Here is a 70988-nt window from a genome sequence, read left to right as displayed (position 1 = left end):
CCCCAGAGCCCCTGCTCCTGCTTCACCTGCGACCCCCGGCTCCCTACAGGCAGAGGACTGAGTCTGCAGTCCCCTCTGAGTCCAGGCCGAGCCCAGGGCCGCCCGGCAGCGATGTGCTGCAGCAGCCAGCCCAGGTGTGCGCAGCCCGGACGGGAGGACCCTGGAGCGCAGGGCTGTGTGGCCGTGGCTCTAGGCTCCTCCGTTCTCCTAACCCCCAGTTCTAGCTGTGCGTGCGGGGCACTGAGTACACACCAGGAGAAGGAATGAGTGAATGAAGGCACGAACTGCTGCCCCCACCTCTCTGAGCCAAGCATGTGCAGGGCCGGCCCATAGTCACAAGGTCACAGATGCCCTCCCCCAACCCGGGGTACCATGCGGGGTGTCCTGGGAGAGGGCTGGGCCCTCTCACCCCTCCAGTCTCTACCCCACGGGCCCCTCCTTTCTGGCAGACCAGCCCCTACCCTCTAGGCTGAGTCTGGAAGGCTGCTGCCTCTCTGGGCCTCCAATTGTTCTGGAAATGCTGACTCACTGGGTCATCAGCCAGGGCCAGAGACAATTGGGGAGTGAAATTAGCTTCAACAAAACCTCAGATATTTGGCCAAGAGGAAGGGAAGTGCTTCTTGGTTGCCCCGGGCTCTGCCTTTGGACCTGTGGCACTGGGACCCTGACAGGTGTCAGAGAAGGTCTCTGTGTGCTGAGGAAAGGCCACACACAGGCTCCCCTTCCTTCTGAGTCAGAGAGCGTGGTTTGAGTACCACAGACCTGGGCTCTGATCCTGCCAACCTGCTCTATGACCTCTCCTTCCACTCTCTGGGTCTCAGTTTCTCTATCTGTAAAGGAAGGACTGAGATGTTGGGTTACCTCTAGGATTCCTTCCAGCTCTGACTTTATTGGAAATTATTTCTTAGCTGCTCTGGGTATCAGATTCCTAATCTAACAATTTAGAGCAATCCTTCTTGCCCTATTAGCATGAGAGACCTCGGAAATATTAAAAATGCCATGCAGACGTACAGCAAACCTCCCCCGACTGGGGGAAACTGAGGTATGGAAAACTTGTGCTTCCTGAGGTCAGGTTTGGCTTGGGGGTAATGGGAGCCCTAGGTCCCCTGAAACAGCCTTGGTCCACGATGCCCCCACCCAGCACTGCCTTCATCGCTTCCAGTCCACACCAGCCTTGACCGGTGGTCCCACTGCTTACGGGCAGCCTGCTTCTCTTCGTCAAGTCAGCGGGGGTGTAAATATTCAGGTAAAGACAGTCTTCGGAAAACTGGAGTTTAATCTTCTCCTTTCTGTTGGTAAAGAGTTCTGAGAGCATCTGCCCGGCCACTGGGTCTTGGGAGCACCTGGAGGAGCAAGGAGAGAGAAGAATTCTTGAGGTTCAGTCAGAGCCGAGCAAGGACATGTCTCCTGTGTCAGGCTGGGCCTTGGACTGGCAGGAATAGGCCAGGAAATATAGTTGTTCTGATCAGACTCCAGACACTGGATTGGGTAGGAAGGTACCTGGGGCATCAGATGGGGGCTTCTCAGGTTCACCAAGGTCCCCCAGGATCATGTGTGGGGAGAGCTGTCCCTCTCTCCTTCCCAGATCATTTGGGATGCCTTAGCCTCTGTGTCGATGAGCCTGGGACAGGACCACTTCCTGTATGCCCTGGGTGCAGGCCGGCTCTCTGCCGGGAGCTGTAGGGCGACCATATTCTACCAACTGGTAAGCATGTCATAGTCCACGGGAGACTTTCAGCAGGAGAAATCACTCAGACGGCAGACATTTAGAGCGTGCAGCAGTTCAGGGGTGAAATGCACATGGGGCAACATCAGGAGAATTCTGTTCTCGTCCTGCCTCAGCTGCTAATTTGCTGTGTTTCCTTGGGTGAATTCCTTGCCTGCTCTGGGCCCCAATCTCCCAGGTGTAACTGACGGGGGTGATTTCTATAAAGGTCTTGCAGAACTCACATGCTATCATTATCCAGCAGGGACAGGCACTGTTGGTTGCCCTATCAATAGATCTTAAAGATGCAACGGAGGTTATAATGTGTAACATTTATTCAGTCCTCCTACCATGCCGAACGTTACTTTAACTACTCCTTATATATTCACTCATTTAATCCTCAGATCAGCCCCATAATATGGGTTCTATTATTATGTACATTTTACAGTTGAGAAAATGAGGCCACAGAGGCTACAGAATCTGCCCAACGTCACACAGCTGGGAAGAGCCACACTATGCATTGCTTCTATTTCCAGGAATATTATAAGCCACATTTCCAGACTCCAATGTCCCCAGAAAGCAGGCATCACTGCATCCAGTATATAGATGAGGCAACTCAGGCACTAAGGTGCTGGGATGACTCAGCTGTCAAGTGGCAGAGTCAGAGCCCCAACAATAGCCTCTCAATTTCCATCCGGGGGGAACTGACCCCAGATCACCAAGGCAACGGGCATAATATTCATAAAAGAAGAAATTCCAAAGTTAAAAAAGGGAAAAAGAGTTCAACGTCGTTAGTATTCAGATAAATGCACAATAAAAAGAATAGTTATATGTAGAATGATGATAGTAAGTAGTATTATCATTATTTTTCTTATTCAACAGCAAAAATCCATTTTTAATGACCTCAAGCATTGCCAAAAATTCAGTTAATGGAGGCTTTCATTTATCAATTGAATGGTTGTAACATTTCTGGAGGAAAATTTAAAAAATACTCTTACTCCGAAATGTCATTTCTTGGAACATATTCAAAATTAGTTCATGAATACTTACGAATATTTAGTTCCAAGATGTTCATCACAGTGCTAATTTATTATCAAAAACAATTAAGGATCTCAAATAAGAGATTGGATACATACTACATGATTCAATACCCAATGTAATGCAGCTATTAAATGTCAGGTTGTGACAGTTAGTGACATAAGAGAATGGTCACGATGTACTTTAAGGAGAAAAACAGGCATCCAAAAATATCTGTATAATGTGATATGATACTGTGATATAATCAGAAATATATATTTGATCTTTGACCAGTTTCTGCCAATGCGCTCTTAAAACCCTTGTTATTTCCTGAGTGATGAGAGCAATAAAGGTATATACAGTAGTGTTAAGGAGGTGAGTTTTGACCTCATCTCTAAGTGCCATCGTGCTGGACTCCAAAGTCCAGGAGGATGAAAGCTCTTTTATCGGGGACCTCACCTTACTGATATCTGCATCTGACTAGTGGTTTGTATCCTTTAATATCGTTCACAATAAACTGGTAATCTAGTGAGTAAACTGTTCCCTGTGTTCTCTGAGCTGCTCCAGCAAATTACTAGATTCAAGGAGGTGGGTCATGGCAGCCTCTGATTTACAGCCAGTTGGTCAGAAGCCTAAGTAACTTGGACTTGGAATTGGCATCTGAAGCCGAGGGCAGTATCATGGGACTGAGCCCTGAACCTATGGAATCCGATCCTATCTTTGGAAAACAGTGTCGGAATTAGTAGAATTGTTGGACACCCATACGGTGTGGAAGAATTGCTTTTTAGTGTGGAAAAACACACATACACATGTTAGAACTGGGTACAGAAAAGTATGCGATTCCATTTTAAGGGCGAAAATGTGCAACAGATAAAAGATCGGAAAAACAGAATCCAAGATGTGAACAGCAGTTCTCTCTGGTTGATGGAACTGTGTGTGGCTTTCATTTGTGTAGCTTTATTTATCTGTGCTGTCTCACTTTCCTGTAATCAGTATGTACTACTTATTACCTGTAGTCAGAAAATAATATTATTTTAAGAGAAAGAGAAGAAGTAAGGGAGGAAAGAAGGGAGTAAGGAGAGTAGAGAAGGAAAAAAACAGAAAAGAAAGTGTAGCTAGAGGTAGGACTGTGGGAACGTTCAGAAATGTCTTGCTGAGGTAGATGAGATCTGGATAGATGCTGGCATAGATCCACAGTGTCCAGAAGGCCATCTATGAGCCTTCTTGCCCAACTTGGTCAGGTGACTAGAACACACCAACCACTGTTCTGCTTGTGATCAGGCAGTGAGACACACCTGGGAGTTGAGAGCTTGCCCAGTAAACACCCCAAAGTATTACCAACATACACCTCCTGGCCCACCCCACTCTCCAGCTATGTTCAAGACAGGAGAATAAACAGCACTGTGAAAATTTAACGAAGGGAAGCCTCACTAAAATAGAATCCAGAGGTCATGAGGGAGAGCTCTCTGGAACGCACCACTCCACCTTCACGCAGAGCACGCCGGGAAGAGATGCACTTTCCACTTCTGGCCAAACGTGACACTACTTAACCGCAAGGAAGATTTCCTCCTTGCCTGACAACAGCTCAGCCAATGAGTGACTGACATTCAGCCAATTAACAGCCACTACTTATTAAAATCCCAGTTTCCACCAGCGGACTTTTTCTTTATAACAGTCCCTCCCAATTTCCCCTTCTCCGCTATTAAAGAGTTTCTTCTCCTTTGTTTTACCAGGCTTGCATGTGGTTCACCACAGTTGCATGTCCCCAGTTCCAATTCTTTGCGGCTTCCATTTTGCTGGTGACATATCTGGTTGATTTATGCTTTTAGGTTAACAGAATCATTATTTTGAAACCCCTCACCAGCTCAACTTTCTATTTTTTCCAAAGCACTTATCAGATTCAAACATATTATATAATCTGTTTGTTAATCTGCATATTGTCTAGTGTCTGGCTCTCCCTGCTACAATGCAAACTGCAGGAAGTGGGATCTCTATTCTGTTCACTAACACATCCCGGGAAACTAGATTGTCTGGCAAAGTTGCTCAATGAATATGAGTGGAATGCAGGGCTCTAGAATGCTGTGAGAGTTCTGGAACGTTTTGCAGGATCTACAGTACCTTGAGGATTCCAGAACAAAGTATGAGCCACCCAGAGGGTTGCCTTGGCTCCAACCTGCATCCTTTGGAGGCTAACATCCCCCTCGAGAGACGCCAAACCACACCCCAGCTTACATAGGAGGGTCGGAGGTGGTGTTCTTCACGAAGCTCCATGGTTCTGCAGGCTGCGGCGCGGCAAACCTCAAGGATCCGAGTGGGGGCTTGGCAAAAGGGACTCCCAGGAAAACGGCCACAGGCTGTGCAAGTCCTTCTAAGCGGACGTGCTTCCCTAGGACTCTGCCCTGCGCCGTGTCCACGACGGGCGGCGAGGGTGGCTGCCCTGCTGGACATTGAGAGCAAACGAGGACACGTCACTGGTGAAGGTTTGAACTCGATTCCAGGGGGTCTTGCCACTTTCTGCATGTGACCTTGAATGAGTCCCCTCCACTCTCCAGGCCCCCGTTGCTTCTTATGTGAAAGAGAGACGAGGTGAACTGTCCTTCCAGCTCACGGGGCTGCCTGAGGGAGGGAACTGGAATTGGAGGTATATCAGCATCCAGGGAAAAATAAAACAAGAAGGAGAGGGGCTGGGAACGACAAAGGCAGTCAGTTTCCATTCTTAGGAGCCTCTGGAAACATTACCTTTGGCTGCCGGTGCTTAGCTGAATGCTGGAAACTGAATGAAAAATAAGCTGCCCCTCTTCTCAGAGTGTGAACCTTGTAGGGAGAAAGAGCCACACACATGCACACCTGGCCCTACTGCTGGGGTGGAAATGGGTGTTGTCCTGGGACAGGTACCAGTAAGGTCCCACAGGAGACAGAAGGTGGAGGGAGGCCCTCTGATTGGTGGCATCATGGAGGCAATGACCTTGGAGCTGGGAGTTGCAGTGGTGGAAGGAGTGAAAAGGGGAGAGGGGAGAGCAGGTATAAAGGTATAAGCTGGAGCTGAGACTGAGCAGTGGTGAGGCCCTGGGAAGCATAGTACAAGGCCTGCCTGGGGAGCGATGGGCCCTCTTGGAGCATTGAGGGAACGGGCAGTGGAACATAATCCAGAAACAGTTCACATGGGAGGGTCTCAGATGCCAGGCCACTGATTCAGACATTTTTCAGTTTGTACATGAGCAGCAGTGATCTGTTCTGAAGTACAGCAGAGGGACACAAGAGGGGGCTCTGAGCAGGGCCCTCCCCAGGCACAGGCTGTGGTCAGATTCTGTCTGTGCAGCAGATGGCTCTTTCTCACTGGGTGAAACTCATCTCCCTGCAAATTCCACACCAGGCCTGCCTCCACCTGCTCTGGTACCATCCTGCACTTTCCCGTGCAGGTGGCCTTAGGGGCCCGTGTTCGTGCCTGTCCCTCAGGTCTTCTCCTGTCTGTCCTCAATTGCTTCACTTTTTTAAGCATCACAACAAGAAATGACTTCTAGCCTCTCGTTCTCCCAATTGCTCCCCTTTAGATACAGACAAAAGGTCAACATCAAAGTATGTGGCCAGAACAGAAAAGGTCTTATAGAAGAATATCAATGATAACCTTGAAGAGACATGAGGTGGACAGAAGCCCAGTTGGCAAGGGTGCAAAGGGGGTGGTGGGGTGAGAGGCGTAAGCAATGATGGTACCGCAGACGTGACCCCTCGTGTGATATTTAATGTTTAGGAACTGAGCACTTACTCTGTGCCACATTGACATTCCAGTTCCTTTCAACAAGTCTGCACAAAAGCCCTGCTGGGGAGGCATTAATATACCCATTTTACAGGTGTGGAAACTGAGACAATGGATGTAGCCAGCATGGACTTTCTCAGGGTGGAAATGGCACGGCCCTGCCAGGGGGTAACCAGATGTAAGGGGTAGCCCACTCCTAATTTGGTTCTTACTCTGCTCGTACACTCAGTGTCACACATGCCTCTGGGGAAAAGGTAGAACCCAGATGGTGCCTGGACTCTCATAGGACTGATGGCCAGAGCACTGGCTCCGGATTCAGGAGACAGAGAGACATTCCTGAGCACAACTTTCCACTTGACCTTGGTCAAGTCCACTTCCCTCTCTGAGTCTCAGTTTCTCCATCTATAAAATGGCACAGGTGCATTCTAGGTCCCTTGCTGCCCCCTTGCATTCCCCATGCCTTTATTTTCTGTATCCTGATGCTTTGACATCTGGGGTCTTGCCGACTCTGGAGGGACTACCCCTCCCAGAGTGAGCCACTCCCTAGAGATAGGAATCAGCTTCCCTTCCAGCACGCCAGAGCCTGTACCTCATCCACCTTCTTTATTGGGCTCTCACACGCCAGGCCACCATCATCCTACCCTGATCACTCCAGGGCCAAGTACCTGACAAGTGTGGGTGGGCCCTGTGCCCCACAGCCCATTGCAACTGGCTATTTGCCAATATTAAACATGCTCACCAGGCCTCACCTCTTCTTTCCCTGCCAGCAACCAAGTCTCTTGCCCCAGATTCCTCCCTCTTTCCCTCTGCCTCCTGACCCTCCTTGTAACCCAGGGTGGTCAGCCTGTCCGTCCTCTGGGGAGCTGTGAGCATCAATCTATCATTTCAGTGGCGATTGGCCCCTGACCTCCAAATTGTCTATTAATACACTGTCTTTTGAAACAACTCCTTTATCCCTTTTGCACTCTCTCTGTTCCAAGAACTCTTTAGAAACAACAATCCATTTCAATCTCAGGACAGCCCAATGAGGTAGATACAGTTGTCACCCCTATATTATAAAAGGGGAAACCAAGACACAGAGAAAGGAAGTCCTTTGCCTAAGGACACAGTACTAACAAGTGCTGAGCTGGGATGCGAACCCACAAACTGTTTCCAGAGACGGTATTAACGTTCTTGAGCTATGCTCCATGATTTGGCCATATCCATACTAATAATCAGGAGGAAAAAATATGGAGGTCTCTCAAGTACTCAACTGGGACCCCGGAGTTTAGCAGGTTGTCCTCCTATGGTTTGGGGCGTGCAGCTGAGTCCAGGGTGTTTACCATCCCTTGTGACTCCCGCGGCCGGGACTGGCTGGGGACTAGACTGTTTAAGTCCGTAGAGCATGCGCTGCTGCAGAACCAAATCTGTCACACCCCTGTCCTGTACTGATCTCTGCCATCTCGTCCCCAGACAGCAATTTCTTTCCAAAGGATCTCTGCTATCTGCATTTCAAGAAGACTCACCCCAAGCTGCGTAAGTGGCGAGGGAGGTCACTACCAGAGCGAGGAGCCACATAGCTGGAAGATAGCAGTCCCGTGCCTGCAGGTGTCTAAGCTGCTCCGGGGGGTTGTTGGGGTCCCGCCCCCTAACTCCCGCCCCCTACCAGCTCAGCCCCCCGCTCCCTCTAAAGCTCCGCCCCAGCAGCGCAACAACCTAGTCAGAAGACACCCTCCCAAAGACGCGGTGGGCCTGTAAGCCACGCCCACCCAGAGTTAATCTTCTTTCAAAAGGAAAGCCTGGACTAAACTCTCTGATTACAGTCAGCGACAGAGTAGTTAGACAACTTGTTTCGTATCCGTTTCTCCTTTCCCAGACTCTAACCGTGGTGCGCTGTGAGCTTCCCAAAGGCAGGTACAAGCAGACAGGTGCCTTTAGACAAGGGGAGGCTTTGGACTGGGGTCCTCAGAACAACTTGAAAACTTTCAGAACGACTCCTAACCCCACAGCTGCCAAGCTAGGGTATTTGGTTTCCCTGGGCTTCTATTTTCTAGAGTTTCATGCTCTTATTTTGGAAGCATCTTAAATTTCATCCAGTCTCCTTCTGATTCCTGCATTAACTTTACAATATTCCTGCCAAGAGACTCAACTTACTGTCCCACACCTCCAGGATCAGGGAACCCATCACCTCGCCAGGCAGGGATATTTGGACCGAATGTTCTTACAGGAAGGAACTCCACCTCTCCATAGTTCTTTGCTCTAATTATTCATTCATTCATCCATCCGTCCATCCTTCCTTACTTTTATTCATTATTCCATTTATTCATTCACACTTCATTTACCAAATGTCTGGCACTATGCTAAGTGTTATACAAAGATAAATTCAAGACATTTTCCATCTCCTGGAGGAGTTCACCATGTAGTAGGTAAGACAGAGGGAGGTGGTGGGCTCAGGCTGCAGTGAAATGTGAAAGCCCCCCAAATAGATGGATACAAAGTGCTCTGGGAAAGTGTTAGGGACACAAGGAAAATGCTCAAAGCCTATTTCACAGAATCATTATGTTGCAGCAAAGTATGTTACAGATCAGTGTTACAGCTCAGTTGTGACAGCAACCTGGATCCTGACAAGAGACCAAGCAGCACTTAGAGGGTTAAAGAATTCAGGTTTATTATGCCAGTGGGCCCAGAGGAGTTAACACTCCAAGCTCTGGACCCTGTCTGTAGGTTTACACAGGTTTTTATAGGCTACCAGTCTAGACTTTGCAACATCATATGTAAATAAGGTGTAACAAAGTTGACTAATTTGGAATGAGCTCTGTAGAAATGGACCAATCAGGAGTGATAGAAATGGACCAATCAGGAGTGAGCTCCATGCAAATGAGGCACTACAAATGGACCAATCAGGAGTTAGCTCAGGGAACCAAAAGAATCTTAGGGGTAAGTTCTGCTTTCCAAGAAGCAAGCTGTTTCAGAGGCAAAAAGCCAGATAATGCTGCTGGGCCAGGGAATCAGATGGTGCTGGCAGGAGAGTAGTGGCCCCGCCTGGGGGTCCTGCCAGTCTTTTTCATGGGGCTTCCCACCTCAATTAAATGTCCCACAATAGGACATGAAATACAATCAGATACAGCTGGCTAAGGAAACACTATGCTTTCACTCAAGCTAGTGACGCACATTGCTATTGACAAGGAAAGACAGTCGTGATCTATTGTGAAGGGAGAAAAATCAGCTTGTACAATAGTTATGGCTGCTTTGGGATACAGGCTGACAGTTTCTCAAAAATTTAGCACAAAGTTAAATAAATTTCCCAATAATTCCACTCTTAGGTATACTTGAAAACATGTCCACACAAAAACTTGGACTCCGTTAGCAGCATTATTCATAATAGCCAAAAGTGTAAAGAACTCAAATGTCCACCAACCGATGAAAGGACGAATCAAATATGACCTATCCATACAATGGGATATTATTCAGCCATTAAAGCAAATGAAGTACCGATATACGTGCTAAACACGGATGAACCTTGAAAACATCACTCTAATGAAAGAAGCCAGACACAGAAGGACACATACTGTATGATTCTGTTTATATGAAATGCCCAGAATCAGCAAATCCACAGAGACAGAAAGTAGTTTAGCAGTTGCTATGGGCTGAGGTGGTGGGGATAAGGAGTGATTGCTAATAGGTACGAGGTTTCTTTTTGAGATGATGGAAATGTTCTGGGATTAGATAGTGATGATGGTTATAGAACTTTGTGAATATGCTAAAAAAAAAACCCCATTGAATTGTACATGTTAAAAAAAGTGAGTTTTGTGGTATGGGCATGATCTCTCAGTAAAATAAATATTTAAAAAAATCTAGCCATATATAATACCCCATTGTAGGAAAAAATATATATCTCTTGATTTGAATAGGGAAAATTCTGGTAGGTTATACATCTAAGTTGCATTGCAACAGCCATTTCTTGGCTGTAGTATTGTATTCTTACTTATAAGTATTTTCCACTTATATTCACTGAGGCATTCATTTGACAAATATTTACTGAGTGCTCACCGTGTGGGAACCACCATGCTGAGGGTTTTGTATGCAGGATCTCACTTAGTTCTCAAAATAAATGTGTGAATTGATACTATTATCTCCTAGGGCTCAGTGAGGACAAGGAACTGGCTGACAGTCACACATCAAGTAGGAGGAAGAGCCTAGGACTGAACAGAAGCCACACAATGTTACCCCCTGACCCTTAAACATTGCATTAACTGGATCATGAGATTCACTCTTGCTGATGGGAAGGGAGCAGAGGTGAAGGGGTCGCTTCCAGGGCAGCAGAGGAAACAGGCAGCTGTGCCTTCTCCAAGCTTGCACTGTTTTCCAACTGTCATTTGTCAACAAACGCTGACCTTGATAGGACCAGACCAAAACTGACATTAGGGAGAATTGGGCAACCAGAAGCCACAAAGCACGTGACAGTCTTAGAAATGTTCATGGGTTCTTGGCCAGGGTTCATAGGTTATAAGTGTAACGAAGCTTCTAGAGACCCAAATTTTAAAAGAGATGCTTGTTGGCACTCTTTCCAGCCACTGTGGCAGGTCGGTGACGGGGAGCCCTGTGGTAGGGGTGCGAGTTTGTGACAGCAGTAGACTCAGCCCTCAGAGGTGACTGCTTGTATGAAAATTGACCCGGGCTGAGATTCCTCCCATTTACCAGGAAAGAAACATGGTTCAAAAAGGGCACCCTAAAGAAGAGCACCCCTGTCTCTATCCACATGGAACCATCTAGGCTACCTTCCTAAGCAGACAGCAAGGCTGTTTCTAATCACTTAGCATTTATACAGCATGCACACACGCACAGCTGTTAAGGCATAACCATCCTGCCTGTTGCCCTGACCAGCTGGCCTTTGCAATTTGGGACACAGACTTGGCTCTTGGACTGTGAGGGCTGTAGAATGCTGTCTTAGCAAAATAGGAAAGTTAAGGATGAATTATCTTCCCAGCCCCACTGTTCCACCACATGCCTTCTTGTGACACCCACAATTCCACAAACAGACCAGACCTTGATGTATCTGGCTGTGCAGCCTGCGTGCCCATGCCTGGCTCATCATGACTCTGCAGAAGTCGTGGATGAGGCATCAAGCCAGCCCTCCACTTGCTTAACCTTTGTACTCTCCCTGGGCCACACTAGCTGTAAGTGATACAGCTCTTATTTCAGTGGCAATTGATAAAGATGATGGCTTTTACCTGGGGAAACTCCAAAAGGTTTCCCACGTGGAACTAGACAGTCTGAAGAGTAAAATCCTAGACTAGCCTTAATGCCTAAGTAGTTGGGCAGGTCTTAGGAGAGAAGACACCCCTAAGCTCCAAATTCCCCCCCAACTCCCCACCATCTCCATCAATTTATTCAACAGGTATATGGAGACCACATACTAGAACGAACACTGGACAAGTATGAAGCCATGTCCTACTGTGCCCTTCACTGGGCTTTGCCCATTAATCAGGCATAGCCTTCATGGTGGAGAACACTGCACTGGGAGACCAGAGGTCTGGGAACCTACAGGGTGACATTTGGGGATCCTTTTTGGAAAGAGTGGTAATAGGCAAGGGGTGGCTATGGTGAGGTGATGTCTCATGCGCTGTTCACCCTGGATCAACATTCCGTGAACCTAGAATTTTGTGAAATTTTTCAGTGCAGCCTAGACGTATACAGTGTTGCTGGAACCTGACATTCTTATACTAACGTCACGGTCTTTACCGTATCAGCATACCATCTGTACTGTCAGGAATATTTATCTTAAATGGATCAATTCTTTTTATTTTAATGCAATCATTCAAAAAAGGAAATTTTACACATTTCCATAAATGGAAAACTGTATAAATTGCCTTGAATTTAAAGGTGTTAACAATAAAATTTCAACTAAGTAAATTTTTAAGATCTTACTGGTTTTAATCAATGATTTATGAATTGGGCAGCTCTTTTTTAGGACTGCACTGCTGGAACTTTTCATAAGGAATCTCAGCTTGAGCACTTAAAAGCCTTGAGGCTAGGAAGCCAAGCCAAGATTTTGTCTACAATAAGATGTGGGTGAATTTCTCTCTTCTTGTGGGCCCCCCTCCCAAATGCTGACGTCCCTGGGCCTGCCAGGAAGTGGTCTTCCTTACTCACCTGGTGAGGCTGCCAAGAACCCTGTAAGCAATTTTATTGGTTCCATAAAGTTACCTTTAGTTCTTTAGAGCTGTCTAGTCATATCCGAGTCCTTGCGCATCCAACTGAAATACAACATTTCAGTCAAACCTTTGGTAACATAACCTATGTTTCCAATTATGGCCTGTTCCAAGGATAACAGATTCTTACTGAACATATGCAACTAACTAATAATTCATTGATATGAAAAGAATACTCAAGAGTTTCTGAATTCCGAAGGGATCAGGTGTGCTTACCAAACTGCTGTAAGTCATAGATAGCTCAAGAGAAAAGGTTTCCTTATATCTGGGCAAACAAGACATTAAGGAAAGAAGCATTGTTTCAAACCAAATGTTCTAAAAATTATAATCCTCCTCCTCAGTTTATTCAGTCTCATGTAATTAACACTTGTTCTGCTTGAATCCAGTTCTGGAAATTCTTCCCCGGTTCAGTTTTATGATCTTAAAGTTAGTAGAAAATTGTACTTAAAGTCTTTCCCATGAATCTCCTTGAAGATGAAGCAGTTTGCAGGAACACTTTAGCAAAAGCATCAGAGTAAGACAGTGACTGTAAATGACAAAAGACTTTTAAATGGCCACAGTTAAAGATCTGATGAGAGTTTATTATAATGCAATGGACAAAGAAATGTGGTTCTCTCTTAACAAAATATTTCAAGATAATAGCTAGAATAACTAATAACATTATACCAGGGCATAGCAGAATTTTAGGAATTTTATACAATTTCTGGAACATTTATATTAACATATATCTATATAAAAGGAGGTTTAGTATTACTTCTCATTGGACAACGCCTCCCATGTAATTTAATATATCAAATGAGCCCAGTTAGTTTAATATCTGTCTTCTTATATGGAGAGAGAACAAATGTATTGAGATGTTCTAGGGGCCCTCTGAAAAATAACCAAAGTTAGTTCAAGGTTAAAAATAATTCATTTAGTATTTGATATTTTGAAAGTCTGTGAAAAATATCAAAAAGTTTAAAAACATTTGGTCATATAGGATCATAAGTCACTGTGAAACAATACTTAGTTATTTATCCGCTTTAAACCAAAGTGATAATTAAAGACTTCACAGGCAAATACACAGTTACATAATTGTTTTTAAAATTTTTTAGAAAAACTTATCTCTCTTAGCTCTTTTAATAAAGAAGACTCAGTTTTCTTAAGTAATCAGGGACTTCATAAACACAACAAATAAATCTATGCTAGCTTGGTTATAAAATTTATCAGTGAATCAGGGGAGGGTGTAGTTCAGTTTTCTTAAATAATCAAAGACTTCATAAATACAACAAATAAATCTATGTTTGCTTTGTTATAAAATTTATCAGTGAATCGGGGGAGGGTATAGCTCAATTTTCTTAAGTAATCAAAGACTTCATAAACAGAACAAATACATCTGTTAGCTTTGTTATAAAATTTATCAGTGAATTGGGGGAGGGTATAGCTCAAGTGGTAGAGTGCATACTTAGCATACACAAGGTGCTGGGTTCAATCCCCTGGTACTGGCTCCAAAAATAAATAAATAAATAAATAAACCTAATTACCTCCCCTCTCAAAAAAAGAAAGAAAGAAAGAAAAATTTATCAGTGACAAAGAATAGCTTGGATTATGGCTAGCTTTGCCCAGTGTTTCATGAAGTTTTTATGGGTCAGTGTAAACATAATTAAGAACAATTAAACAGGTGTACATAAGATGTAAGTTTATAAGTAAACTTTTCAGTAATTGTGCCTTATGGTATGTCTACTTAAATAGTTTCCTGAAATCTTTTTGGTAACTTGAAACTTCAGAGTTTCTCTAAGTGAAGTTAAATGATGGCCAGTCATTGAATATCTAGATCACTTCCAAATAAGAGAAAATACTAAGACATTGATTAGTGAAGATAGGTCTATCCATTTTGGGTTTCTTTTTAAAGAGGAACTAAAGATATTGGTTCTATTAGTAAACATGTCTTGTGCCACATTGAAAAATATACTCGGAGGAAGAATATACTTCTAGAAATTAAAAAGTATACTGTGTAAGTCTGCCAAGTCACAGAATGCTAGTGCAGGAGCCCATAATTCCTCACTTCTTAGTTTTCACTAGGAATTAAGGATTCTAAGAGCTAACAATTCTAGCCAATATATGTAATCCAAGCTACTTAGAAACAGTAAGGGGAACGGAGAGGGGATAGCTCAGTGGGAGTGCTTGCCTAGCATGCAGAAGGTCCTGGGTTCAATCCCCAGTACCTCCACTTAAAAAATAAGTAAATAAACAAACCTAATTACCTTCTCCCCTAAAAAAAGAGAAAAGAAAAGAAATAATAAGAGTGTAAGAAAACAACTGCATATAAAAAGTAGGTAAGGAAAGTAGAGTGGTTAATTGTCCAGAATGAGAAGTTAGACTACGTACGTGCATAACTGAATTGCTTTATTATACCCCTGAAACTAACATTGTAAATTGACTGTATTTCAAATAAAAATTTTCTTTAATTAAAAGAAAAACCAAATTGTAGAAGGCCTGTGGGGAAGGATTCTTGGTAATGAATTTCATGTGTGGTCAAGCTGGCTAAGATTGGAATGAGTTTATTTGAGTTAAAAAAAAAAAATCAGTTAGCACTAATACTAGCATACTGTGCAAAATCAGAATTGGTTTCAAAATCTATGCTAAAAAGACCAAGAGTTTTTGTTGGGTTTTTTTTCTTTGGACTATTGGTATGCCCTTGATAATAAGAGATTGTGAAAGATTTTTCTTTGCCTATTAGGTAATCTGCCTAGAAAAAAAGATTCTGTGTTTCATCAAAACAATTTCCTGTATTTCAGGTTTCCTTTACATAAAGTCCTTGATTACTTAAGAAACCTGAGTCTTCTCTATCAAAATAGCTGAGGTTATTTATTTATTTATTTTTACAATTATATAGCTTTGTGTATTTGCCTGTGAAATCTTGTGTCACTCTGGCTGTGTACAACAGAAGTATTGTTTCACAGTGACCTATTATCCTATTTGACCAAGTGTTTTTCACTTTTGACGTTTTTCACAAACTTCCCAAAAGTTATATTCTAAATAAAGCCTCTGTGATCTCAAACCAACTTTGAGATTTTCCCGAACATCTTTTAGGAATATCCTAAAAGATTTGTTTTCTCTCCTTATAAAAAGAGAGATGTTCAACCAACTTGGCTTATTTGATACGTTTCCCTACACGGGAAGCATTGTCCAATGAGAGGCCCTGGAACTTTAGGATATTTAGGGGGAACTTCAAAAAGAGAGAAATTCACCTTAACTATATTGCAAGCAAAATTTTGGCTTGGCTTCCTAGCCTCAGAGGCTATTAAGAACTCAATCTGAGATTTCTTCTGAAAAGTCCAGCAGACTCGTCTTTATCTTATATTTGTATGGGTACATGTTAATATAAATGTTCAAGAAATTGTGCGAAATTCTTAAATTTCTGATAGGTCCCAGTATAATGTTATCAGTCATAATTCTAGCTATTATCTTTTTTTTTTTGCTATTATCTTAAAATAGTGTATGTCACAGCAATGCCAACATTTCAGTGTCTATTGATGTAATATTGATCAGCATTTTCTCAGGCCTCAGCTTTTCCTCCTTCTTGATGTGTGACTGTGGGCCAGTCCCTTGATCTTGCTAAGTCCCAGGAGATGGCAGTATCAATTCATGGGTTTATTCTGAGGACTAACTGAGATCCTGTATACAACACCCTCAGCACTGTGTCTGCCACACAGTGAGCTCTCAGTAAATATTTGCCAAGTGACTGAATAAATGTGGAAATGAATGAAAAAAAGTGGAAAACACTAATATCTAAAAACACTCACAGTACTATAGCCAGAAAGTGGTTGTTGTAATACAAATTAGATGTATAATCTTCCAGAAGATATATATATATATATATATATATATATAATTTTTTTTACTACAATGGGACATACATGACCAGATTTTTTTTTAATTTCCTTACTGAGAGATCATCCCCACACCATAAAACTCACTTTTTTAAAGTGTAATATTCAGTGGTTTGTAGCATATTCACAAAGTTCTATAACCATCATCACTATCTAATCCCAGAACATTTCCATCATCTCAAAAAGAAACCTCGTACCTATTAGCAGTCACTCCTTATCCCCACCACCTCAGCCCGTAGCAACCGCTAAACTACTTTCTGTCTCTGTGGATTTGCTGATTCTGGGCATTTCATATAAACAGAATCATACAGTATGTGTCCTTCTGTGTCCGGCTTCTTTCATTAGAGTGATGTTTTCAAGGTTCATCCGTGTTTAGCACGTATATCGGTACTTCATTTGCTTTAATGGCTGAATAATATCCCATTGTATGGATAGGTCATATTTGATTCGTCCTTTCATCGGTTGGTGGACATTTGAGTTCTTTACACTTTTGGCTATTATGAATAATGCTGCTAACGGAGTCCAAGTTTTTGTGTGGACATGTTTTCAAGTATACCTAAGAGTGGAATTATTGGGAAATTTGTTTAACTTTGTGCTAAATTTTTGAGAAACTGTCAGCCTGTATCCCAAAGCAGCCATAACTATTGTACAAGCTGCTTTCTCCCCCCTTCACAATAGATCATGACTGTCTTTCTTTGTCAATAGCAGTGTGCATCACTAGTTTGAGTGAAAGCATAATGTTTCCTTAACCAGCTGTACCCGATTGTACTTAAAGAATGTCCTATGATTGGACATTTAATGATTCTATGAAACAAAACAGGTTTTGAGCATCTTCCCTGGGTCCCCAGCAGGTAAGGGACACTTTCCCAGGTGTACCCAGAGCACTCTGTGTCCCTGCTTTGGTGCTTTCCCATTGCACTGAAATCTACCTGTATCCCCTGTCCCCTCACCTGTCTCATCCATTGTAGTGAGCTCCCCTAGGAGAAAGACATGTCTTGAACTCATCTTTGAACCAGAACACACAGCACAGTGCCAGACACTTGGTAAATATTTGGAGACTGTTTAATAAATAAAAATGAAATGATGAATAAACGGAAGGAGACATGGATGGTTAGAGCCAAGGACTGTGGAGAGATGGAGTTCCTTTACTATAAGGATGTTCTGTCCAAAGATATCTGCCTGGAGCCGTAGTAAGTTCCCTGCCCCTGGAGGGGTGAGACAGGAGGCTGAATCACTTGGCAGCAATATTGAAAAGTTAATTTAAAAATCAGAAGGGAGACTGGATGAACTTCAAGATGTTTCCAAATTTAAGAGCATAGAACTCCATGAACTAGAAGCCCAGGGAAGCTAAGAGACTGGCCCTAAGTTTCCCAGCTGAGCAGCTGTGGGGCTGGGAGTCGCTCTGAAAGTTTTCAAGTTGTTCTGAGGAACCCAGTCCAAAGCCTCCTCTTGCTTGAAGTCATCTGTCTGCTTGTGCCTGGCTTTGGGAAGCTCACAGCGCACAAAGGTCAAAGTCCAGGAAGGGAGAAATGCTTATGAAACAAGTTGTTGAACAAGTGTGTGGCCGATTATAATCGGAGAGTTTGGCTCCGGTTATGAATACAAAAGAGGGTAAACTCCAGCGGGGGCGGGGGCGGGGGCGGGGACAGGCAATGTTACAAGGCCCCAAGTTGCCCAAGTTGGCACAGAGAGATCTTTGGAACCTGGAGAACTTTTCTGCTGTCTCCTGGTTAGGCTTCTGGGTGGTGGGGGCGGGAGCTTGTGACCTGAGCTGGAAAGGGCAGTAACTGGAGGAGGGTGGAGCTGGGGGGTGTTAGGACGAGCGCAGGCCCTCCAAACTCAGGGACCTGCAGGCACCAGAGCTCTTCTCTTTCCACCTCCCTCACCACTTCCACTGTTTGGAGGGTGAGTCTTCCTAAAATGCAGACAGCAGGGCGACATTTGGAAATTCTTGCCTGGGACAAGGGCAAAGTTTCCGCAGCAGTGCGTGCCGCCTGGACTTGGAGCTTCGAGCCCAACCAATCTGGAGGCAGGAGACACCAGGGCGGGTATACATGCGGAGACACAGCTGAGCTCCATCCATGTGCCAGAGAAAAATCAGCCAAGCTCTAGCCTTGTAGTTGAAGACTTTGGAGAGCTCCTAGTATTTTCCTCTTGATTATCAGTACAGATGAAATCAGATCATGGAGAGAGGTTCACCAGAATAATAACATTTACTCTGGGCCAGGTTGCGTGGGTCCGTATCCCTGCTCAGCACTTCCCAACCCTGGGTCCTTAGACAAGAGACTACCCTTTTCTGTGCCTCAACTTGGCATTTCTAAAATGGGGGTGACAACTGTATCTACCTCGGGCTGATGTGAGGTTGAAATGTTGTGAAGACAGACAGGAGAAGAACTGAGGAACAGGGACGAACACGGGCCCCTAAGGCCACCTGCACAGGAAAGTTAGGGATGGTCCCAGAGCAGGTGGAGACAGGCCTGGTGTGGAAGCTGCAGGGAGATGAGTTTCACTCAGTGAGAAAGAGCCATCTGCTGCACAGACAAAATATGACTGCAGCCTCTCCCAGGGGAAGGCCATGCTCAGAGGCCCCGGAGGGGTCCTCTTGTGTCCCTCTGCTGTACTTCAGAACAGATCACTGCTGCTCATGTACAAACTGAAAAAAGTCCGAATCAATGGACTGGCATCTGAGACCCTCCCATATGAACTGTCTCATTGCCGGATTATGTTCCACTGCCCATTCCCCGAAATGCTCCAAATGGGCCGATCACTCCCCCAGGCAGGCCTTGCACTTTGCTGTCCCAGGGCCTAACAGCTGCTCAGTCTCAGCTCCACATTATACCTTTATACCTGCTCTCCCCTCTCCCCTTGTCACTCCTTCTGAGGTGAGAAGCCCCATGAAAAAGACCTCTCCTGCTGGCACCATCTGACTCCCTGGTGCAGTGGCATTATCTCGTTTTTTAAACTCTGAAATGGCTTGCTTCTAGGAAAGCGGAACTTACCCCTAAGATTCTGCTGGTTCTCTGAGCTAACTCCTGATTGGTCCATTTGTAGTGCTTCATTTGCATGGAGCTCACTCCTGATTGGTCCATTTCCCTCACTCCTGATTGGTCCATTTCTACAAAGCTTGTTCCTAATTAGTCACCTTTGTTATACCTTATTTGCATATGATGTTACAAAATGTTGCAAAGTCTAGGCTGGTAGCCTATAAAAGCTTGTGTAAACCTACAGACGGGGTCCAGAGCTTGGAGTGTTAACTCCTCTAGGCCCACTGATGTAATAAACTTGACTTCTCCAACTCTCTGAGTGCTGCTTGGTCTCTTGCCTAGATCCAGGTTGCGGTCACAACTGAGCTATAACACACTTTGCTGCAACACTTCCACCACTGCAAGTCCCAGCTCCAAGGTCATCATCTCTACAATGCCACCAATCAGAGGGCCTCCCTCCCTCTTCTGTCTCCTATAGGACCTTACTGGTACCTGTCCTGGACACCGACCACTTCCTTCCCAGCAGGAGGGTCAGGTACGTATGTGGCTCATTCTCCCCATAAGGTCAGATTTCTGAGATGAGGGACTGCCTCTTGTACATCCTCTCATCCAGCATGTAGCTCAGCACCAGGATCCTTTGGATAACTGTTTCCAGAGGCTCCTAAGAATGGAAACTGACTGCCTTTGTCGTTCCCAGCCCCTCTCCTTCTTGTTTTATTTTTCCCTGGATGCTGATATACCTCCAATTCCAGTTCCCTCCCTCAGGCAGCCCCGTGAGCTGGAAGGACAGTTCACCTCGTCTCTCTTTCACATAAGAAGCAACGGGGGCCTGGAGAGTGGAGGGGACTCATTCAAGGTCACATGCAGAAAGTGGCAAGACCCCCTGGAATAGAGTTCAAACCTTCACCAGTGACGTGTCCTCGTTTGCTCTCAATGTCCAGCAGGGCAGCCACCCTCGCCGCCCGTCGTGGACACGGCGCAGGGCAGAGTCCTGGGGAAGCACGTCCGCTTAGAAGGACTTGCACAGCCTGTGGCCGTTTTCCTGGGAGTCCCTTTTGCCAAGCCCCCACTCGGATCCTTGAGGTTTGCCGCGCCGCAGCCTGCAGAACCATGGAGCTTCGTGAAGAACACCACCTCCGACCCTCCTATGTAAGCTGGGGTGTGGTTTGGCGTCTCTCGGGGGATTTCGGCCTCCAAAGGATGCAGGATGGAGCCAAGGCATCTAGATGGCTAGTACTTTGTTCTGAAATCCCCAAGATATTGTAAATCCTGTAAACCATTCCAGAACTCTCACAGCATTCTAGAGCCCTGCATTCCACTCATATTCATTGAGCAGCTTTGCCAGACATCTTCTAGTTTCCCAGGATCTGTTAGTGAACAGAATAGAGATCCCACTTCCTGCAGTTTGCATTCTAGCAGGGAGAGACAGACACTAGACAATATACAAATTAAGAAACAGATTATATAATATATTTGAATCTGGTAAGTGCAGTGAAAATAAATAGGAAGTTGAGCAGGTGAGGGGGATCAGAAATAATGTTTCTGTTAACCTAAAACCATAAAACAACCAAATATTTTATCAACAAAATGAATTTATTTGGGAGTAGCAAAGAATTGCATTGAGATATGCAACTATGGCGAACCACACACAAGCCTGGTACAACAAAGGAGAAGAAACTCTTTTATAGCGGTGAAGGGGAAGTTGGGAGGCGCTGTTATAAACGAAAAGTCAATTGGAGGAATCTGGGAGTTTGAAATGTAGCAGGCTTTCATGTGCTGAGTTGTGACAGTCTCTCACTGGCTGAGATGTTGACAGGGCCGGATAAAATCTTTCTTGTAGCAGTGTCATTTCCTGCCAGACATTCGAGGTACTTCTTGTTAAAATCTGTATTGAGGTGAAGCTTTTTTACTGCTCTGGGTTTGGTGCCTCTCATCCCTGCATTATTCAAGAGTCAACTATATATTTATATGTATTTTTATATGTTTAAAACATATAAATATGTATATATTAAATATTTCTACATATATAAATATGTCTATATATTTATGACTATGTACATTTCAATTTGAGTGAAGATCTACCCTGTCATCTGACTGCTGTTGGCCCCTGGTCAGAGGTCTGCCCTCTGGGGTCACACAGACTTGGCCCCTTTGTGAGGACCCAAGAGTGTAGTCCCACCCACAGGCACACAGGTCTGTGGTGCTGGCCCTGAGATCAGACAGGGGAGAGGGGGACATGCGTGTGCCTCGAGGGGGAAGCAGAGTCACGACGCTGCCCCCTCCCCAGAGCCACCCTTTCCTGCCCACAGTGGTCGACAGAGTGCTGCTGCCGAAGATTCCTGATGAGATTCTGGCTGAAAAGGTCTTCAACACCGTCCCCTGCATCGTGGGGATCAACAAGTAGAAGTTTGGCTGGATTATTCCAATGGTGAGAAAGTGCAGCCTCTCAGACCTGCCTCCTTGCCTGTCCCATCACCCCTCCCATCTCTGGTCACAGGACCCTCCTTCTCCTGATCCCCCTCTGGGTCCAGGGCAGCTGTCCCTTTCATACCAGCTGACGTTTCCATGAAGACCTTGTCCACAATGCCCGGCTGTCACCTGGGAGGTGTGGCCTTGGGGAGCCCCACCCCAAAACATTCTAATTGTCTTTCACTCCAAGAATCCGGAAATGTGAGTGCTGGGAGGGCTGCTGGGCAGATGAAAACCCAAGGCCAGGAAAGGGGAAGGGGCTCAGAGCTAAGGAGAGGGAGGTGGGAAGGGCCCAGGGTTGGGACCCGAGGGCAGGGTGTGCATAGGGACACACCTGTGCTAGGGTAGGTGATTGGAGCAGAGAGGTGGTGTGGGGTGAGGAGGGGGAGTTTGGATTTACCTTGCAGGCAATCGGAGGCCCATGAGAGGGCTTTAAAGAAGCATGCAGCAGGTGCTCAATAAATGTTTCCTTATCAGTACACCATCAAACTGAGATTTCCTGGGGACAGGGTTATTCCTTCTTTGTATTCTCCAGTTCCTTCCTGGAATACTAATAGGAATGAGTATGATTCTGATCACTGAATGAATGAGTGAATAACTTCATCCAAGATACAATGATACAAAACCAAATGGATCTTTTCATACAAGCAAGAACCATTTTTCACCCCACTGATCAGGGAGGTGCTGGGGGTTCACATAGGCTCTGAGACAGTTCCAGAGAACAAGACCCCTAGTCCTCCTGGCTTCCCTTAGCCTCTGCTTGGCAGCAGGAGCGTGTGCTGGTGCCACCTGGTGGCCACAGTGCTCATGTTCTACCTTGATCAGCTTCCTCCATTGCCAAGGTGCCCTGTCAGGCCAGAGAAGGGGAGTGGGAGCCTGGAGTGAGCAGAAATGCTCTTCTCAGCAGACATACCCTCCCACCTACAGTTAGAAGTGTCTCTGTAAATGCCAACCCCAAGTCAGTCTATCCTCACCTGCAGGACCTGAGTCCCAGGTCCCCATAACTGGAGCCCAAGAGAGTAATTAATCTCACCCCATATCACAGAGAAGCCTGTACCTTTGGCCACTCTGACCATGGTGCTTCCTACAAGGGTCCCTGCCATTGTCAGCAGATGATAGAACCAGGTAAGGAAGCCACGGGAAGGGAGGTAATGACCAGCATCCTCCCAATATCCTTCTCATCCTCTTCCTAAGACCCTCTTACTGATTCTGTCCGGGGCAGCGATGTACCTAGCTACGATTTCCAGAGGTTGCCATGTTACATGGAGATGTAACCCCAGGTGGGGTTATAGGAAATCTACTCATCTCCAGAGTCAAGAGGCACAGGTTCAGCTGGCCTCCGCCTTTCGCCCTGTCTCTTTATTTCCTTTCTTCCTGCCTGAAACTTGGGCAAGATCTCTGTAGTTGGATTAGCCATTTTTCTCCGTAAGCACGAAAATCACATGCTACAGATGGTGGAACAGGAAATTAGAAGGTGTCTAAATCCTTGATGACTTTCTTGAGCATCTCCAGAGCCATCCCAGGCTTCTGAGCACGTCCAGAAGGAGGTCCTCACAAAAGCCTGTCCCCAGAACCATGGACACGTCTTCCTCCTCTTCCTGCTGAAGAACATTCCTTTCTGACTCATTGGTTATTTGTAATAATAATAATAATAATAATAATAATAATAATAATAATAATAATAATAATAATACCATGGTTAGATTTCAGTCACATGCAGCCACTTGTCGTCCTAACACATGTATGTGTCATCTTCTTGCTTTTTGAGAGTGAGCCCAGATGGACATAAAGACCAGAGAGCATGGGATTGGGATGTGTTTGGAGAAAGCCAGCAAAGGTATTTTCCTTGAGATACAGGAGGCCTCTGTTCAAGATGAATTCTCTTATTTTGTGATCCAGGGAAAGTCATTTGCTTTCTAGCACATTTAGGCAAATTATATTTCTATATTAATGTACATATATTTAAGTGCATGCATATGTATATATACACATATAACATACGTATAGAAAGTATATATAAGTGTACAAATTACAAATTTGTATACATACAAATAAATGTATTCTTATATCTATTATGCTTTTGTAATTGAAGAGGGTGTTGGAACTAGTTGAGGAGACCCACGCCCCTACCAGCTGGACCATGTTATGCCTGGATGGCTGGGGACCAGGGGATACAGGACATCAGAGTGGTTAAAAGCCCGACTTCTTGGCTTCGAATCCCAATCTCGCAAGCTAGTAAATTATTTCATCTATTTGTGTCAGTTTCCCCAGATTGTAAATGGGGATAATAATACTACCTCATCGACTCATTAAGAGGATTCCATAGTTGCACTTTGCAAAGCTCTAGGAACAGTAACTGCCGCAGGATAAGCCAGTGTGCTTGTTAAGTGAATACGCCGTGCACTGGCCTTGACCAAGGTGCTGATGCTCCTAAGGTCTCAGTCCTCCTGGGAATTCATGGCTCATGAGGCTGGGATGGCCCCATTCTCTCTTTTAACAAAGCCAGGTACTCCTTGCACCATGCTCCCTTCCAATTCCAAAAGTCTGGTAGGAACTCTATACATTTAATTGCTTGTCTAATAATTCTAGTCTTGGCTCTGACAGCCCCTGATCCAATGTCTGCAACTCACATGAAATGTCAGAGCTGCAATGACCTTCCTTATCTGTGAAGCGGGTTTGTTGTATGTGTCGGCCCTGCCCTCTCGCTCCTCTCCATGGATGGGGTATTGTTACTATCAAGTGACTGGAGATGGGAGTTAGGGTTCAGTAGAAACTATCGCAGAAGTCTGAGGGGTGCTGTGGTACAAAAACAGAAATGTAGCAGGAACCTGGGAATGGACTCAGGGTGGGTAGCAGGCAGGTGCCCTGTGGTTGACCTGACCATGGCCTTCAGGTCTGCCCCCGGCTCACTGTGGCCAGGGGCTGGGCTTGCCCCAGGCCTCTCCTCTTCTGACTCTGAGTCTTCCAGTCCTAGGCTGGAAGTCTAGATTGGAGCCTGAAGCTACAGAAGGTGGAGTGGCTGCTCCCTGTATAAAGCCACTTGTTGCTGTAGAAACAATGGATCTGTGGCTCCAGGGTATGTCTAGGCCTTGACCCTCACCAGGGCCTTCACTGGGGATGAAGATGGTCCTCCTTGATTTCCTGCAGCCTTCATGCCCTGCTAATCTTCATGCCCAGCTCAGCCCCTCCCAGGCCTGATGCCAACAAGCCGGTAGCTGATAAGAAGGACATCAGAAACCAGTCAGTTGCCAGCTCTTTCAGAAGTCTCTGGTCACTGGACATCTGTCTCCTCCTCCTCTTCTGGGTCACAGCCGAGGTCAAGACCTCCCTGAAACATGGTCCAGCTGAGGCAGCATCTCCCTTGCCAGCAGCCTAATGGGGATTGACAGTGGAGGGCTCGTGGGGCAGTCGGGTCCTGCGGGAGGTTGGCTGCTGCCTTTGCAGGCCCGTGGAGGCTGGTATTTCCCGAAGCTGGAACTTCCTGCCCAGGTGATCACATGCGGCCACGCCCAGCGAGACTCAGATTTGGCTACTCAGACCCAAATTCAAACCTCTGGGGCACCATCCTAAGGAAGGGACAAGGGTACAGAAATATCATTTTGGCTACATGAAAACATAGCAGTAGCCGGGCTGTCTTTGGGCAAAAATGGGTGAGAAGGAGAAGAAACTGATATTCATTACGTAGCTGATATGTACTAAACGTATAACAACAAGCTGTGTAAGTTAGTACTGAATCCAATATTAATATTTAATCCTCTCCATGACCCCACAATGTGGTCACCATTGTCAGTCCCATGGACAGATGATAAACTGAGGCAAAGGGAGGTTAAGTAACTTGCCCAAGTCTTCATACTGTTGTGATGGAACCAGGGTTTGGATGCAGGCCTGGTGGCCGCAGAGAGGTTGCTCCTCATCTGGTTTGATCCTGCTGATAACTCCCTCTTGGCAGTCTTGTTCCCACCCTTCAGAAGCTAGAAAGACTCAGAGATTTTACATAACTCATCCAAGATTCCACAGGAGTAAGTAGTAGGGCTGGTGTTCAAACCCAGGTCTAATCTAAGGAACCCTTTGTTCTTTTCACTAATCCAGGGCAAACCACACACTGCAGGCCAAGTCCAGCCCATCACCTTCTTAAAGCTGTGAATAAAGCTGCTTTCATGCTAAAACAGGAGAGCTGAGTACTTGTGACAGAGACCTTTACAGAAAATGTGTGCTGAAATGTACACTAAAAATGTAGGATGGTTGAAAGGCAGCAATTTCCGCCTCTGTCAATCAGTGGCTGCCTGGAAAGGTAGTCATTCACATTTTAATGTGAATTAGTCCATTACATCTGTGATTGCTCCCTGAGAGTATGTCATAGGGTCAAAAACAGAAGGGACTTTACAGAATCACCTAATCCAACCATTTCATTTTCACCAATTAGAAAACTAAAGTTTAGTGATAACGTTTCCAATGTGACTCAATCATAACATCAGAGAGGCTGGTCTCAAGTGGGCTCTGGGTGTCCCAGGTTTTTCCATAGCTTCAAGTCCTTGCAGACGTAACTCACCCAGACTCACCACGACTGTCCTGTTCAGGGCCCTGTGACAAGTGATCTTCCCAGTCCCTGACAACAAACCCTCCCTTGATGTCCAAGACCTCAGAGCCCCGCTGTCTTTTCCCACAGCTCTGGGCACCTGTCAGGACTTGTCTGATCTCTACCCCCACGTCACCTCCAGAAGGCAGAAAACATAATGCGAGAAGCATGGATTTTGTCTTTCAGGGGCTCTGTGACCTTGGGCCACTTCTCAACTCTAGCCCTCAATTCCCTCATCTGTCCAGCGGGCACATGCTTCCTGTTGTTGCCTGTGTTGCAAGATTAGGCCAGGAAAACAAATGAGATATGGGGTGGATTCAAATGAAAAGTCAACCTATTGCAGGGTGATGGAGATTTAGAAGTGAACTCTGCTGTCATGCTAATTTAGTTTGGGGTGGGGACAGAGACAGATGCTATATACCAGAAAAGAGAGGCCCCCAAAGGTAATATATATACCCTTGAGGCGTCAACATTTGAGAATCTGATGAATGTATCCATTCTCTCTCCCAGAAAAGAAGACACAAACTCATGCACACAAAAATTTGCACTTCCTCTCAGAAGGTTCTGACGTTTCTGAAGCCCATCCATGGCCACTTTGTTTTAATAACCCCTGGCCCATTGTACAGATGAATAAATTGAGGCCTAGAGAAAGAATCCACGTAGCAGTACCTTTTGGAAGGAGATAAACATGAAGCTGTTTCCAAAAGTAGGATGAGAGTGTGATTAAAATGGGGACAATTCAGAAGCCACCAATTGCTTAAGTGAGGCTCACCTGTTAGCCTTCTCCGACCACATTTGTCAGCCTAGGGAACAGAGCGGCAGCCTGCCCCCGGAAGAGCTGCCCTTTCCCCCCGGCCCAGGCTCCCTCCTCTACTCCCACGGGTCACTTGCTCATTAAATACCATCAGGTGTGAGGGGAGGGCTGGTGGCAGCCTTTTGTTTGATTCATTCTCACGAACCCTAACTCCGATTCTGGAGTTAAAACTAATGGATCAGATGATAATACCCTCTCTGGGATGTCGGCCTGACTCCAACTGGACAGGCCAAACCACTCCCCACCCCGGGATCTTTAGCATAAATGTACTTGACTCTCCCAATGCAGATGTGCAAGGCTGGGCTCAGTGGAGGGGGCCCCAGACGCTATGCAACCCCCTCCCCTACCCCACCTGTCACTAAGTCCCCTCTACAACCTCCCCAGGAGACATTGCTGCTGGGGCACTCTCTGCTTCCAGCACCAGCCCGTTCTCTGTTCTGGTCTCCTCTTGTAAACTGTCTTCTTGGACTGCCCATCACTGGCCCCAGTTCAGCCCTTGAGCCCACCACCCACTCCCTGGCAGCCTTACCATATTCGAAGACATATCCTGAACTGTTGTTTGTCAGTACGTCCCTTATATTGGTGTCACTGTCTACTTGCTTACTTGCATTAAAAATAATAATGTAACATCACACTTTCCCCACACAATTCAGCACTCAGCACTAAGGGCCTAAGTGTTCATGTAACCCTCTTCCCAGAAAAACGCACACATGCACTAAATTGGGTATTCAATTCAACCCAACTAGAAGTTCTGATCCCCTTGCAAACTCAGCCCTAAAAGTGAAAAAAGCAGAACTAGTTAACCAACTTGGCATCCACTTTTTATTTAAATAAAAATATGTGTCAATCTTAGAGCTAGGATTACAGATGTAATTCCTTCCCCCAGTCTCTTGTTCCATAGGTTATGAAAAGGGTTCTTTGGGTGAAAGGTGGGCCACTATGACCAGAAGCTCTTCTTTACTAACTAGAGGCTGATCACAGAAGACCCACTGGACTTAGTTAATTGGTAGCATTTTACCTCATGGCAGAAAGAATTCCACTACCAGATACATGGCACAGGAAATATCCTTTATTATTCTGTACAATTAATTTTCCATGGAGAGAAGAGCTTTTAAAAGAAATGCACACCAGATATAGAAATCTGCATGACATTGGAACAGTCCATGACATGGGGCACCACTGAAAGGGTCTTTATTTACACAGAAGTGGAGAAACAGAGGGATGGGGTGGGCACGCCCCGAAGCAATGTCACGTTCACCAGGATTTTGGTGACTTCTACAACTGCAGCAATACTCATGCTGCATATTTGCAGAGAGGCGGATTCTGGGACTCACAAGGACATGACAAGTCTACCCTCAAAGTCCTCAAAACTAAAGGGTTGGATTTATTTTTTAAATATCGAGTGTTTCTGGCATCTGTTGAAGAAATATCGGAGAAAGAGGAACTACTGACTGTCCTGAAAAATCATAGGTCTGACATTTCTCTGCTCAGTAGTAGGTTTTGGGTCACTAGATCATTCTGGGAAGTCCTACAGTAAGCAGGGTGCTTCCTTCATTGTAAATTTAGCATGATAACACTGTTACAGAGACAGGAACTTTTTTTTTTACTGGATAGGACCTATGATTCTCTGATCCAACCCTTGGTTTTACAGAACGTGAACTCTGAAGCCCAGAGAGGTGGAGCCCCTCTCCCCAGGCCACCCAGCAAGATAGCTGCAGACCTAGGTCTGTGCAACTCTAAGTGCTGTGCTGTTTTCACCACACTACACTCCCTCTCTGTTCTTCTCCCTTCCATGGCTCTCAAAGGAAATAGACAAACAAAATGAAATGAGCTCAGTGGGCTTCTTACTAAGAAATGACATCTTTGGTAAGAATATCCGGTCTCACATTACCACAGCGGCAAAACAGACCATTCTGCACGAGACCAGTCTCCCACCTGGGCAAGAACCTTTCTGAGAATGAAGGCGGCTTTGGGGGCCTTTATTCAGCAGGATACTCAGCAGGAGTTGGCAATTCCCCTTCTCCTCTGTCTCATCCGCATCTGGAATGAAGACCAACTCACAGGTAGACGCTAAATAACTAGACCTTGAGTAGATATTAACGTGATGGTCTTAAACAGATATTTGTACACTTCATGGAAAATAATAATTCCTTAAAAATCTGGGAAAATATCAAAAGTGTCCTGTACAGTACACAGGAGCACCTTTATCCCGGGTAACCTCTAGCAAAAAAAAAGGTCCCAAATAAGAAGTCAAACATCACTTATGATAAAGCACATGTTCCCTCCTCATGAAGTGTGGGTGAAAGGTGAACCCAGAAGGTCTGCCAGCACCTCCTTGAGAATGTCCATGGCTGTCCTGGGTCCCTCCCAACCCCAGGGACCCTGGGCTTGGGATCAGGTTCCCCCCCACCCCCTCCAGGCTCAGGAGCCAACTTCCCCCACAAGGCAGCACCATTGGGTTGGTTGGCGTGGGGTCAGCTAGCACCACATCTCTGGTTCGCCTTTGGACGAGTGTCTGGAGGCAGAAAGGCCATGTGCAGATGGCAAAGAGGAAACGGCAGGCTCTCTCTGAAGGCTGCCCTGATACACAGGCTCTTCTGACTGTTTCACCTCATTTCTGCCAAGCAGATTCAGCTGTTCACATCCCACTGTTCCCTAGAGGAACTGATTTCACCAAAGGAGAGCAGCTAAGTAACTGCCTCTCTGCAACCAGCTAGAGGAGGATAAATGACACCCCCTCTTCCCTTCTTCTGACACACTCTTGCTAAGAAATACTCCTTGGCCACTTGACTGGATGGATTTTTGTTTATTCTGAATGACAGCTCTGGATGGGGTAAACCACACTGTGCTGGGAATTTCAAAGTGCTCTCAGCTGAGAGTCAGGGGATCTGCCTTGAGGATCCGACTGGATCCCTTCGTAGCTGCGGCACTGAGCAAGACTGACTGAAATGCTGGACCTTGGTTTTCTCACCTGGGAAATGGGGACCCAGAAGCCAGCCCTGTAGTAATCTCTAGGCGGATGGGAGGCAATGTAGATCAAAGTGCTTTGTGGAAAAAAAAATTACACCTAGGGAGGAATTACCCTTCATGGGAGGATTCAAAGTCACTGATGGGGCCAGATTCCATCAGTGATGGGTCACCCTGCTCTCATTCCCAGACCCCTACCTGATTGGCCCACTCTGTGGGATCCTCTCAGGCCCTACCTTTTTCAGGGTCCCAGTCACTTGCCACTTGGGCTATCTCAGATTTTGAACTGGATTTTTTATACGGAAAGATCCAAGGTCTCTTGTTTCTCCCACTTTTCTTTAAAGAATGACATAAGGACCCTAACCCAGTAGAACCTTGCCCCCAGCTGGCCCCCCCACAGCCATCTTCCACCGACTGCACCATCAGCAGGTGGGGCTCAGTGACACCCCACTTTTCCCAAAGCACCTTTTGATGTGTGCCTCCCTAGACTCCCAGTGGAAACAATGTGGCCTCTTTTTTTTTGCCCAAGATTCTACAACGGGGGTTCCCACAGTCAGAACAAGAACCCACAAGTCTAGATTTCCAACGAGGGTGTAAGAAACTCAAACCATAAATAGAAATTCCAAACAAATGCCACTGCCTTACCAAACTACAAATCTTTTCTCTGAATGAGCCGAAACTAACCAACAGCACCACCAGGGGGCGCCACTCATGAGTTTGTATCAGAAGTCAACGTAGAAATTCTCCACCTACCAACCGGCTCCAGCAACTCAGAAGAGTCTCCCCTCAACCTGAGTGACTGAGGTGCTACGTGCTTGGTTCCACGCTGCCCTCCACTGGTCCATGAAGAGAGACAAAGGGAGTTTTCAGGGCCCACTCTCCATCACTCCAGACGCCTGGTCTGTGCTGGGTGGGATTCCCAGGGACAGGCTTTGAAGGTATCCATGAACAATACAGAAACAGGCAGCCTGTTGGGCCGTCCTTGGACACCCGCCTGGCCCCATGAGGACAGCAGAGAATCCCATAGTGGAGACACCCAGCTGGCCTTGCTGGGTTCCTGGCCCAAGTTTCCCAGGAAGGTCTCAGGAGCCACAGACAGGTTTCTGGGCTCCATGTACCTGACACAGCGAGGCCCACGTACGGTCTCTACAGGCTTGTCTGGTTCTTCTGCAGAAGCTGCTCACTGTGTCACCGTCTGGACTCTACACACCAGAAGCCAGAAGAATGTTCCAGAACACACACAAATCAAACCCAGGTCCACCAGAGTGAAAACGAACTCTGAAGGTTGCTGCTCACGACCCCCCAAAGCTTCTATCCACAGACTTCATGGCAGCGATAAATACACCCAAGCTCCCTGACCAAGTTCCACACACCAGAGCACTGACTGGGGTGGACAAATCTATGGACCCCCCCGTCCCCAGCCTCAGCTGGGCTTTTTATTGTGTTTTGGTTTTACGGTGTCTGACCAAAAGCAACCTCCTCTGTCTGATTTGCCTGATGGAGGATTTCTTCTGAGGCCCAAAGTACCAGCACTCGTGGTGGGGAGTTCTGCTCGAGCCGTGGACCTCAGCTCAGGCCGGCTCCCATGGTGGGTGAGACTTCCTCCATACTCAAGAGGTTCCACAGAAGTCATTTTTCTGGTTCCCTCCTCTCCTCTTCTCTCATGAGGCTTACCAATCCAAGCTCACAGCCCTCAGGCCAGGTGAACAGAAGGTGAACGAAAACCAGGTCACTAAATCAGTGGTAACTCGGAAAAGAGGGAGGTGGGGTGGAAGAGGAACCCCGAGACAGTGCCCGGGGTGGTAGGAAGCCTTGGACCTGAACGCTGGCGCAGCAGGGCTCCTCCACGGGGTCAGGCTCAGATGGCCAGCCAGTGCTGCAGCTGCAGAGAAAGACGGTGAGGCCGTTAGGCCAGGCTCAGGGCAGGCAGGGACCGAGGGACAAGGGCCAGCTGAGAAGGGCAGTGGGAAGCACAGAGGGGCAGAAAACACAGCTGCTTCCTTCAAAGACCCGGAGAACATGCAGGCTGATTCCCTCATGGTTACCAGGATCCAAAAAAGGCAAAGGAGCCTTTGCCAAGTCACCCAGTAAGTCCGAAGCAGGGGGCTCACGGGGCCCCTTCCCGATCCCCCCCACCCCCGCATCTTTAAGGGGAAGGGAGCAGGATGCAGGTCAACATGTTACTGATATACCTGCTGTGCTTCCTTCCAAATAAAAAATCCTCAGCCTAATTTGGGGACATTCCAAGGTGACAACTCAAAGAGAGAGAACAGAGTTTAGGAAAGCTTGGGCATGTGGTATCCCAGGTCCAGGAAGCCAGAGGGGCAGGCGGAGGCTGGTGGAAGGCAGAAGACCGGCCCTCTACTCCGTCCCACCCAGCATCACACTCGCCGGGGCTACTGCCCTCAGCTGCTCTGGGGTTTCTGGCAGGTGGTGTGTGGTCCTGTCTTGGCCAGCACAGTGGGGAGCAGCCCCCACCAGAATGGTCCAGGCTGCACCTACCTGGAACTGCCTGACGTCCCTCTGGGCCACCAGGTGATGCTCGTTCTCTGGGGTGATGCCATAGGCCAGTCTCTGTGAGAGGATGAAGGGGAGGAGGCCTCAGCTTGGCCCAGAGGACAGCCCACGCCCTGGTTTGTGGAGCTGGTTGGCTCACTCTCAGACATTCATCCAGTGAATGTTCATTGAGCCAACTACCAGACTTCAGGATTTCATGGACAGGAAACACGTCACAAGGACCTAGAGGGGAGGGGGTGGACACAGCCCTGCCTGGGACCCTCTGCCCGAAGTTTCTGTATGGCTCACTCCTTACATCCCCTAGTGTCTTATCTGTCCCCTCATGAGAACGTGAGCTCCAGGGAGTCTGTCTAGTGTGGGAACACTTCCTGCCCTGCACAGATTCTCAGTTAATATCTGTGAAGTGAGTGGATAAAAGAACGAAGGAAGGAAATCTTTATATTTCAAGTAAGGACACTAGGAAAAGACTGTCACCGTTATTTATGAAAGAAAGGGCATAAACAACAAGGTCCTACTGTACCGCACAGGGAACTATATTCAATGTAGGTAATAACCTATAAAGAAAAAGAATGTGTATGTGTGTGTGTGTATATATACACACACATAGAACTGAATCACTATGCTGTACACCAGAAACGTACACAACATTGTAAACCGACTATCCTACAATTTAAATTAAAAAAAAGGAGAAAGGGCATTTAATAACCAAAGAATAGAGGAGACATAATTTCAGTTAAAAGGCTCTTTTTCCCAAATACTTCTCCTCTGCATATGTATCTGCAGGGCACACTGCTAAAAGAAGAAAACACATCTTGGAAATCTCTAGTTTAAGCTGATCAGGTGTCAGGTTCAGGAAAGAGGCAGGAGAAAGCCAAGATACAAGGTCACAGTGAGCTTGGATGGGGAGAGTGGGGACTTCCGGGGACATGTCAGACCTCAGGAGGTGGGGCAGGGGCGTGGGCACCCTGCATGCAGTCTGTCTAAGTCAGCCTGAGATGGCGGGCTGAGCTTCTTATATCCAGAAAGTCGGAAGAGAGGAGGGGCACACGCCGCACACGATGCACGTGATAGTAGGTACCACGTGTTGACCGTGTCCCACGTGCCGGGCACTGTGCTAAGCACCCCCTTTCACCTTTCGAGGTCCGTATTATTATCCCCAGATCACAAATGTGGAACCCGAGGCTGGGGGAAGAAACATGGCCGATGTGGTGGGTCTGATTCTGGAGTTGGTGTCCTTCTGTCTCTCTCTCCCACCCCCACGGGAATGACTCCGGATCCCCCGCCCACGCTGGCCCCCGCCCTCCCAGGGCCACCCAGAGCTCACCTCGCGAAGGGAGCCCCGCGTGCTGAGGAACTTGTAGACGATGTAGCCCGGCACCAGGACCATGGAGGAGCCCGCGATGCCCCACCCGACCCAGTTGGCCCAGAGCGGGAAGACGTAGTCATCGTAGGTGAGAGGCTTGAAGTTGATGATGCTCACGACCACCACGAACTTGAGGGGGAGATGGAGAGGAGTGATGAGGAGGGGGAGAGACAGGGAGAGATGGGGTGGGAGAGAGGGAGAGAAGCAGCAAGACACAGGAGAGAAGTGAGGGGCAGTGCGGGAGATGGACACGGGGAACGGAGACGGTAAGGAAGGAGGAGATAGAGAAGGAAAGGAGACAGAATTCAAGTCAGGAAGGATAGCAAAAAGGAGCCAAAGAAGCAGAAGCAATAAAAGGAGGAGACTGGAAAGGTGGCCTTGGAGTCGGGCTGAGTGGTGGCACACAAAGCCCCGGGAACCGGGCCCCAAGGAAGCCCCTTGGAATCAACAGGGCGGAGCATCCCGAGCACGTGTCTGCATGGCCAGGGCCCTGCATCCCAGAACCTCCTCCCTTAGAAGCAAATAATCCCCCCTCCCCCTCCCCCCAGGGTGCCCCCGCCAGGCACTACACACCAGGAGGAAGACAGGGCTGACGAACTTCCAGCAGAGTCTCCAATACAGGCCTGGCTTGAACCCCATCATCTGCTGGATGTCGTTGCTGAACCTGTCCACACCTGTGCACACACAGGGCAGTGTCACAGCCACCCCTGCAGAGCCCGGGGCCACCCCTGCTGCCTTCCCATGAGGGTCTGTCCCCAGAGGGCCAGCTGAGCAGTGGGGCAAGACAGGGACACCCTGGCACTTAGGACACCTGGGGATGGGCACTCGGCTGGTACTGAACAGGGGAGAGGACAGTATATCCTTGTAGGTGCCCCTCAATTCATTTTTCAGAGGACAAACCAGGGATCAGGGAGGGGAGGGGACCTGCCCCAGGTGACACAGCCAGGGTGGCCTGACTCCAAAGCCCAGATCTTTCCTCTTGGTCCCTGCTTCTTAAAACAATGATGACTGTGTAGTGTTTGCCCCGACTTTAACCTGGTAGAAGTACCTAGACTCATGTCGAAATCCCTTTCTGATGAGTAGAAAGGAGTGAGGGCAGGACTATGCTGTGACATGTAGGGGAGAAAAGGAACAGTTACAACACGTATCACACTTTGTACCATGTTCTCCCCACTCAGCGCTTTTGTACTGTGTTCTCCCTACTCAGTGCCGGAACAAGATTGGCGAAGAAAGCAGATGCCCAGTGACATTTGAATTTCAGATAGACAAGGAAAAAAATTTCAGCTTAAGAAAATTCCGTGCAAAATTTGGGACATACTTATACTAAAAAAAACTGTTCACTGTTTATTTGAAATTCAGGTTTAACTGGGTGTCTTGTATTCTATCTGCTGAATATGGCGACCTGACTCTACAGTGCACTGTGTGCCCTGGGGAGCAGCAGCTTCCTCTGAGTTCCTCTCCAAAAGCTGACACTGACGCCTCTGGGGCCCTTGCATCACGCAGAGATGAGCTGAGGGTTGGGAGACCTGCGCTCAGTTAGCAGCCTGCTCAATTCTGGGATCAGCCAGCGGCTGCCCTGGAAATGGAAAGTCACTCTGCATCTCCAGGTGAACAGGCTCCAGAAGCACAGGGGCCAGAGGCTTTTCCACCCGCTCAGGGCCCAGCATGTACCATAAAACCAGGAGACTCCGATGGCTTCCATGAGCACAGCAAACAGGATGGAGGTCCCCGCCGCAAACGTGTCCAGCAGGGTCAGCACGTATATCCCACCCTGGGGCGTGGACAGAGAGAGCCTGAGGCCATCACGGCTAGAAATGGCCACCGACTGTTACATCCATCAGAATTCACCTGTCCCCTGTCTCGCTCACTCAGAACCCTGTTTGAGAACTCAGATGATGGGGCTACAGAGCTACTGGGTTGCTGTTACATACTCTAACAAAGACCTTCTGGGGTCACTGGGTCTGATGTTGGTTGGGTACTTCAGCCAGTAAAAAGCAAGATGCATTTCAAAGGGAATATGCTGCCTCCCAAACCAATAGGCAGTTAAAAGTTTTGCTCTAACGGGAGAGAGGACAACGGGGTGTAACCCTAGGGTATCAGGCCACAGAGTTCAGGATGCCAGGTACCACCACAGTTCCCCTGACCTCACCCTGGCCCTGTCTCCAACTTCATGTCTGGGAATATCTGGCTGGATGGAAATGCACCCCACAAGCTCCAGGTGACCCAGACCCAGCCCCTCCTCACCTTGGTTATGCAAAACAGGGCCAGAAGGAAAGTTCCAAACGCAACACCAAATGTGAAGAGTTTCCGGTGTCGCTTCAGGACCTGGAAGTCGTCAGCCAGGCCCGTGATGACCGCCTCCATGCCCCCCATCTGCGGGGAAGCAGGCAGGGTGGGATGCCGGAGTGGGGGGCCCCCAGCAGCCCTGGATTCATGCACCCTGCCAGCTGCCTTGTTTCCCTAGAGAAACCGGCAGGTCCTGCCTCCTCCCCCTCCTTTCATCCACTTCCGCCCTGTTCTCAGCCAAGCTCAGAACTCAGAAACCGCGTGGGAGAGGGTGAATGGTTAAGTCCCGTCTCCTTCCACTCAGCAGGTACCTGACTCCTGTCCACTCTCTTTCAGCCTGAGTGGATGCTGAAGGGCAGATCGGACGGTGAAAGGTGTCAAATGCCAAGCCACCTGTTAGATATTTGCGTGCAACTAAGGCCTTCTGGAAAAACTACCAAAAAAGGGCTTCTAGTGGTGGGAACTTTAGGCAGCAGTTTCTGATAGGGTTTTTTTGGCCGCCTTTCTAAGTATCAAGCAAAGTGGTCACCTCAAACTCCAGACAGAGTCTCACAGGATCTCATATCCCACAGCTAGGGGCAATTTTATTCTCTCCAAGGTCACTACTAGAGTCTCATATGAGTAATAACCATGTGTTTATTTAAGTGACACCCCAAACCTGGATGACAGACAGGAAGCATCACTCCCCACCTTTTACCCTGGACAGAAATTGGGGATCAAAATCAGTATTTCCTCCTAGGAGCGCAGAAGCAGCCTCAGAGTCCTTCTCAGCACACTGCTCTTAGCAGGCCCACTAATGGCCAGGAAAAGCCAGTGAGAGGAAGCCGACTTGCCAGCCGTCCCTGAACACTTCTGGCAAACTTATCCACATTGTGTGCTAAAGGTGGACCTAGCTATGAAAAGGGGCCAGTACACCTAATCTTAGAAATGGGTAAAATAAAGGATCTAAAAAACGAATGCGACTCAGAGTGCTTTTTTGGTGGTTGATGATGAAACATCACGGGAAGAGTGGCTGGTTCTATCCGTGCTCTCTTGGGATGAGTTTCCCACCTACCATAGGAGAGCGCTGGGCTGGTTTACCTGAGGTCTCTCCTAATGTGGATTTCCATGATGCCAAGGGGGTTTCTACTGGCTCCTGGCTTTGGCATCAATCTTGCCTTTCTGAGTGAGTACTGATTTCCTTGTTGCATTTAAATAGGGCCTTATGGAAACAACTACTAATCAGGTGCTTGGGGGGATCTTCAGACTGAGTAGTGTGTGTGTGTGTGTGTGTGTGTGTGTGTGTGTGTATTTGGGGGAGGGAGGGTCAGGTCCAGTGGTGTCTGTCGGGGGTGGTATCTGAGCAAGATCACTCACTGAGCTGTCAATTCCCAGAGCCAGCAGCATGATGAAGAACACGACGGCCCAGAATGTGGATCCCGATAGGGTGGAAATGGCTTCCGGGTACAGGATGAAGACTAGGCCAGCTCCTATAAGAAACATCAAGGACCTCACCAGTGGCTGAGCTGCAGATGAGAGGGGAGCGTTTTGAGATCCAATACGCCCCAGCCCCGCCCCATGATATCTGAGCAGTCACGTGTGGACTGGGCAAACCACGCTCCGAAGACGACTGATGGAGCCAGCTCCAGCCTGAGTTCACCGATGCACCCAGGAGGTTGACCTCAAACAGCCAAGCCAGAGAGCAGTGCCTCACCTGGACAGCTACAGACTACGTGCTTCAAACCCCACCACCCGCGCACTGTGAGGGATCCTCCTACTCTCCAAAATGTGTGACCTTCAGAGTCCATGAGAGGCAGCCCCTCCCCAAGTCTCAGCCTCTTTGTGGCCATAGGAATATGAGAAGCAGCGGGGGGAGGACGCAGGCTCTAGAGGCAAACTGGTTGGATGTTGGCACCACTGCTCACTAGCTGGGTGACCCCAAACAGCTTCTATAGCCTGGGTCTCAGCTTTCTCATCTTTAAAGTGGGTCTATTAACACCTGCCTAGCAGCACTGCAAGAACTAAACGAAGATATGTCAAGTGCTAAGCACAGGGGCTGGTACAGAGTGGGTGCTCCAAAATCTGTCTTGCCTGGCCTCAGGAGAAGCTTCTGCCCAGAATTCCTACTGATGGCCTCAAAGTCCAACAAATGAGCAGTCCAGAAAGCTCTATGTCCAGCCCTCTCAGTCCTGCAGCCACGAGAGAACTGCACAGCCAAGAAGGAGGTGGGTTTCTCAGCCCCCTCCTCTTCTGTGGGGCAGAAGTCCACCCACCCACCTTCAGTGGCAACATCCTCAATGTTGACTTTGTGCTCATGGGCCATGTAACCAAGGATGGAGAAGATGGCGAACCCAGAGATGAAGCTGGTGACACAGTTGATGGTGCTGGTGAGCAGGGCGTCCCTGGGGGAAAGAAGCACACTGTTAGTTCAAGTTGCTTGATTCTCCCCAGCCCTGCTCGTTGACCGCTGGACCGTCTATGGAATCCATGGCTTCAAATGCCATTCCCCTTGTCAGTTTCCCTGCTGCCACATGGGCCCCCAGTGCCCCACCAACACTGGGTCAGAACCTGTAGGTGCAGGAAACAGGTCAACAGTTTCTGGATGAAACACCTTGATACCGGAGCCTGACAGCAAACTCTTGCTGGGAAGCTGAGTCACCAGCCTCCTTCAACAAACTTTTCATGGCTCTCCAGTGCCTCTCAGCTTCTCTCCCAGGCATTCAGGGGCTTTGCTAAGATGACCCAACCTTCTTTCCAGGCTCCTTTTCCATGACTCCCCAACATGCACTCTCCGAACAAACCAGTCAACTTGCTGGTTCATGAACATACCACCTCCTCTGGCTTTGCTCATACTGTTGGTCCACTCCAAGCACGTCATTCCCTTGCTCAACGCCTGCCTCTCCCAAACCTAATTATCCTCCAAGGCTCACCTCAAATGCACCTCCGTGCTCTCGCTGATTGCCCCATTTCCTTGGCCTCTCTATAGCCTGCCCCACTAGTATGCACGCATCCTACTCTGCCTTGTACCAGGGAGGCTGTGATTCTGTCTCAAGCTTTTGATAAAGAGGGATGGAAGAAGGCCAAATCGGTGCCCATGTCTGAGGCCCTTACAGCACCGGGCCTGCAGGGGGCAGCATTAAATGCTGACTGAACCAATTGATCTAGAGCATGGTCTTCTGACTCCACTGCCCTAAGCGGACTTCTCATTATGCCTTGTGGTCTTAAACTCTGACCCTGCCAGGCCCTCACCCCTCATGTAACCAACCTGGATATTCCACCCGGGCATCAGGTGGACAGACAGACAGGCAGTGCTGGATGCTCAGAAAGTCACACAGTGGTCCTCTGTCCCAGCTACCCAGCACCATGATTTCCCAGTGTTAGTGGCCTTAACTTTCCCAGCTTCTCACCTTACATCTGTTTCAGAGGTGTCCTGAACTGAAAGATGTCCATCAGGACCCCTAGAGGCCACGTCAGCTTTCACAGAACATCCGGGATGGTCTGTACTCTGCCTCGCTTCACAGGGGATGGAACCCAAGAAGAAAATTTGACTTGTCTCAGATCAGAGCCCTTTCTTCCATCCCTGCAAGGGTTCATCCCTAGGGTTTAGAGCTTTCCAGGGCCCCAGTAAGGATCTTACCTGTAGCAGTTGTTGTCAAATTTGTTGTAACTAGCAAATGCAATCAAGACTCCAAATCCAGCCCCCAAGGAAAAAAATATCTGAGTTGCAGCATCAATCCATACCTGAAATGGGCATACAAAGGCCATCACCCTCTGCTTCCACAGAATTGGACTACCTCACTGCTCCAGAAGGGCTGGGAAGCCCCGAGGATACTCTGAGACCTGAGGGAACGAGGTCTGAACCAGAGATGGGCAGTCATGCCCCTCCTGCTCCCCAGCAGCCTGTACAGAATCACTGGGGAGAGGGTGGGGTGTCTCCAGCATCTCCCAGCCTTGGGTGGCCATGAGCGAGCTCATCCCGGAGGAATGCACTGACTCAATTTGATGTCCTTATTTTCAAAGAAATAGACTACAAGTTCTAGGCTAGAATGTGGAAGGGGCAAGGGCAAAGGGTTATGACTGTAATCTCTGGGGTTATGGAGACAACATCTTTGGAAACGGGTAATGATTCCAGTAGCTTCTGCCAACCCGTAGACAACAGTGACTCCTTGGTGGGCAATGGGGTTTGTTTATTTCATCTTTTGAGTGATGAAAATTGTATGGCTGGAAGCCCAGAGATCTGAGCCCCTCTCCAGCCTCTCAGCCTCATGGTCTAGCCCTGGTAAATTTCCCTGTCTGTATCTCAGTTTCCTCATCTGTACAGTGGGGATCCTTGTACCGAGCTCACCTGGACTAAGCTGCAATTCAGACTTGCGAGATTTCTGTCATCTCCCCACTCATGTTATTCTAGACTGCTGCTGCTTTGTAAGCAGAGGGTATAATGAGAGATGCAATCCGATGGAGGAAGACAGATTTGCTCTTTGGGACGGCACTCAGGCTCCATTCGTACTGTCTGGAAAGACTTAGGATGTTTAAACAGCGCAGAACAGACAGAACTCTGATTTGTTTCATAGTTTACAAGGCTGACTCGTGCCTCGTGCTCTGTTCTTTCTGACCTTACTAAGGAAATGGGTTTTTCTCCTGGTTCTCAGGCTATAACACTGTGGTGTGTTGGGACTATGGGGGGTGCATACTAGGAAGTACCCCTCCTAGTCCTATTTGACCCTGCCTTCCAGGATTTTTGTAGGTTCAAACAGAGGAGGATGCCTTTAGGGATCGTGAGGGGAAGTGTTGAAGTGCTGTCCCTGAGGTGGCCATGGGGGAGGAGGGCGGGAATAATCTCAGCTGTGATTTGAAGATTCTCAAGGCTCTAGGACCTCTGAGATTGTCTCTGCTTCCAGCCTCACTCCACTTCTTTGGACTCCACTCCAAATTCACCCCCTCTTCATTGTAAACTGTGTCTCTGGGTGGGACAGTGAGCTGGAGGAGGCTGCGCAGGGAGAGAGTCAGCAGGGTCTGGCTCTCCCTGTGGTTGATGCTGCTCCTCATGCCGACATCACAGACGGTAGCAGAGGCCAGGATTGGGGACTAGAAATAGGGCTGCAGTAGCTGGGGAGGGGGTAGGTTAGGGGGCCCACGGCACAGGGCAGGGGTAAGAACCCAGGACAGGGTATTGCTCTCCTTGACAAGAGGGGTCTGCAACACTCAGTGGAAGCACAGATTCCAGACCATCAGAGCTCATGGAGACTGTCAGGTGCAAATCAAATCGGCAATGGTCAGATAGAGAAGCTGCAGCCCAGTGAGGAAAGGATCTGTCCCAGGCTACGCAGAGCTGGGACCAGATTTTCTATCACCACCTGCACTGAGAGCCCTCCCCAACCCTGGCCCGAGGGTGGGTACTGACCGTGGCCTCTTTTAGACGGTAGAAGTCGATGTGCAGATAGGCGTTGATGCCGTTGGAGGCGCCGGGCAGCGTGACGCCGTGGACCAGGAGCACAAACAGCACGAGGTAAGGCAGCGTGGCGGTGATCCACACCACCTAGCAGGGGACACACTCGTGGTGAGAGCCTCGCTCTGCTGCTGGTGGGGAGCTGGCAGGGCAGGGATGGGGTGGGGGTGCGGTGCTTTCTCCCAGGGAGCCAGTCACACCCTCCCCACACCTTCTTTTACACAGTGCATATGCTAAAAGCTCCATCTCTGGGCCAGACATGGGGCATCCCAGGACAGAGTGAGCAGACAAAGGCCACACTCTAGAGCAGTTCGGAACCAGGTGGAAGTCAGTGCACTGAGGGTGGCACTGCCGTGGAAGCAAAGGGCAGCAAGGACGAAGACTAGGTTCTCATAGCACCCAATGCCTCCTCCTCTACAAACGTCCTGTACAGACTCCTTCACGTTGGCCCAAGCAGAACTAAGCACACCCACCTTGAGGCCCTCCTCCCTCCCTCCCTCCTCTCTCTCCCTCTCATTTACCTTCATTCAAGTATCTCCTCCTAAGCTCACTGCCCAAGGAGGGATGTGGCTGAGCAGAAAAGAGAATCTCAGAATCTCTGTCCGCTCTTTATTTGGGAATGGATTTAGGACAAAGACAGACTGTCTTGTTCAGAAACCCATAAGGGGAGAGATTATCCCCAGACTGAAAAGAGACAGCAACCCACCTTGCCCAAGATGAAGAAACAGAAAAGAAAAGTCGGGGGAGGGAAAGACTGTGTGGGCTTCCTCACTGTTCCTTCTTACCCCAAACTCTACATTAGACTACTCTGGGGGAAGTCCCAGATTAAAATGTCATGGTTCAGGTCCCATTCTTGGAGTTTTTGATTTAATTAGTCTAGGGTGAGCCCGCACTCCATGGTTTAAGAGCTCCCCCTGGGTGATGTAATGTGTAGTCAAGTTAAAAATCACTGCTCTAGGCAGATGCAGCCTCGGGCAGCTTTGCAGAAAGAAGACTGTGCCCCTAGCAAAAAAAAAAAAAAAAAAAAACCCACTCAGGGCCAGGGTAGCCAGACCCAAGTAAGTCTCAGCTGAAATACAGAAAGACAAATGTCAAAGACTAGACGGTCCCTCCTCCCCAAGCCCTGGCACTGGGTATCTCCTAGAACCTTCACATATCCTTAGAGAGAAAATGGAAGCCCTGAAACATGACTGAGGGTAAAGTTCTTTGCTAGCCTAGAAAGATATGGCCTCAACACAAAAACAGATGTAGCATATAAAGTCATGTTTTCCATATCTACACTGAAGGACTGTGGTTTATCCTCCCTGTCTGTCTTTCCCACTAGACCAGGAACTCCTTAGACGCAAAATCTCCATATTTTTCAAACTTATATCCCCAGCCCAGGGCACACATGGGTGCTTAAAATATGTTTGTTAGATGGATGGATGAATGACAGGATAGTTGTACAGATGAATGATTAAACTGATGGGTAGATGGATGAATGGATGGATGGATGGATGGATGGATGATTGGATGTATAACTGGGTAGATGATTAAATGGATAGATGGATGGTTAGCTGAGTCAGTGGTTGAGTGGATGGATGGATAGATGGATCGGTGAATCCGTGATAAATCAGAGGGTTAATGGAGGACTAAATAAATAATGAATGAAAGAATAAGTAAGTGAATGAATGAGCAAATGAGTTCAAGAATAATTCAGTGCATCAATGTTGGTCATGCCTTCCGAGGGAATCAGAAGAGGAATCAAGCTCTTCTGTTTTGTTATCCAGCTTGAACGCCATTGCTCCCTTATTCTACGGGGGTGGGGGGGGGTCTTTGTGGGTATAGGCTTTAGGCTTCTGTTTTCTTTCAGGGGCACAGGAAGAGGGAGGACAAATTGCCAAAAACAAAAAAAGATGGAAACATGCCTTAGAAAGTGAAGCCACTGCATCTGGATGGCCTCATAATCCTGGACTGATTCTCCCAAACTGAGACAAATGAGTCCGGCTTCTTGGTGACAGGCACAAGGAAGAGCCCTCACTATCCTTGTGTTGGTTCCTAAGTGCTGTGCCCCCTACGACTCACGTCAGCAGATGCAGGCCCACTGCCCAGCCCAGCAGGCCTGGTGAGACCACACTCCACTCATCAAAAAACAGCATCCTCAGGTCTGACTCTACGGAATCTGCCACGGGGTCCAGAGGCAGCCCTCACTTGCCACGTCTGAGGCTCCAACGTGGAGCCCATTTCCCCAGGGAACACATCAGGACATGACTGAGCTGTCTCTGCAGTCAAGCATCAGGAAAGGGGATTCTGTTTTGTCCGTGCACACGTGTTCAAAGCTAAACCATCTGAGTCCTGCTGAAATTTCTCAGAACTCATGGCAGAAGGGAGTTCAGCTGCCTAAAATCTTCTGCAGAAAGGGAGGCTCCTGGATCCTTGGCCAACAGCTTGCTTCTGCTAACATGTACCCAGTATGCATACTGGGCAAAGAGAAGGGACACATGGGCACTGTCATCTCCACCCCAGGCTGCTCTGCTCTCAAAATTTCAACTTGCAGTGCAGCTCTGGCCATAAGAAGCCAAACTTGGTCTGTCTCTGAGCATCAGATGAAGAGAGCAATGAGCAGCCCAACGTTTGGGCAAGTGTCCTCAGTCCCTAGGGGAGGCTTCTGCTTCCCATCACCTCAAATTCGACTTCTTATCCACCTTGTGTTTCTATGGATAAGGGTTAGAATGTGTGTGTTTCTAGAGCCAAACTCAAACCAATGGCTGATAGTCACAATGAGGAAGATCTTGGCTCCAAAAAGGGAAAACTTTCTCATCAAACAGAGCTCTAAAGAGAGAATGAGCTTCCCAGAGAGGTGGTGAGGTCTCAGTCACTGGAGGTGTACAAATCTTGCTAGGAATCCAGGCATTAGGCAATTGCCAAGATCAAAGTGAGGCCCATGGCCCAGCAGCAGCAGCAGCATCACCTAAGAGCCTGTCAGAAATGCAAATTCTCACCCCACCTCCAAGGAATCAGATTCTCAAGGAAGGATCCAGGAATCTGAGTTTTAACAAGTCCTCCATGTGATTCTTATGTGCATTAAAGGTTGAGAAGCACTGCTCGGGGTCACCTCTAAGGTTCACTCTAACATAGAGATCATAAATGCCCACACTTCATCACTACAAAGCTGTGTTCATTTAGCTTCTAATGATTTAAAATTTGTGATCCTCTGAATTGGGTTTTAGGGACATTTGCTCAAATAATGAAGACGTACGTACTAAGATGTACGGGGGTGAGGGATATGCACTGAAGTTAGTTAAGAAAACACTGAGCTGTAAATATTTTAGTAAATTCATTGCTCCCATGCAAATGATGCTGTACACTGTACCTGGGCTTGGCTGGGTCACTAAAGCAAGCCAGGACCAGCCTGTATCGACACAGTGGGAAGACGTGGCTAGAATTATGACTTGAACACAAAAGTAACCAAATGACCTTTCTATTGAAATATCTAGAACTCAAGTTTTCTTTGAATAGGTCTGTCTTTCTCTCTCCCCAACCCCAACACCACTGCCAGAATTCGAGAAGTACTCTGTCTTTTCCCATCCCCCAAACAGCCTGGCAGTGAAGTGGGCAGAGTGGTGGCCGACCCTGGCCAGTTCTGTTGTCTGGGTTTCTCTTCAGGCATAGGGGAGTCCAAGGTTTCTGAAAGTTTAGTCCAATATGTAGACAGAGCAGGTGGAAGCCTGGGCCTCACCATCCTCCCAGCCCCTCAGGAAGTCAGCAGAGTTCGGAAACCACTGAGGTAGGGACAGAGCCCTGGAAGTGGAGCTGATGCAGGGGACAAAGACAGATGAGGACCATTTATTGAGCAATTTCCATCTGCTAGCTCTGCACTGAGGACCTCTTACTCCCTCCTCCCAACTGCCGGGAAGGCTGTCATGATCTTTAACTGCCCTCCCTCTGCTGGTGAGGACGCTGAAGTTTAGGGAGCGTCATTAATCCTGAGGTCACCCAGCAGGGAATGATAGATCCTGGACTCCATCCACGTGGGCTGACCACAAAGCCATGTTCCTAATCACTTACATTAGTATATACTTGAGACCCAGGTTCCAGTCCGAACCTTGCCAAGACGGCTGTGAAACCCGGCCCCTCTCCTGGCCTCAGCTTCCCCATCTGTACAAGCAGGCTGGAGTAGAGGGCCTTGGAGTGCCTTCCAATTCACATTTAGGTGCTCAGTTATGGGCCCGTAGTTGCTAAGCGCCAGCTCAGCCAAGGACTCACGAGACAGAGGAGGCAGGCAGGACTGCAGGCTGGCGAGCGGCCCTGGGTGCACGCTTGCCCAGCTTCCCGGGAGCTGACTGACTCCTGACTGACTCAGACCTCCGCCCTCTCCCCTGAGGTGGTCAGCGGGCCAGGTCCCAGAATGTGTGGTCTGCCGTAACCCCTTTCCCTGATTCAGACTCCACCCCACCCCCACACCCCCAGCTGCCAGCTGTGGAGTCACTCATCCTCCAAGCACAGAGCCTTCACTTGCCAAGACAGGAAGTGTGAATATTTGCAATTCATTTCAGGCCGGCTTTGTGGCTGTGGAAGTCTGCTAAGAAAAGCTCTGTGTCCCGTTCCAGATGGAGTCTGGGGAGAAATAAGCAACATTCTCGGTTTTCTCATGAGCCAGTGCATAAAAACAATTAAAGACAGGGCACAGCCATGTCCTGAGTGGAGCTCCCTATTCTAGAAAGCCCTGCCCCATGGGCAACAGGGCCCCTCGCCTGCTCAGCTGCCAGAACACTGGAGGACTTAGGCAAAATGTGGGCAGGACTTCAGTGGTTGGCGTGTTTCTATCTCAGGGAGCAACACTCCTATCCTGCCCCTTATTACATTCTTCGGCGGTGGGGGAGGGGATGAGTCCTCCTCCCCGGAAGGTGCCTTTGCTCAAAGAAATGGAGCATGCGCAGCTCCACTCCTTCTCTTCAGCATCAGTCTCTGCAGACAACTCAAGTGCTGCTCCGCCAAGTGCTATACTGGGTGGCGCAGGCTGCACCCCTTTTGGCAATGGCTATGGGAAACTTAATTTTGGGATGCAATATTAGAAGCCTGTGGCGGCCCCACACCCCGGCCAGGAGCAGTCGTAAAACACATTCACCTTCTTCAGTTCTGCTGCCTGCAGAGGCCAGGAGAGCCCTGCTCCGGATACCCAGGAGAGGCGCGGAGAGGCTGGACAAGGCTGGCCTGGGGCTTCTGCACCTCTGTGGCTTTGCATCTTTCCACTGAAAACCCCTTCCCTCTGCCCCATCACTACCTGCCCCTGTCCTTAGAAACCCAGCCCGAATGCTGCCTCCACCACGGTCTCTGCTGACGCTCTCAGTCTGAAGCGCTTGCTTCTTCCACTAATGCAGCATCTCATGCTTTTTTTGGCCATGACAACTCATGGTAAGGAAAAACTGATATACTGAGACATATGGATCGCTGCAAATGAAACAGAAATTCCACAAGGCAGCTCTTCCTTTGCTCTATGCAGTGTAATCCGTTACTATTTAGACTATTTCATTTAAAAAAAATTGTGGCTGCCCCCTAAGTTGATTTAATGGCAATTGGAAAATCCAGTTTGTATCTCAAAGTGCAACCTGACTACCTGATGTAAAATTATCTTTAAGGTAATGTTAAGTTTAAAAAAAGCAAGATATGTAATAATGTGTATAGTTTGGGACCATTAGCCTTTATTTAGAAGGAGGCACATATATGTCTCTGGATAGGGACTCAGGAAACGACACTGGGTGGCCTGCCTGTCTGTAACACACACAAAACCATAAGCAACTGAATCTGTCTTGTTTGGAGGAGATTTGTCCAAGGTCTCCAGCCAGCCGGTGGCAGGGCTGGACTGCAAACCCAGGCTTTATACTGCAACCCATCTTTTCTTTCACCAACTACCTGGTTATAGGTAGAAAAAAGAATTTTTTTTTGAGGCCAACTTCCCAACCAGAAGAGAAACCAAGATGTTACCTTTCCTGATGTCTTCACTCCTTTCCAGAGGCTAAAATACAGGACGACGACCACCACAATCAGACAGAGCAAGAGCTGCCACTGCGGCAGGCCGATGTCGTGAATCCCACTGCTCTCATGCAGATGCAAGACTCCTCGCCTGCCCGGAAGAGAGGGGAAGGGACAGGGGAAGACGGTGTTGTCAGGGAGGATGACCAAGGCTTGGACCACAGGCCAGTCCCCAAAAGTGCACATAGATGGAGAAGGGCCCCGGGCTGCTCCTGCCTCTGGCCTGATCATTTGGGCTTGCGCTTGGCACCAACCGGCCCTGGACCAGCAACTCACCGGGGGAGATGCCCCCACCCAAGGCTGCTTTTTAAACCGTAACAGAAGTGTTGAAAGTAACAAAAATCCCCCAGACATGCCTGGTCTGGGGGAGATGGTGGTAAATAAACAGAGGAAAGATTTCTCCCCACTATCACAGTCTTTCTGCCTCCAGTTTCCCCCTTAAATCCAGTCTGTGCTGCTGAAATTTTGTTCTAACCTGGTCACTCTCTTGCTCCCAAATCCTCAGAGGCTCCTTATCACCTGAAACAGTGGTTCTCATGGAGGAGGCAGTTTTGCCCTTGCCTTGCCCACACATTTGGCGACACCTGGAGACATCTTTGGCTGTCACATCTGGAGAGCAGGGGGTGCCACTGGTATCTAGTGGGCAGAGACCTGGGATGTGGCTATACATCCAAAATGTACTGGATGGCCCTCCCCCTGTAGCCCAGAGTTATCCAGCCCAAACCGTCTCAAGCGTCGAGGTTGTGAAACCCTGATCTGGAGGATGAAAACGTAAGCCTTTAAGAATCTGAGGCCTTTCACAACTGTCCTGTGCCAAGTGCACCCTGCCTTTGGCTCCTGGCGATGGCCAGCCACTTGTCATTCCCCAGCTACAGGAAGCTCTCATTGCTCTGGGATTGGACACGTCTATTCCTTTCTGCCTAGAACACACTTCCTGGCCCAATTTGTCTGCCTGGCAAACTTCTCTCCCTGCTTATCTTTTTTTTTTTTTTCAATAGAAGTACAATCAGTTACAATGTGTCAGTTTCTGGTGTACAGCACAATGTCCCAGTCATGCAAATACATACATATATTCGTTTTCATATTCCTCCCTGCTAATCTTAATTCAAAAATGGTGCCCCTCTCCTGTGCTGAGAAGGAGGAGGGGAGGAGAGAGACAGAGAGAGTCAGAGAGAGAGAAAGAAGGAGGAGAAGGAGGAGGAGGGAAAGAAGAAGGGGAGCGGGGAGAAAAGTATAAAGAAGAGGGTAGGGAGAGGGAACAGCAGCCGGGAGAGGAGGGGAAAGGAAGGGAAGGGAAGAAGAGAGGGCAGCACATCTAAAAAGACAGAGAACCAGAATCATCTGACTCTTAAATTAGTCCTGCCTCTTCCCACTGTTTTATGGACCAAGTATTTAATCAATAACCATTTGGCCAATTTGACTGTTAGAATCATGAAAGAAAAAAAAAAGGCACCGAACCAACTATGCTTGCCCTGAAACTTGCTAAAATGACTCTAGCGTCCAATCAGATGACCGAGATGCCTCCTGATGGGCCCAGGTACCCCCACGTGTGTGTGAAGCCCACTTTCAGGGCTGCACTGGTTGTCTAGATATTTCATCAGTGAAAAAGTCAGCCTCCAGAGCCAATTCCTGAGGAAAGGAATGCCAGCCCAGCCGCCTCCCCGCCAGCAGGCCCAAGCCTTGGGGGTGAGTACAAGTAACTTGGGTTTACTGTAGTTTTCCAGCAGTTTAATGAAAATGAATCATCGCGAAGTACGCGGCCCAGGCTTTCCGAAGCCTACGAGCCAAACGGGCTCAGATCTCGCTTGACGTTTAAGCCCAGAGGGTTAGTGCTTGTTCCCCCCAGGAACGGGCAGGGAGTAGAAGTTTTCCATCTCCCGGTGCGTGTTCACCGAGGGTACCTTTTTACAGATAAAGGTACAGAGCATCACAGCTGTTTTAGCCACCGGCTGCTTGGCTTCAGGCCCGAAGCCTTGGGAGAATCAGTTTTGTTACACTGAATGATATGGTCAATCCATCAGCTTAAATGAATACAAGGTGGCAAGAGAATTGGCCAGCAGGCTCTGAGAAAAGCAAAAACAATGACCTAACCTCCTCAGGGTTGGCACTGGGAGTCCTATTCGCTGGGTCCCCAGACTGTGAGGGGGTAACTGTTTTAAAGCAGAAACATTTAGCTAAAAGGGCCATTAAAAAAAATCCAGAGGTGGCTTATGATTTAGAGACTTAGAAGCACACAAAAGCTGCCTCCAGGTGAGAAAGAAATGCAGAAGGACTCCCATCTACCCGCAGAGACTTCTGCACTCCTGTCCTAAATACACCTCACTGGAGACCCTGCAGGATGGAGGAGAAGACAGAGGAGAGGCCCGTGGATGGGCTGAGAGCCTTGACTCAGACCGCCTGGGTTCAGATCCCAGCTCTGCCCTCGCCTAAAACCTGAACCACTACATTCTTATCTGTGTAACAGGAGCCATTCCCACCTCCATGAACCATGAAGACTAAATGGGACTTGGATATGAGGAGATGCTCAGTACATGGCTCGTGGAAGCTATGAAGCTTGGGGTGGAGGTGGGGTACTTAAAAGGATGGAGGAAGGGTGGGGGAGGGGAGAGGAGCTCTGTAGAGCAGGAAGCCGCTGAAATAAGACCTGGATTGTGCTCCCCATTACGTCCCCCAAGCCCCCTTAGCCCCACACACGAGAATGTCATCTTCCACCATACTCTGCTTACAGCCAAGCCTGGAGGAAGTTTAAGGCTGTAATTAAAGCAACCTGGGTCTCAAAACCCAGCTCACTTCTCCCTCCTGCTGAGGCAGACCTGCTGGCCATGAAGACGTCAGAGGAGGAATCAAATAATAACTAGACTAGAGACGAGGCTATCACTTTCCATTTTAATTTATAAGGAAAAGGGTTGCCAAGGGCAAAAAGAAAAATTGTGTTTTTCCCTTTATCATGAGACGATAAGGGAGAAAGCATGGAACCAATTGCACGTATCAGCAGCACCCTGCTCTGCACTCTCCTTCACCATCTCCCGGTCCAAACCACACTCATAAACTAGGGAGGCCTAAAACCTCCATTGTGAGCTCCTCACCAGTTCTGGGATTTTCTGAGGCCAGGTTCCCCAGGAGAAGAATAAAGGAAGCCCTAGATTTTCCATGACAGAGTACTGTAGGGATGTCAGCCCGACCCGGGGAAGAATTTCATTCTGCCTGAGACAGGGGAGTACAGAGGCTAAGACAGAAGTTTTCAACCTTGGCTGAATACTTGAACCATCAGAGTTAAAAAAAAAAATTCCCCTGGCTGCACCCAGACCAATGAAATCAGAATCCCTGGGCACAGGGTCCAGGCATCAGTGTGTTTTAAAGCTCTCCGAGAGGTTCCGATGAGCAGCCAATTGTTTAGAATCAGTGGGCTAAGAGCTTAGACACTGGAGCCAGATTTTTTGGGTTCAAACTCACTTTAAATGCCACTTCCAAATGCACGGCTGGGACATACGCTAAGCTGGATAAATGTCAGTTGTGACTACGACAATATTTCGGAATAGTTATGACCATTTATAATGGTTAGAATCCAATATAACACAGAGGTTAAGACTGCAGGCTCTGGAGTTTCACTGCCTGGCAAGGCAGGGGCCAGGGTGAGGAAAGCTCTCAGGGGACAAAGGGCAAGGCGCGCTCACTCTCAGAGTCCCGCAGGTGTAAACTGCTAGAGTCCAAATCTTGGCTCTGTTCGGTCCTAGCCATGCAGCCGTGGGCCAGGGATTTGCTGTCGTATCTGCAAAATGAAGCTAATATTTTCAGCCTCGTCACGTATGCAATGAAGGTAAGACTTACAGAAGCCTCATTGGGTTGGTGTGAGGTTTACACTGAAATACCACACACAGAGAAGTTAGCAGAAAGCCAGGCGCACGTGGTAGGTAAGTGATCAGCTGCTGATGTGACAGTGAGGAAGACAGGGGTGGTGCTGTTCCTTAAACAGAAGCTTGCTTTAAGTAACAACAGTCTTTCAGATCCTTCGGGGACAGTAGAGGGATTTCTAATTCCATGACAATTGTAGACCCTCTCTCCTCCTCCCAAATTCCCAAATCTATGTCACTGTGCGCGTGCCTGCTGGAAGTCCACGGGATACACAGATGGAAGCAGGCGGACAGGCAGGTCCAAGCCGCTTAGCAAATTCGCCTGCCGTGGCTCACTGAGGGTGCTTCCTGGGTCCTGAGAACCCTGAGTCCCTGAGCCCCAGGGGGAGGCAACAGACTTTCCAGAGGCCACATTTAATCATACCAAATCTCCGTGGTCCCGCTGCACTGAGATGGTAGGGTGGCAATGGACCCAAGGAACCTCATTCTTTGAGTAATCAGGACTCAGGACTCATTCCCAGGGTTTAGGGGATACACAGAACCAAAGAAGACTGGCCCTAAAGTTTTGTTGTTAGTGAATCTGTCTTTTTATCCTCTAGACCTGCGCCATCCTGTATGGTAGCCACTGGCCACATGTGGCTATTTACATATAAATTAATGAAAATTAAATAAAACTAAAAATTCAACTTCTCAGTCACATTAGCCATATTTCAGCTGCTCAGTAACCACACACTAGGCTGTGCAGGTATGGAACGTTCCTACCGTTGTGGAGAGTTTCCCTGGGCAGCGCTGCCCTAGACCAGGAGTCAGCAGACCAAGGCCCCCAGGCCAGATCTGGCTGTGGCCCGTTTAGTTATGGCCTGTGAGCTGAGGATTTTTTTTTTATCTTTTTACAGGGTAAAATTAAACAAAGAGTCTGCAAGAGACATATGCAGCCCACAAGGCCCCAAATATTTTCCTATCTAATCTTTTGCTGGAAAGTTTTCCAACCGCTTTTCTAGACCATGCGGACCGTGAGAGTGTGGTTCAAGTGGGATTTACCTGTCCTGCCCCACAGCTTGTAACAGGGACTTTCTGCTTATCTGCTGACACTCGTGTAGGGATTGCTAAAATGCAACCACCCCACCTGAGGGCTAAAGACAAGAGATGCTACATCTTGGAAGGGGAGGGTATAGCTCAGTGGTAGGGGGCATACCTAGTATGCATGAGGTCCTGGGTTCAATCCCCAGTACTACCATTAGAAAAATAAATAATGACACACACACACACCCCCCCACACACACAAAAGATGCTACGTTCTGAAGAGACCACCATACAAACACTTGAAATTAGGTGGCTGGAAATAAGTTGACTATCAGCAACCTGAAGGACATAAAAGGATGGAGTAGAGACTGAGAGGATACAAGGCAGCAAAATAAATAGTGACAGTTATGAGTTAAAAACCACAGAAGAAAATAAATACCCATGAGCCCATACTGATATCAATGAATAAGTGAGTAAATGAACAGATGAATAAATAGGAGAAAAGGGACAAATTTTCCTTTCATTTTGGGGGAATGATGGGACTAGAAATCACACTTAGACCAACACTATAGTAATAATCCTTGTTTGCAAGAATCATTGAAGGATGCTAAGAATTGTGGGCAAAGTATGATGAGAAACAAGATATTTACATAATCTCAAAGTAACTCCCCAGAAGACACTTACTAATTATGAAGAGAATAATGCCACCTCTGCACGGGAGGAAGCTGACAGATAGCACTTTAGCTGAGTGATCAAGGTCAACATTCCTAGTAATAGGAGCCTGGCATCAGGTACCCCCTGATATGACGCACCGAGAGAGGACACAACATCACCTCCAAGTTACTCTTGCCAAAAATATCTAACCTCAGTCTAACCTGGAGAAAACAATGACCAATCCACGCCGAGGGCTAGTTTACAGAATAACTGGCTGGTGCGCTTCAAAAAAGTGTCAAGGGCGTGACACTCAAGAAAAGACCGAAGAACTCTCACAGATTGGAGGAGACTCAGGAGATGTGACAACTAAATGCCACATGGGGACTCTAGGCTGGATCCTGGACCAGCATAGGACATTAGTGGGAAAACTGGTGAATTTAAAACAAGTCTTTAGCAGGTGGGTTAACAGCATAACAATGTTAATTTTCTGGTTTCAGTCCTTGCACTGTGGGTGCATAAGGTGTCACCATTAGGGGAAGCTGGGAGAAGGGTCTTCAGGGCTCTCTGGACTACGTCTGCAACCTTTTTCTACGTCTAAAATGATCGCAACATAAAAAGGTTCTTCTTTTTTTTTAAGATATTCTGTCTTCTACCACCAGTCAGTGCCTCTCAGGCACACATAGTCCAGATAATTTCTCTGAGCTGTAATAGCCGGGCTGTGTCCACTTTCTAATTTGTACTCACAAACTCTAGCTACTTATGCCCATGGAAGCCCCAGAGAGACAGCAGCACAGGGTGGACCAGATGACAGCTTGAGGATCAGACTGACTTGGGTTCAGGCTGCAGCTCCATCACCTGCCACCTGGGCCCCTAGATGTTCCCGTGGCTGACTTCATCAGTTCTTGTGATGCCTCCTCATAGAAGCCCTCCCTGACTACCTGAGCTAAAGCTCCTTTTCCCTCCACAATCACTGTGTACCACATGCCTGGTTTTAGTTCCTTAAGAGCACTTACACTTCCTAAAATGTGTTTTCTTCCCCAAAGGGCATGTTCACTCTGTATAATCTTCTTGCTTCCTTACTTTTCTGCTAGTGTATTGACTCCCCACCCCCACTCTGTGCCAGAACACAAGCTCCTCCAGCTTGTCCACAGCTGTACCCTCAGCTCCTAACCAGGGTCAGGCCTGCGGTGGTGGCTCAGTACACATTACACACAACGACCAGCATGACCCTCTCTTCTCTTGTGGTTTTCCTTAGCATTTGGTTCAGGTCCTGCCCAGCATGGGTCTCTGTGTGCCTGTATGAATGGGACAAGAGGTTGATGACTTACTCATAAAACTCTGCTGCTGGTGTGAACTTGTACTTGGAGTACTTGGTGTGGTTGCCCAGCACGGAGCTGTTGAGGAGCTTGGGGTCGGTGCAGTTGGGGCTGTTCCAGGTGTGGCCACAGTCCGTCCAGGGCAGGTTGAGGGTGAAGGAGGAGAAGAGGTAGTAGAGTGACCAGGCGATGATGACATTGTAGTAGAAGCCAACGTACAGGGCGATGAGGATCACAGCGTAGCCAACTCCTGGGCGGGGAGGCAGAGGGGGTCAGGTAGGGGCTTCCCCAAGCCCACCCCAGAGCCACCTCTCATGGGCAGCTGGCTCCAACTTCTGCACTACCCCATCCCCACAACTCTCTTTTTCTGCAGCAGATTGTCATAGCCTCATCTATTTCCCTTAGACACCCACCACCCCTTTGCCTGAGGGCTCCCTCTTGCCACTGGAGCCCCTTCTGCCCACTCATCAGGCAGGGCAGAAGTGCCGGGACCTTAAAGTCCAGGGAGCAGCCGGGTCAGGTGTTGGAGTATAAACATCCCAGCTGCCCCGCCCCTTGGGTAGGATAACACTGAGATATGATAACATTCTCTCCCAGTGGGATTAAGCCCTTCGCCCATGGTGGAACTGGCTTACTGGCTGCCTCCCCTTTCCTATTTCCTACTGATGCTTCCTGGGATCACCTCCCAAAATAACTCCTTACACTGAAATCCTTGTCTCAGGACCTGCTTCTGAAGGACCCAGATAAGCACCCCCTGATCAGAGGTGTGTTCTTTGGGTCTTGCTTCGTGTGCCAAGCTCACCTTCCTGAATGTATCAGAAGCCCCTTTAGAGCTAGTTTTATAACTTTTGACTATAATAGACATATTTGGTTTTTTGCCTGCACAGCTTTACTAAAGGAAGTAGTCTTAAGCAATTCTTAGCATGTGAGATTTGGGTGAGGCTAATCCTTCCTTAATCTAGATGTAGGCACCTGACTGAGGTCTGATCAGTCAGAGTTCTGCTTTCTCACAGCCACAGTGATTGGCTGATAGTCGGGCATATGACTCAAGTCAAGCCAATGGGAGTCTTCTCTGTGACTTTTATTAAGCTATAAAGATATATAAGGTGCTTTTGTTTTTCTCATTATTAAGCTTGGAAATTTTAATTCTTGTTGTTGGTGATGGCCACCTCTGCTAGCACTTGAGGAGAATGTGGCTGAGACAAATGTTAACACAGAAGAAAAGAGACTTGAAGTAGAGAGAGATTCCGAATAACATTATTCAAGCACTTGAATCAAGTTGTACCTGAAGCCAAAGAAATTCCTGGATTTTACTATAACATAAGCCAACAAAAATTCTCATTTATATTAAAGCCAGCTTGAGTGGTATTTCTGGAAAATTAGACAAATAAATCCTAACTAATACACATGTCTTATTAGCCTCTTGTACTAGTCTGTATCTACTAAGGACTGAGTACACAGGAAGTACTTAGGAGACATGTGCCAGCTAAAAGGCTCATAGAAGTCACACTGGACCTCATGGCTATTGGGGCCCAGTTCTCTAACCAGCACTTAGGAGACACTAATTTCTACTCCATGCCCTTCTCACAGCTGCAGAGGGGCCAAGAAATGACAGTTGCTGTGGCCACTTTCTCCAGATGTGTTCTAAGTTTTAAATCCAAGTTGGCTTCATCTAATCTCCTGGCCGTAATCAATTAGTTATGCCTGTCATATTAAGGATTGTGAGGCAGTCATCTGGCTGAGGTTAAAAGATGCATGATCAATTTGTCATGTCTGCCATGGGAGCAAGAGGGGAGAATGGTGGTATGTGTGCCAGGTACTTTTGACACTTCTGTGAGTATTTCCCATCCAGGAAAACAGACTCCCTCTGGTCATTCAGCTGTAGAGCCTAGACTGGAATTCAGATTTCCAGACTTTCTAGGCTAATACTGTTCCTGACATACCAGATGCTCTCCATACAACTTTGAATGGTGGACACACTTGACCTTGACAGTACCTGTAAATCCCACAAGAGAGTTGGTCTCCCACTGATCCTGCCTCTGGAGCAGATTCTCCAGGGGGCACATGGAAGTCTTTTAGAACCACCCTTGACTCCCCCAGACTCCTTCTTTACCTTTGAAGAATGGGCAGATCTTCCACACAGTGGCCGCCCCTTCCCGGTTGTACTGGCCCAGAGCCAGCTCCATGTAGAACAGGGGCATCCCAGCGATGATGAGGAAGAGGGTGTATGGGATCAGGAAGGCGCCTGGAGGACACAGAGGCACAGCCTGAGACCCTAGACCCTGCCCAGCCTGGACCTGCCCCTCAGAGTGTGTAGATAGATCCTGGCCAGAGCTGCAAGGTTCCTCATTTATCTGCTCACCCAGCCATTTCTCAACGGATGTTTTGTGGTAAGTAAATAGAGTGACACAGAGCAATTAATATACATTAACTATAACCATACTAATAAAAGTTAGTAGTCATAGTCATAATCATAGTAACGAGGTTCTGTGCTCAAGTTAGTAAAATCTGGGTTCATCAAAACTAAATAAGCTTGTTTCTTACAGGATTCTCCCAAGCCTTCACACACAAGCACACACTGTGAAGCATCATGAGGATCCCAAATACTGTCTTTACCAACTTGATTTCAACTCAGCACCTTTTCTTTCAATGAATCATCCCTCTGGGGAATGTCAGTCACCCCAAACCCTTCCTTTTATAAGGAAATTGCGACCAAAAAGGGAGAGACAGTGCCCAAGGTTACATACGATTGAGTTTTAATTTTGTTCGTATCTGTTATCAGTTTAAAGTCACCTTGGGCTTTCCCAGACATGGCCTCACTGGATTGTCCTTAGTCCCACAACAGCTCACAGGCATAACCAGAGAGGGTCATTATCTCCCTCTGGGGGAAACCGAAGGCAGAGAAGGGAGTTGAACTGGTTTTGTTTGCACTGCTGCTAAGTGACAGAAGCAGGAATCGCATTCAGGTCTTCTAACCCGTCAGGCTCACTCTCACAGAGTCGAGGCTGAAGGTAAATAATCACTGGAGCAAAGAGGCCAGAGGCTCAAGTCTCTGATCAGGGAAGCTGCCCACCTGGAACAGTGCAGAAGCTAGAGGGAGCCCTTGGCAATGGGCAGCAACATCCTTGGGAGAATTCCTGGCAGAATTCAACACATCTGAGTTCCCGAGACAGGGCTCGGTATGCCCAGTAGCCTGGGGTGAGCTTAGCAGGCTCTGACGCTGTGAGGTGACTCACGGGGATACAAGCCACATCAGCCCAGGCTGCAAGCGTGACCAAAGCAAAATGCCAGCTCCCCTCCCGCCACTGGCCTTTGGCTGAGTTGCCGTAACCTTGGAAACCAAACACCCTCTGACCTGCCCATGATAGCGAAGTATAGAAACCAGGAAATATTTAACGATGGCAACACTAGGAATATAACATTCCCTACCGTGTTTCAGGTACTTTCCAAGCAATGTCTCATTCCATCCTCACAGCAACCCTAAAGTGCAAAGATTACTACTACCTCCATTTTACAGCTGTGGAAACTGAGGCTCCAGGCTAGCAGAGAACTGTGGTAAATTCACATGCATTCACGGTTAAACTCACCCAGCTAGGTACTCAGACTGTCAGGAAGCCCAGGGCTTTTAAGGACAAAGCATGAAGCTTTGGCCCCAGGGCTCTGAGACCCAGTCCTCTGTTGCTGATGGACCAGCAGGGTGGGTGGTAGAGAAGAAACCACCAAAAAATGAGTACCTCCTATGTATCAAGCACAGTGCTGGACATCTGTGATCCCATTTGCCCTACACAGAAACCATCTGAGGTAGCAACTACTGTGCCCATTTTTCAGAGGAAGAAACTGAAGCTTGGAGAAATTAAGTGACTTGTCCAATCTCACCAACTAGTAAGTGATAGATCTGGCATTTGGGCCCAGGTCTGTCTGGCTCCAGATCTCCAAGCCATTCCCAACATATTCTGCAGATTCCAGAATATCGCAGCTTAGATGAAGGACGAGTCTGAACAGAGTCTTGAGAGAGGGTGTTCTGAAACCAGGAATCTGGGGCCAGCTGAGCCACCTGGTCTGTTGGTCATGGGTTGGTCCAACCCTCCAGCCCCTGTTCCAGGCTGCGCTTCTTTGAAATGACCACATGGCAACCTCCCTTTTCCTTTCCTCATTTCTTGCTTTCAATCTCCACCCTTTTCTTTCCCTACCCAGAGAGGGCTAGTCTGGGACCAGAACCCATGTTTGTCCACATTGCTGATAGCAATGCTGGTGATGCTGATCACCAGTGGTGGTGGTGACGGTGGAGTTGGTGAAAGTAACAAGTACCCTTTATTGAGCATCCGTTATATGCTAAGCCACACGCTAAGCTTTTGCATAATTATTCCTTTAAAACTATCCGCAAGAGATAACTACCACCCACCTCATTAAAAGAGGAAACTGAGGCTTCGAAAGGCTGAGTTGTTTGTCCAAACTGGTAAGTATGCAGCATGGCTTCACATCTGTTCTTTGTTTGTTTTTTTTGTTTTGTTTTTTGTTTTTTGGGTTTTTTTTTTTTAATCCTTTGATGACGGAGAGGAGGTAATTTTTTTTTTAATTTAATGGAGGTACTGGGGATTGAACCCCCGACCTCATGCATGCTAAACATGTATTCTACCACTGAGCTATACCTTCCCCCCTGGGGCATCACATCTGGATTCATCTGAGCCCCGCTCTGCCTTGTGGCCACCTGCCTCTGCCCTTAGGGGCCCGGAGTCAGAGAGTAAGGGAAATAGATGGGCGTATTAAAATGTTTAATGGGCCTGAAGACTGAAGTCAGTGGCCCAAGGGACAATGGGGAAGGGAGAAGCCAGGGGTCATGGCTCAGATCTTGGCACTGTGGTGTGCTGCTGGTGACAAGATTTTTTTTTTCTACAACCAGAGGAAAGAGCAACACCAGCTAGTTACCCAGACGTCTCACGCTGGCCAGTTTTCTCAACTCTCAACCTCTGGGTGGTAGTGCCAGCAGGTAGGTAAATTGCCCAGTTTGAGATTCAATTTTGTGCCGGCTGGGAGTCCCAGGGAGGGGAGGAGAGGAAAGATGATGTATCTGCACAAACCCAAGACTCTTCCAAGGGTGTCTGATGTGGGCCAGGCAAAACTGCAAGAGGAAACAGACTGAGAGCACTCAAGAATGATGGAACGGCTGAGTATGAATGAAAAGCAGAAAGCTGCCCAGTGGCCAGTGCCTTATTCTAACAGAGGACATCGACCAGTGAGCTGGCCCAGGCCCTCTTGCACAAAGATCTGGAGGAAGCCAGGGCAAAGCTAAAGAGTCAGAAGGTGATTTCGGGGATGCCTGAGGTCAGCTGAGGAAGCCTCTGGTAGAAACAGCCCTGCAGCAGCTTCTGGGAAACTGAGGCTGGTTGCAAACTTCCTAGAAGGTACTGCCCTGTAAGGCCCGTAACTGCCACATCCCCCCTGCCCTGCCTCATCTCCATGCATGGCGTGTGCTAGCTGCAACCAGCCTCACCCAGAACCTCAGAACTGAGAACCTCTGGGGCCACCAGCCCAGAATCCTGGCTCGGGAATGCTCTGGCTGTGCAGGTGCTGGGAATTTTCTAGGCAAGGAGTGTCTTTGTTCTAATGAAGCCACTCTTTGTGGGCTTCTGGATGGGTCACCAGAAAGATCAAGCCATGATTAAACCCCCAGGGAGGGAGGAGGGACTGGAGATTGAGTTAATACTCATCATGCCTATGAGAGGAGACTTCATAAAAATCCCTAATACATGGTGTTTGGAGACCTTCTGGATTTTGATGACCTGGTGAGAACCCCCCATCTCCATGGGAACAGAGGCTCCTCTACTCAGGACCCTTCCACATCTCACCCGATGTACTTCCTCCCCCGGCCGTTTGTCTGCATCCTTTATGATATCCTTTATAACAAACTGGTAAATGTAAATGTTTCTCGGAGTTCTGTGAGCTGTCACAGGAAATAATCAAATCTGAAGACAGCGTCATGGGAACCCCTGATTATAGCTGGTTGGTCAGAAGCACAGGTGACATCTTGACACGTGACTGGCCTCTGAAGTGGGAGAGTTCCTGGGAGACTGAGCCCGTAACCTGTGGGGTCTGCCCCAACCCCAGGCAGACAGCGTCAGGACTGATTGTTAGGACACCCAGCTGGTGTCCCAAAAGTCGGAGAACTGGTCAGTGTTGGGAAAACTCCTACACTTTCGGGGTCAGACGAGTGTAGAGTGTGCACAAAAATAGAGTTTTTTCTCATGCTTCTTTCCTGGATCTCAGACAATCCTGGCTCCCCCAGCCCTGCTACTTCTGACTATGTGACCTTGAGCCAATGTGCCTTCTCTGAGCCTTGGTTCCCCTTCATCCCCTTCATAAAAGGGGGTCATACCTGCATCATGTTTGCTGTGGTAATTAGAGAGAATGGAGGTGAAGTTTGTGGCACTTGGTGTTCTGTAAATGGGAATCACGTCCTGCCACCACACACAAGGGCAGCTGGGACCTGCCTCTGTAAACTGGGAACCATGAGCACAGGATGTCTGCCCATGTGGCGGAGGGTGGCTGGGTCCTTGGCAGAGCACAGCACAGAGGCTCGAGGCACAGGACTCTGGGGCAGTCTCTTGGGCAACTCATGTCCCTGTCCCAAGTGAGGCTGGCTACTCCTCCTCGTGTCCAAATATGACCGCTGACCACGAGCAAGTGAGGGGGCAAGGACTCCCTTAGGCCACAGGCAGCCCCATGAGCAAAAGGGCTCCGGATTTCCCTTCAAGAAGGGAGGACCTGCTCCCCCGCAATGGGGACCACTCAGCCCCCACTGAGCCCTTTGGGAACTGTCCCTGCCAAAGACAGCGGCCTCGCCCAAGACCACAGCCCCTTCCCAGGGCAGCTGGCATCCAATGACTGATGGAGTCTGGGGCATATAGTCCTGGCTACCTCACCCCAGTTCAGGACCAATCTCAAGGACCTCATGGTCACTGAGGCTTTGCTCAAGCCGGCCGCCCAACCTCTCTGGCCAGCGCCTCTTCCTCCCTTTCCCTGAATCCCTCCCCCTGTGGCCTCCACCTACTGCCTTCTTTCTGTCCTTCATAGCATGGAAAACAAAACAAAGCAGACTTTTCCAGAGCATTGGGAGCCAGGTATAGGGTCCCCCTCTGAGTCTTTGTCAGTGGCCTGTGGCCATTTCTGTAAAGAAACACACCTGTTCCTAAAAGAACCCAAGTTCAGACCATTCAAGTCTGTCAACACAGAGAGACCCTCTGCCTTGGGGAGGGGAGCTGAGCCACATGGTGTCAACTGGTGTCTCCCCACCCTAAGATCAAGCTTGTCCTTGGAGCCCTCAGTGACCACAGTGGGGCTCTGCCCACTAGCCTCGGGGTTCCTGGAACCTTCGCCCAAAGGAGCCTTGCACCTCTTCCCCGGCACGTTACTGAGACCAGCCAAGACCATCTATACAAGCCCCTGTGTAAGTTCCTGCTGTTCCAAGATGGGATTCTACACAAAATGATGAGAACTGGCTTTTTTTTTTGCCCCACAAGGGGTTGCTCCCTCCTCTTCATTTTGGGTCTTCCTAGTTGACCTCTGGGTCTCCTCTGAGATTGTGTCAGTCCCAGCCAGGAAGGAAACACACCACTCCCCTGGTAGATTAAACCCAGCTCCTCTAAGGAGGTCAGCGAGGGTGGGATTTGGGGAAATCAGAGTTGAGGCTACCCCTCCTCCTGGGACAACTCTCCCTCCGCTGTCGGCTTTGCAGGATCTGACTGAATTCTTCCTCATGAAGTTTCTTAAAGGTTCTGGGTTCCCATCTCCTCCATCCTGGCCAATTTAAGAGGAACAAATTTTGGGGTGTTTGGGATGGTAAGAACTATATTATAGAAGGAAATATAACCCACAAAGAACAGAATGGAGCTTCACCTCCTTGATTTGAGATATAACACTTCCAATAACAGAATCTAACATAACTTGTAGGCTATCCACAACAGACTATGAGTTCCCTAAAGGCAAGGATTGCCTTGTGCTCCTCTCTGTGTTCCTGGCATATGATGGGCATTAATAAACTTTTTTTTTTTTTGGCTAAATAAATGGATCCTGGCAGTGACTCACAGAGGATGTAGCTAATGAAAGCCCCGGGGCCTTTCTCCACTTGTGCTGTGGCCTAATCCTTACTTAGGCACACAGGCTAGGCAGTTGGGTTTGGGACCGCAGGGCAGGATGTAACATTTATCCTTATGAAATCCCATCTTGATGGGCTCAGCCCCTCAAGATCTTTTTGGCCAGCTCAGAGCAATGGGCCAAATCATGCTGGTAACTCCAGATCACGGTCTCAGCTCCAGCCCCTGATGAACGCCTCTTTCCTGCAAACTTGCTAGCTGGAAGGCTAAACCAGCTGGCTGGTTCCTCTGCATCTGACCTGAGCAGCCAGCGTCAGGCTGAGCAAGCTCAGGGTACAGATGGCCCCCTGCAGCCAGGCCCAATGTGAGGGCTCTGAGTTTGCCAACTCCTGCCCTTTCTACCAGCCGCCACCTCGTATCTGGCCTCAAGAACCCCTAATATTTTGGCCAAGAGGATTCCCAGAGGCCTGTGGGTACCTGAGACCCTGAGCTACTTGCTGAAGGAAGGGAACCCCATCTGGGACCCAGAACCACAGATCTCATGGGACCCCATACAGGGAGGTTAACCCCCATCTTCCAGGTGGGGAAACTAAAGTGGGATAAGGTTAGGCCATCAGAAACCCAAGACCCAAGCCTCACTACTTTCCAGCCTTAGATCCGCCTAACAACCTCCTCTTAGAGTCAGTTCTGCTCCCACCAGAATCAGGACCCTGTCCTACTCTTGGTTCTAGCCTGTGTCTAGCAGTTCAAAGCCACTGAACAATAAACATAACAGTAACAACTTCATTTATTGAGCCCACACTATGTGCCAGGCACTGTTGTGAGTGCTTTGCTTTTATTGTCTCTAATGTCGTGTTGCCCTACAGGAAGATGCTTCCTTTTCTGCACAAGGAAGCTAAAGCCCCTGGGAGGATGAGTGACTTGTCCAAGGCCACATTTCTGGGGAATGTCAGACTCAGATTCAAACTCAGTTCTGTCTGAACCTAAAGGTCATGCCTCTCTGATCAGCCGGACACATCTCAAACAGAAGCCATCATTTACAAAGGATAATTCACAGTGTCCTCTTCCCTGGCAGGGAGGCAGACACGGGGACGCAATCCATCTGTCCAATCCTCCCCAGAGACCAGCACAGGCCGGGTCCAAGACCACAGGAGCAGAGGGACAATCTAGGGACCCCGGAAAGACCCCCACTGCCCGACACTGCCTCCCTGTTTGAGAAGGTTCTGAACAAAGCCTTCGAATTTCCAAGAGTGGTACTCCCCACCAGAAACCACCTGCATCCGTGCATCCCAGCAGCTGGCTTATGGGAAAATGTTCAGACAGGCTGATCTTTCCCAGGAATTCATTCAGAAAATATTAGCCGGGGGCCTAAATGATTGGCACCTCTATCATTTCAAAACCTCCTCCAATCTGGGCCAGTGTGAACAGCTGGTCTTGGAGGTTGTCATGTTAATGCTGGCATCAGAAGAGCACACAGGCTATCAAATAACAGGGCGTGTAAGTCCTGGCTTGGGTGCAGTGCTGAGCCAGGGCACTGAGAGGGACGGATCTTGGGGGTCATCCTAGCTCACCTCCAGCTGTAGTGGGGAATTTGAGCTCAGAGAGAGTGACAGAGATGGGATTTGAACTCAGGTCTTTTGGCTGCTTCTCCAATTACAGGCTATCCACCTGCCAACCTGCTTGCCCATCTCTGGGGCTAGCTTTATAGTTGCTGGATGAGACTTGATCCACAGGGAGCAGCCAGGCGGTCTCAGCAGAGACAAAGACCAGAAGGGGCCAGCCGAGCATCCCCTGGAGGCCTGAGAAGAAAGTTGGAACAGGAGCTGCCTTGGACTCTGAGATGCAGGGCTGTACTGCTCCACTGTGCCAATCATGAACATCTCAGCCAGAAACAGAAATTCACTGGTATAACTTCCCTATCCGTAGCCAGCTAAGCAAGGTCTCCACAGCCTGGTCCCAACTTGCCTTTCCACCCTTATCGCTCCCAGCTTGCCGTTCAGCCAGCCTGCACTTCTGATTTCTGAGATGCTCCCACCTACGTTCTCAGCTAGAATACCTCCTCCCTTCCCCAGGTTTGCTCGTGCCCCACCCATCCCAAGGAGCTGAGTGCCAACCACAGCCCATCTCTCCTCTGAGTTCTTCTCAAGCAGCCCCTCCTCAGGCCTTTAGAGCACGTGACACTTCTCCCAACCATGCCCCACATCTTCCTAAAGATGTGGCATAAGAAGCAGCCGCTACCTTTACTAAGGCTGGACTTCATGCCAGACCCTCCACGGGTATGATCGCATTTAGTCCTCACAGCAGCCCTCGGAGTCGAACACCACTATTTCCACTTGACAGATGAGGAAACTGAGAGATGCCCAATGTCACAGAGCCAGAATCTGGAACCCAGGACTCCACAGCCACGGCTCCCCATCTCTAGGTGCCAACCCCACCCACCACCAGCACATGCTGCCTCACTTTGTTCCTGCTCTGCCTGGATAGGCATTAGGTCTCTGAAGGTTTGCACCATTTCATTAATTTATTCATTCAATAGACGTTTGTAAGGAGAACTTCTATCACATTCCCAGGATCTAGGCCTTATCTTGGGCATTAGATGTCCAGAGATGATAAAACCGCAGTCCCTACCCTCAGCGTGCCCCAGTCTGTTTGGACGACAGACCCACAAAGAGACAAATTACCAAATGACTCAGGATGGGTGATGTGCAGGGCTAGCAAGCCTAGGAGAGGGAGCTTCCGACCAGCTTCGCCTCAACACTGGAACATGTGACAAATCTGCTGTGTTTTGTGCCCTGGGTGCCTGGGACAGGTCACCTTGTATACAGCAGGCACTCTCAGTTGGTGGTGATGACCAAGTGAGCACACAGTGTCAGTGAAAGCCCTGGAATATCCATCTAGCTGATGTGTCCAGCTGGCCATCTGGGGTGCTTTTAGTTTCGACAAACACTTACAACAATGGAAATGACAGTGTAGCAGCGTGACAGCGAAGCCCTTAGGTGACTAAAGCTCCTGACAGGCAGAAGTGGTGGTTAATACATCTAAGTGACCCCTGCAGAGCCCAGCACTGTGCCTCACGCAGAGAAGAACCCAATAAATATTGCTGATTAATGATAGCCCCTTCTGCTGTCTAGGGACACATAACCTTGGACAGTCATGGAGGACATGTTAGATGGAGTGTTCTGGGTTCTCTCAATCTGTCTTTCATTCCTCATCTCCTTGTCTGCTAAAAGGACAGAACATCTGCATTTCTTCTCTCCTTGGATCCAAAGGGCCAGGAGACTTAAACCTGACCAGGACCTTTAAGAAGGGGCAGCAGCCAAACAAGGAAAAGTTTCCCCTCTGGATTGTCTGTTTCCCATGCCTCACCCAAAGCAAATGTCCAGAGTACATACTGAAGCAAATAGGTGGGTCCCAGACACTAAGGGACTAGGTCATGAGCTTTCCCTTTACCCAGCCCCAAACCCTCATCCTGCCTCCCTCTGACCTCCTGGAGTCCTGAGCCAGAGCGCTGCCAGGCAGATAGCCCCATGGATAGAGAAAGGTTTCCAGAGTGGGGGCCCCCTTTGCCAACTTCTTCTTCTAGGTCATTTTCCCCGAGCTCCCTACAGGGTATTCCTGAGCTCATCCCAGCAAAAGGGGGTAGTTTGGGCAAAAGCTCTCAGGAAGGAGTTAGGGCTTAGGACCCAATATCTTGCCCCCTGAGCTGCTTTGCCCAGGACTCTGCCCCGAGTGGGCTGTAGTTGATCTCTAGGCTCTAATCCCGGGGCAAGTGGGAATCGGGTCACCCAGCAGAGGGAGGCAGGAGAGAGGCTGGCTCTTGGACTGGAGTCTCCTCCAGGATGGACTAGGGTCCTGGGGCCAGGACCCCAGGAGGCAGAGGTTTCATCCCAATCAACCAGGCCTCCTGCCTCAAGGACCCAGCCAGCTAGGGTACCTCTGACCCAATCCCACCTAGGCTGTGCGCCCTGGCCCCTCCGGCCAAACAACCACCAACTTGAGAATGGAGTTCTCTCTACCACTGGCTTCTCTTTGCGTGTCTCTGTTCCAGGGTTTCTGTCCCTCAAAGCGCAGGGCCTCCCAAGTGTCTTCAGGGAACTCAAGTCCTCTATCAGAGTGCTGGGGTTAGAGCCACCGTGTGCCTGACTGTCACATCTCATTCACTTCTGGCGCCCCTTCAAGAGCTCTCCAGATATACACCTCCTTTCCTGGGGACCATCAAAAGGTCAGGATTCTTCACCCAAAAGGTGCCCTGGATTCTGTACAAGGTCATGCCTCGATTTCCCTCTTCCACAGGGGACTCCAATCCTTCATCCGTGAGCCCTGTCCTATCCCTTCCTGTGCCCCAGACTTGCCCTTCTGCCTCGTCTTCTCCGATGTATATCCCAGCTCCTCTCCCGGCCACCACTGCGGACCGCTAGCCTCCCAAGTCCAAACCCGCAGCCCATCATGGGGCTCACCGCCGCCGTTCTTGTAGCAGAGATAGGGGAAGCGCCACACGTTGGCCAGGTCTACCGCGAAGCCGACCACCGACAGCAGGAAGTCAATTTTCTTGCCCCAGGTCTCCCGGGGCTGCTCATCGCCGTCGCGGGACGCCAGGAGGCACTGGACGCCGTTGCGCTCTTTCACCACCAAGACTTCCGCAGCTTTGCGCTTTCGCGGGGGCTGCTCTGACCCCGGGCCCGCCCCGCTGTTCTCCGGCTGCACCTGCGGGTTCATCCGCGCCAGAAGCATGGGTGCGGCTGGCGAGGGGCGTCAGTACTGGGAGAACTCCGAGTCTCTGCTGGAATCAAAGAAAAAGATGTGGTCACTGGGCCTTTCTGCCCTGCCTGCGCCTCCTGAGACCTCCCAGGAGAGCCGGGACGCTGTGGTCGGCGCGCTCTGAGCAGACGCAGAGTTCCCAGAAAAGGGCGCACGTCTGTTGGAAAAATTTGGAGGCAGAGGTAGTGGCGCGCCAGACTGGGACAGAACTTAGGTGGAGACAGCCCCGGCCGCGCTGGGGACCCTTCTTGGGACCCTGCAACTCTTCCCTCATTAGCCCGCTCCCGCTTGCCCCAAACGGAGGGGTTTGGACACGCCGAGGCCGAGGTTTCACGAGGCGGTGACCCGGCCCAGGGCAGCAGGCTATTTCTACCCTCAGCTCGGGTCTGCGCCACCTCCAGCAGTCCCAGGAATCTCCCCGGACACTTACATCCCTGCATTTCAAACTCGCTGGCACCCTAGCTTTGCACATCTCAGCCTGGGCCTCCCTGCACACCTAGCCCGGTCCCGCGCGCAGGACGCACTCACGTGTCCGGCGGCCACGGGATCCCGGGTGCCGTGCGCCCTGCCTTCCTGCCCCGGACCCGCCTCGCCTCTCCAGGCTGTGGGGCGCGGGCTGGGGCTGGACTCCGCCGCGTGGCGCTCGGGCGCGGCGGAAGGAGCGCAGAAAGCGCGGGGCGGCCGACGGGGCGCGGGCTGGCTGGTTCTGACCTCGCCGGGCGGAGGCTGGGCTGGTAATGTAGCCTGCGCCCCAGGTAACGCGCCGATTGCATTAACCCAGCGCCGAGCCCGCTCGGTCTGGAGCCTGTTAGCGCTAATGGAGACTGACAGCGCGGCCGGGGATGGGCAGGGGCGGGGGCGCGGCGCGGGCTCAGGGGACAGCGGGAGCCCCGCTCCCCGCGACTCCAGGGACCTGGGCGCCCATTCCCTTTCCAGCACGCACTGGGACACCAGACTCAGCTCCCGGGGACACCAGGCTCTGACCTCCCACCACAGGAAGACAACGAGACTCTCAGAACTAGGATCTCAGTCGCGTTTGAGAGGGGACCGGGAAGGGACTGGGGAGAGCAATGACAGTTCAGTACCAGCTCTATCATCCGCAGCAGGCCACTTAAACTGCCTGGCCAAAGTTTCCGTCAACAGAATGGGAATGTTATGTTCAGTGCTTAGGACGGCAAACTGATGACTGGCGAGCCATTGGGTGGGTTTTGGTGAGTTGGCTCAAATTGAAAGGTCGCAACCCGGCACTTACTCCTACATATGTTTGTTATGGGCAAGTCACAAGGCATTTGAGGTTGTGGCCCCTGTTGTATGAGGCTTAAAATTGCTACTCATTCACTTATTTATTCATTCATGCCCCACTTTGTTCAAGTGTTCTTACATATGCCTACTACGTGCCAAGCACTGTTCTAGGTTTTGGGATACATTAGTGGGCAACTGACTCAAAAATCCCTGATGTGATGGCATTTACAATCAGGGGAGTCAGGGAAAAACAAGAAACATAACAAATACATTATTATGTGGTATATCAGAATGTGATCTGTGCTATGGGGTAAAAGTCAAGCAAGCTGAGGGGATGGGGAGTGCTTTGTGTGCAGAGGGTGCAGCTGCAGTTTGACCAGGGAATTTGAGAAGAGACAGTGAAACAGGTAAAGGAATGAGTCATTTGGACCTGGTATTCATTCATTCATTTACCTATTGGTTAATTTATTCATTCATCAAGCAGAGGCTGATCACCTGCTATATGCCTGATCAGTGCTGGCTAGTGGAGCTATGGAGGTAGTCCTTGCCTTCAAGGAGCTCTCAGTCCAGTGTGTAAAGAGTCCATCACAACCCATTGTGGTCAGGATTAGTTGTGACCACAGGAGTGTGGAAATTGAGTGTGGCTGAATTAGCAAGTAAGGGATGGGGTGGTGATCCAAGAGGGCTTAATAGAAGTGACAGCACTGAAATAAGAAAGATAGGTAGGTACACTGACCTTTCTGTTCTTTAAACATTCCAAGCTCATACCCACCCCAGGACCTTTACACTTGCTGTTTCTGCTGCCTAAGTTGTTCAGGTCTCAGCTCAGTGGCCCTTTTCCGACCACTCAAATTGAAAGTATACCCTTGCTCTCTCTCACATCACCCTATCACCCTATTTTATTCCTTTCATTACATCACTAATCCAGATTTATCTATGTGTTTATTGTATGTCTCCTCTTGGGTGGCATATAAGCTCCATGAAGGCAGGGACCTTGGCTGTCCTACACACTGCTATATTCCTAACATCTGGAACACACTAGAGCATCAATTATGTAAAGCAAATGAATTAATGGTGGTGCATGGGGTTGTTTAGAGCATCTCCATCAGAGCGGCCAGTATGACAGATGTCGTCTCTGGAGGATGCAGAGAGAAGGGAAAGGGAAGACTAGTGGGGTGGTGGATCTGCCTGGACTTTTGGAGGCTGATGGTTGGAGGCAGAAGATCAAGGAAAGGATTGAGCAGAGGTTTCAGGAGGAAAGCCTGGAACTACACCCATCAAGGATGTTCGTCTCCTCTGACCCGTGCACCATTTTGACAAGCCTATGAGGAAAGCACGAATGTAATCATCTTTCCATTTTGGGGGTCAAGAAACTGTGGCTCTGAGGTCTCAGAGGTTGGAGGTGACAGAGTTGAAGTGAGAACCCGGGTCTCCCAGCTCCCAGCCCCTGTCTTCTCCACCAGCTTATGGATGGAGGCACTCAGAATCTCTCTAGGAGTCACGTTCCCCTCCTCTCTTCTACCTCATATCCCATCCATCTGGTCCTGAGAATTCCACCTTTAAATGCCCTGCAAACTCCCACCATCCCATGGCTGCAGCATCCCCACACAGGGTCCCCACCCATCCATCACCTTTCACTGCAGCAGCCTCCTGGCTGGTCACCCCATGCCCAGTATCTTTCCAGCCACATGATATTCACCAGCTGCCAGAGCCTTTTCTAAAACTCAAGTCTGATCACCTCACTCTCCTGCCTAAAACTCCTCTAAGAGACAACACGTCAACGTGATTTAATTAACCCTGGATTTGAGGTAATTCAGTTTTCTCCTTTATACTTCTCTTCATCTGCCAACTTTTCTTCAATGGGCATTTGATACTTCTGCAATCAGAAAAAAATAACCCATAATTTCTTAAAATCTTCCAATCTTTCTAAGATAATATCTACATACCTTCAACAGTACAGACAAGACTCTGCCTGTCTGTTTACCCACATCTCTTACTATTCTAATTCTCTCCTCATTGTCCCTGAAATTCCTTTCCTATCTCCAAAATATGCTTTATTCTTCAGCAATGTGAGAGATACTCAACTATTAGTGGTTCCTTGG

The 70988-nt window shown here is 48.6% G+C and overlaps 2 protein-coding genes across 4 annotated transcripts in view; both read right to left on the bottom strand.

Moving 5' to 3' along the window:
- Positions 1 to 5085, bottom strand: part of LOC102545725 (liver carboxylesterase) — a 19574-nt gene extending 14489 nt beyond the window's left edge. The window contains exons 1-2 of one of the 2 annotated variants that reach the window (XM_072967383.1): positions 4955 to 5085; positions 1199 to 1343 (exon numbers count right to left, since the gene is read on the bottom strand). In XM_072967383.1, coding sequence (XP_072823484.1) covers positions 1199 to 1343; positions 4955 to 4956 — 147 coding nt within the window. In that variant the 5' untranslated portion in view covers positions 4957 to 5085. Of the gene's footprint in view, positions 1 to 1198; positions 1344 to 4452; positions 4727 to 4954 lie in introns of those variants that run through there. The other variant, XM_072967382.1, reaches the window with a different exon arrangement.
- Positions 5086 to 28430: 23345 nt separating this feature from the next.
- Positions 28431 to 68341, bottom strand: SLC6A2 (solute carrier family 6 member 2). 2 transcript variants are annotated; one of them, XM_072967381.1, is made up of 15 exons: positions 68169 to 68341; positions 67344 to 67666; positions 56910 to 57041; positions 54809 to 55046; positions 47905 to 48043; positions 41896 to 42030; positions 40132 to 40235; positions 38772 to 38896; positions 37872 to 37984; positions 36474 to 36602; positions 35901 to 36000; positions 34803 to 34903; positions 34191 to 34358; positions 32852 to 32923; positions 28431 to 32231 (listed from the first exon to the last, which is right to left on the bottom strand). In XM_072967381.1, the coding sequence occupies exons 2-15, from the start codon at positions 67615 to 67617 to the stop codon at positions 32208 to 32210; spliced, it is 1854 nt and encodes a 617-aa protein (XP_072823482.1). In that variant the 5' UTR covers positions 67618 to 67666; positions 68169 to 68341; the 3' UTR covers positions 28431 to 32207. The 2 variants fall into 2 exon arrangements, with proteins under 2 accessions (XP_072823482.1, XP_072823481.1); XM_072967380.1 differs by having other exon boundaries at positions 67344 to 67663; positions 68173 to 68341.
- Positions 68342 to 70988: the final 2647 nt, after the last annotated feature.

Source organism: Vicugna pacos, chromosome 9 (genome assembly GCF_048564905.1).
Source record: "Vicugna pacos chromosome 9, VicPac4, whole genome shotgun sequence".
Lineage (NCBI taxonomy): Eukaryota > Metazoa > Chordata > Mammalia > Artiodactyla > Camelidae > Vicugna > Vicugna pacos.
This window is presented reverse-complemented; position numbering and strand designations above follow the sequence as displayed.

Coding starts and splice junctions, on each gene's coding strand:
- SLC6A2 (XM_072967381.1), bottom strand. CDS start 67,617: ATGCTTCTGGCGCGGATGAACCCGCAGGTGCAGCCGGAGAACAGCGGG. Junction 55,047..56,909: donor GATCTGCCCATTCTTCAAAG/GTAAAGAAGGAG, acceptor CTCCCCGCCCAG/GAGTTGGCTACGCTGTGATC. Junction 40,236..41,895: donor ACCGTCTAAAAGAGGCCACG/GTCAGTACCCAC, acceptor TGCCCATTTCAG/GTATGGATTGATGCTGCAAC.